A 72,089-nucleotide genomic window follows, 5' to 3' on the forward strand; every position below is an offset into this window, starting at 1 on the left:
TAAACTAAATGATAAATTACAGCCTCTTGTGACAGTCATTTTCATTATGACACAGATGAACTGATTCTGACAGGCGATCAAGGCTAGGCTGATTAGCATGAGCTAGTTTGCTCCTGCTGGTTATTAGTCATAACTACACCATATAACAAGTACCATATAAAATAATATTATGAAATGGTGATATATAAGATTTACCAGTGCCCGTTTCTTTTTTAAGTGCCCTTAAGTGCATGAAATGGACGTGTTAGTGTTTGGATTTGTTAGTGTCTAAATACTACGGTTTTATATTCCCCAGAGAAGCTGCAAACCTTCAGAAGCATCTTCATGTGGTTTTCATGACAAGGTCAGAATGTAAAGAGCCGCAATTCTGTGCAAAATTATGTAGGAATAATTTTCAGGAGAGCAGTTATGGCCGCTTATGCAAAACCTGAGATTGCACGTTGGGATAATGTTTCCCCTCCTCCGACTTAACAAGAAACCTCTTTGCAAAGAGTGCTTATGGTAATTATGGCCAACTGTTCAGAATTAAAGCTAGTTTTCACAACATGAGACCTCTAAAAGACTGCAATTTTACTCCAGATGAAAATCACATCTTTATTCTCTAAGCGCTTTGTCTGTGCAAACCTGTCACACACACAGTACAGCTGAAATATGTGTTTGTTCTGCTGTTAAGGTGTGAAAAATGACATTCTCATTTTTATTGGCACATTTAAGTTCACTGTAGTGCTGGATCATTTTGGATTATGCTGTTTTCAGGCCTATATATATATATATATATATATATATATATATAAAATGCGCAATTTCCCAGTAAGTACAGTCTCTTCGGTATGCAGGGTGGGTTTAATAATCAAACACAAGGTTTTCAACTTAAAGGTGCACTAGAACTAAATATTTAATTTATATTGGCATAGTTGAATAACAAGAGTTCAGTACATGGAAAAGACATACACTGAGTTTTAAACTCCATTGTTTCCTCCTTCTTATATAAATCTCATTTGTTTAAAAGACCTCTGAAGAACAGGCGAATCTCAACATAACACTGACTGTTACGTAACAGTCAGGGTGTACGCCCCCAATATTTGCATATGCCAGCTCATGTTCAAGCCATTAGACAAGGGCAGCCAGTATTAACGTCTGGATGTGCACAGCTGAATCATCAGACTAGGTAAGCAAGCAAGGACAATAGCGAAAAATGGCAGATGGAGCAATAATAACTGACATGATCCATGATATCATGATATTTTTAGTGATATTTGTAAATTGTCTTTCTAAATGTTTCGTTAGCATATTGCTAATGTACTGTTAAATGTGGTTAACTCATTCAGAATCAATTGTAATACATCCAAATAAATACTATACTTACATGATCCGATGTATGCAAGCAGCATGCATGATGAACATCTTGTAAAGATCCATTTTGAGGGTTATATTAGCTATGTTAACTGTGTTTATGCTGTTAAAAGCAAGCGCGAGCTCCGGGGGAGGGGGAGCAAGAGAATTAAAGGGGCCGCAACTTATATATCGGTGCATAGTTAATGATGCCCCAAAATAGGCTGTTAAAAAAATGAATAAAAAAAAATCTATGGGGTATTTTGAGCTGAAACTTAACAGACACATTCAGGGGACACCTTAGACTTATATTACATCTTGTGAAAGAAGTTCTAAGGCACCTTTAAATCTCTTCAGCTCACTACAAAATAACTTGATCTTTGTTTCACACAGGTACATGTCTTTTCCCAGTCACACACACCTTTCACCATTCTCTCACACCTTCTATTAGGCCCTGCTGCCAGTCTTATCAGCTGCAGCTGCTCTCTCAGGCAGCCTGGGTTTTTGTAATCCATAACAGGTGGCCATCTTGACCCCCAGCTTCCATGTGGAGAAGGTGCTCGCCGCAGACCAAATGGGTGGAGCTTATGTTTGCCCCCTTTTGACTTGAAGCAGTGCATGCTGGTTATAAATTTTGTCTGACTTGAGACAGTGACAACGCCATGTGACTGTAACGTATGGCATCAAAGTACCGCGAGAGTGATTCGAGAGTAGACGGCTGAGTCAGCTGCTCAAAAGCTGCTGCACGAGCTTTGATGACGGCACAGCTTTCACGATTGGCTGGTTTTGTGATTTATAATTACGAGCTCTGCGAGGACGTTAACGCTTTTTACAAGTTGAAATCACGTAATTGTGGTAATTATGACATGGCATGAATTCTAGTTCCTGTTGCCTTTGTTCTCATTTTCCCACCACCAGTTTGTTTCTATGGCTGTTAATTAGTTCCACATGCCTGTTCTGTTTCTACATTGATTACCCTATTTGTAAGCCCTCAGTTCTCTCTAGTTCTCTGTCCTGTATCGTCAGTTTACAAATTATCGACAAATTTACAAATCAAGTGTTTTCTTTTAATTGAATCTACCCCGCTGAAAAGACCAAGAATGGACATACCCATGTTGTTCTTCAGCAAAAAAGAGCACGGTTTGTGGTTCATGGAGGCTGTCAGGATAAGAAGCCTAGTAGGGAAACCAACATACACTGTAAACACAACTTATGGTGGTGATCATATATCTGTTGATATGGTCAATATTTGTCTCATTCCTTATCTTTAGCGAACTTAGCTGAAATTCCTTTCAAAATAATTTCCTTTTGTCCCTGTACTTCTTCCATGTGGCCTGAGACACAGTGTATTCATAAATATTCAGTAAGGAGTCCCTGCCCACCTCCTAGAGCGAAAATCAATGGTGCAGTAATGGACCTGAATAGAAGCTTTGTTTCTAAAAAGATTCACCCACCAGCATACCAAACACAAGCACCTTGCTGATAGAAAAATCCACCGGGACACTCCGCAAGCTATCATCAGTGTAAAGAAAGAGGCTTGCTGTTCTTGAGTGCTCAGAATATCTGCAATAGGAGAAGAAAAAATGAAGTTTGTTTAACTGCATTGTACGTGGAATAATCTACTCCTGAGTCATTAAAATGTATAAGGAGGTAACACGAGACTGGAATGAGATTTTGATGAGATGTCAGTGTCTTTCAGTGATGCTTTCTGAGGTAGGGATGCATACAGGTGAGATAATGATTTTGTTGACAGGTCACGGAGAGCACCGCTTCACTGTCATGTTTGTCTAGAAGGCCCTCAAATTATTATTTAAATTTCTGAAAACACTTCGAAACCATCAATCCACTGAAGGTGTTTTAAGTGGTGTTTTAAGTGATTGTTGCAGGTGAGCCTGACTTTCAGTTTATTGTTGCGTGTAATGTTTTTATTCATCTGACTGTGGCCTCCATCTCCTTTTATAAAACATATTTCCATATTTTTTTTAAGGAATTTTTCCCCCCAAGGAAACCTTGTTTTTTAAAAGCTTTTTTGTTCTCATTATTTACAAGTTTTTGTTATTCTGCCCATGCTAATTTTAATTCTTTAAAGTACTTATTTGCATTGCCTATATTTTCAGTCACACAGAGTTTGTCTTGTTGAAGCTTGCGTTATAGAGCTGTGGTGTAGTGATAAAGCACATGCATGTGACATACTGTCTATAGGAGCTTCCGTCATGTCCTATCTAGCAAAACATGAAAATTACTGCAATAGTTAATTCACTTCTGAATTCAAATTTCCTGATAATTTACTCACCCCCATGTCATCCAAGATGTTCATGTCTTTCTTTCTTCCGTCGAAAGGAAATTAAGGTTTTTGAGGAAAACATTCCAGGATTTTTCTCCATATAGTGGACCTCAGTGGGGTTCACTGAGTGGAAGTGGTCCAAATTGCAGTTTTAATGCAGCTTCAAAGGGCTCTGCACTCTGCAGGAATAAGGGTCTTATCTAGCAAAACGATCAGTCATTTTCTAAAAAAAAAATAAAATTATATACTTTTTAACCACAAATGCTCATCTTGCACTGCTCTGTGAGGCACCACGGATTACATTGAAAGGTCACACATGACGTGGGCGGAAGTACTGTGGTAGAGTAAAAAAAAAAAAAAACCTTTTTTTTTTGAAAAGGCCGTTTAGCTTAATCTTTACATGTTTGCTTTATAGACACTGGATCGGTACTTTTGTCTACATCACACATGACCTTTGTAACGTGATTACGTCATGTGTGCAGACTGCAGAGCTAGTGCAAGACAAGCATTTGTTAAAAAGTATATATTTTTATTTATTTTATTTTTTAGAAAATGACTTATGGTTGCGCTAAATAAGACCCTTATTTCTCGTCTGGGATTGTGTAGAGCCCTTTGAAGCTGCATTGAAACTTCAATTTGAACCTTCCACCCAGTGAACCCCACTGAAGTCCATTATAAGGAGAATAATACTTGAATGTTTTCCTCAAAAACCTTAATTTCTTTTCGACTGAAGAAAGAAAGATATGAACAACTTGGATGACATGGGGGTGAGTAAATTATAAGGAAATTTTCATTCAGAAATGAATTAATACTTTAAGCAATCTATACATTTTAAATGTAATAATGATTTTTTTTAATGACTGTATGCAAAAGGGTTGTCATATTTAAGGCTTGTCATCAAACACCCTAACTTCTTTAATAGACCACATAAAAAAAACAAAAAACAAAGTATACGACCATATTAACTAACCATGCCAACTGTAATGTATCAGTTTTCTGAAGTAAAGGTAAGGTTAGGCCTATTTGTCTCTCAGGTGCATAAATATGAGTGTACAGTATGTGTTCTTGATGATGAACATTCCAAGGGATTGAAAGATTTTCACTTTCATTCTGCCTCTTACATAAAACGTCAATAGGCTACTTAAAATACCCATTCACATTAGGTTTTTTACTGGTCCCATTGGACTATTGGAGTAAAATATTTACAAACCTCAAAAATGATTTCTGTACAAAACAGGAAACACTTTTAACATTTTTGCCCTGGCAGAGAGCAAGGGAGTTTTATCCCTGAACAAGACATAAGTAATTATAGATCCCACAACAAATGGTTTCACTGAAACTGGGCAAGTCTTTTCTCTGGAGGATGAACTGATTGATTGCTGACATAGTGGTAAAGCTCTGAAGGCATAAAGCTTCATGTGGCTTTTCATTCTCGCAAAAATGAAAAAGGTATAAGCAGCACCACACTAAGAATTACACTTCACATTTTTACAACATGACACACAACCTACCTTAGAAACACACCTTAATATCACATAATGAATGCATAAATATAATAAAAAAACATTTCCAACAACATGCGTAATGCTTAACCCCAAGTAAGGTCACGCATGATGTAGGCAGATGTACCGCGGTAGGGTATTTTCTCCTGCAACTTCAAAATCGTCCGACATCATTTTACCTTTTTTCTTTTTTTAAGGTTGTTTGACTTGGTCTTTGCACATTCACTTTGTAAACACTTGCTCGCTTACGTCACGCATGACCTAATTTTATTTTTATCTCATTTTTTTTTTTTTTTTAAGAAAATGACCATTTCGCTAGATAAGACCCTTACTATGTAGAGCCCTTTGACGCTGCATTGAATTTGCAATTTGGACCTTCAACCCTTTGGTAACTCTTGAGGTCCACTATATGGAGAAAAATCCTGGAATGTTTTCCTCAAAAAACTTAATTTTTGTTCAACTGAAGAGAGAAATACATGATCAATCTTGGATGACATGGGGGAAATTTTAATTCTGAAGTGAACTAATCCTTTAATATGATTCTTTTAAATGAATATTATCTGTTGAATCTGTAGTGTGCAGTTAGTCACATACTGTAACATGCACTTTTGCTTTTCTGTTTTATTGGCTGTAAAGTCTTTGTGCTACAAATCAGTGTTTCCTTGAACTGCTCTTTGATTATATAAAGTTATAATATAGTGGAAAGTAAAGTGGCCATGATGGTGTGTGTTCATGGGTCCTGAAAGGTGACCAAATGACCATAATTTGTGAATATGAGTAGGTAATGACAGACTATGTACTGTAGAACGTTTGCCAAAAGCTCAATTTCACACTGGCAGCAGTTGACAAACATTTTTAAGGAACATTAATCCTTGTATATTTGCAATTTATTTCCTCTCCCTTTCTCTATTTTACACATAAATGTTTAGCCAACCTTTGCTTAACATTATAAAAAGAGCCTTAAAAATGTCTGGATTGTGAGAATTAGATGTGAGCCAGTACATTAAAGGGATAGTTCACCCAAAAACTGAACTGTCATCGTTTACTCAGCCTCATGGTGTTCCAAACCTGTGACTTTCTTTCTCTGTTGAACACAAAAGAAGATTTAAAAATAGGTATATTTAGTTTTCCAGTAGGGCTGTGTGATTAATCGTAATTGATTATCGATTTCAGTAATGGCTACCAATTTTAATGAAACAAGATAATTGAGGTAAAACGATTATTGTGCCGCTGTCACATTACATCCAGCGCACATTCCTTTCCTTCACAGCGGTGTGCTTTTGTTCCTCCCTAAAAGTCCAAACTTAAAGGGTTAGTTCACCTAAAAATGAAAATTCTGTCATTAATTCCTCACCCTCATGTCGTTCCACACCGTAAGACCTTTGTTCAACAAATTAAGATATTTTTGATAAAATCCAATGGCTCAGTAAGGCCTGCAGTGACAGCAAGATAAGAAACACTTTCAAATGCCCAGAAAGTTACAAAAGATTTAATGTTATGAAGCGACGAGAATACTTTTTGTGCGCCAAAAAAATAAAATAATGACTTTATTCATTATTCAATATTTCATAGCTTCATGAAGCAGTGTTTTGAAATTGCCCATCACTAGATATTGTTGAATAAGGTTGTTATTTTGTTTTTGTTTTGTTTTTTTGGTGCAAAAAAAGTATTCTCTTTGCTTCATAACATTAGGTTTGAGCCACTGTAGTCACAAGAACTGTTTTAAATATGTCTTTCTGGGCATCTGAAAGTGTTAATTATCTTGCTGGCAATGCAGGTCTCACTGAGCCATCGGATTTTATCAAAACATTTTAATTTGTGTTCCGAAGATGAATGAAGGTCTTACGGGTTTGGAACGACATGAGGGTGAGTAATTAATGACAGAATTTTCATTTTTGTGAGAACTAACCCTTTAACACCTAAATCAGCCAAATAGTCTACTGTAAGTGAGTGTTGTAAAATACAGTCTACTGTTGCTAAACTGAGGGACATGTTTGATATTAAGCAGCGCTATTTAAAGCGTATTAAGCCGCAAGAGAGACACTGTTTCCCAGGTGGCTTTCTGTGAGTCAGAGCCGAACGTGGATACGCAAAGGGGCTTCAGATACACATCTAAACGCATGTGCACAAAAATGTCAATTTTGTAGGGTATTCACATAAGCGCAGTGGGTTTTGTCTTAAATAAACGTACACAGATGAGAAAGAAAATGTGTGTGTAACAGTATGTTGGATCCATCCATGCATTAGCTCCTAATATACCTGCTGCAGTCTGTCATTAATGATAATCAAACAACAAATGACAAAAGGAAGTTACTCACTGATCTTAACCGAATAACTTAAGCAACTTTACTAAGGATTAATCTATATTTAATGTGTACAGTAAGACTATGCAGTGCTATTTTACATTTGATTTGTCAATCTGATTACCACAGTTAGTACATGTTCCTGAAAAACTTAAAACACTCTTTATTTAATTTGTATTTTGGTTCAGTTGTATTTATTTGTCCGTTTTTGTTTTGCTGATTGTTTACTTGTCTTGTGTAATAATTTTGAGGATCTTTATGCCATAATCGAGCAGCCAGTCCAGTATTCTGATTATACTGAATATTATGTTGTTACACTGAAAAGGACACTCCGCTGAGCCCCTGACATCCTAGCTCATCCCATCTGGAGATTTATGCCTGCAATTGTAGGGCTTTGTACTGGAAAAGCACATGAATGAATAGCCACAAAGACTCCTGCACAAAGCCAGAAGCTTTCAATTTAGTGTCTGATACATTCCTGCGACACATGTCTAAAGCTGCTACCGTTTGTTTCAGCATTTGGGCTGGAGTTGAGATTTGCATTTAAATGCATGTTTCTGTGAAAATCTGTAACAGTTTAGACCCACGTTTTTGTCATGTGGACAATAATATCACATTTCAAAATTGCACAGATTAGATTAATTGCTATCTGTGTCTGTTGTGCTGCATCAATCAACAGATTAATGATCCTTTATTCTGATTCACCTGATGGTAATGTACAGTCTGGCTCTCTCTAACTCTGGTATTTTTTACAAGGCAGCCATCTTTTTCATTTCTGGATGTTAAACAATTCATAAGCAGTCATCATTGAACCTGTTAATGAACTAGGATCAAATTACAATGGGTAAACACAAGAGTTGGGAAAGACAAAATTAGTATTAGAGATTAATATTTGCCTCAAATATAATGAAATTTAACATGCTAAATGCCTCAGGAAAGGGAGGAAAAATCCTTAAACCAAAAGGTTGAATATGAGCATTAAGGAGATTCTTCCCATTTAATTTTGGTTATAAAGTGACCGGTCTGATTATATTATTTATATATTGAATAATCCATCCATCCATCCATCCATCCATCCATCCATCCATCCATCCATCCATCCATCCATCCATCCATCCATCCATCCATCCATCCATCCATCCATCCATCCATCCATCCATCCATCCATCCATCCATCCATCCATCCATCCATCCATCCATCCATCCATCCATCCATCCATCCATCCATCCATCCAAGCTTTGTGATAAAATGCCAGAGATCAGGGCTAGTTGTCACACTGTAATTATACAGTAAAATATGTTCACAGTTTCACAGCTTTTTTCCCCTTTTTTTGTGTGTGTGTGTAACCTGTCAATGTGATGTATAAATTTGTATTTTAGTCTGACATGATTGCTGATCTTTTTAGGCAAATTAATTGCCATTGATTCCACCTTGCAGCTTTGAAAAGCATTATCTGATTCCGATTTCTCCCTGAGACAGTAGGATGAAAGTTTGATGGATCTGTGTTCTCCTGTATGTGAACAGACCCTTTGGGAATCTTCTAAACACAGCACATCATGGGAAGGCCATGCCTTGCTGTTGCAAACAGTAATTGATTTTCAGCCAAACCTACTAATGGCCAGATGTTCATCCTCTATAAATGCATTATACTAAACTGAAGCATTAATATGAAGAATGACACGTTATTTTTAATTAAGCAAAGTAATATGTGTCGTTTTGTTTAATGAATGCTCTCAATGCAGCAAAATGTGAACTGCTGCCAGTAATGAAAATTGTGATCTTACACTGATTATCTTTTGAAATGTTTTCATTGTCATATAGATGTACTACTCGGTGTGCCTTGGACAGTGCTGTGGCATCACGTCTGATTTGTGGTTTTGTTTAGTTTGTTTTCATGTCTTTTATTTTGTAATTCTCCGAAATTCGCATCCACAATTTTCGCATTTTAAAAAATAAATATGATCTCACGTTCTGTCAATCACGTTAACACACTGCCTCCGAAACTTTCACCCGTCATAAAAAAATTCGGATTTGATTTTTAGGTTTGATTTTTTTTTTTGTGTGTGTTTTTCGTATCCTTGGCACGCTTTTTGAGAGAGGTTTTGACAATTCAGAGCCACCATACAAGCGAACGCCAAAATCCTGAATGCCATCTGACAAGTTGATCCACGCCGATTCATTAATATTCATCGGACACATTGTGCATGGTCTCTGTGCATGACGAATTTTTAGCATCACAAATACGCAAAAATGCATACGAAAATGTCGGACTCAGTGTGCAAAGGCCTTAAGTCTTAGTTCCTGGTCATGCCATGTGATTCCCTGTTTCCCTCATGTCATCCTGTCATGTGCTTCCCATGTTCTGATTGGTTCCCTTGTTTCACATTGTCACATTCTCATTGGTTTTTGATTCATTAGTTCTGGGGCACGTTCAAGCTCAAACCGGTGCGCAACGTTTTGCTACGTTTTCCGGGTTGAATGACATGTTTCCTGGAAATGGTCTGCAACGGTGTGCAACAGGTTTGAGATATATTTTCTCTTGTTTGGTGGGTGTGTCGGAAATGTCAGCCCAATCAGCGGCAAGATGTACATAAACCACGTGGTATTAAAGAGACAGCTCGCACAATGGGTATTAATGAAACGTAAAAATACTATATTCTTATATTTTGCTATTTTATTTGTGATGTGACACTTTGATAAACTTTTCTATAATCAGAGGAGAATAACGTTAGTTGGTAAATATTACAATATCATATATATATCACAACAACAGTGATCAGCTATTGATAAGCCTAATACAAACAATAAAAAATATAGATCAACACAGTCACGGAGTTAAGAAGTGGATTATCCTTCACCTGAAATGTTTGTCTTTTCATCATGAAGTGCAAGTCAAATGTTGTATAACAATAATAGAAGTTTCCACAAATCCCTTCACTCGATTGGGATGTTCTCTGTTATTCTGGACGGCAAGGGCAGTGACTGTAACATTGAGCGTATTTTGCAGTATTAAACACGTATTTATACCGACTTCATCAGGCTCTGAGAATTCTTCAAAAAGAACACAAAGAATGGCCTTCTCAGCTGCCATAGTTGCAACTCTTGAGTCATCAGAACAGGGTGTTCAACACACCACCGTTTCCGTTTAAAAAAACGTTTTGCAACGTTTAGTCGGGGCTGAACGCAACCCTGTTTTCTTATTGGTTCATTGTGTTCAGGTGTTTCATGTTAGTCTTTAGTAATCTTTTTATATAAATAGCCCTCATGTTACCATTGTCTTTTGTTTAGCTTTGTTCATGTGCTGCTGTTGGTGAGTCTCGTCACGTCACATTTATTTTCATGTTTATGGTCATGTTACCTTTATCATCAAGTCTAGTTTAAGTTATAATTTTATCTTGTTTGTTCTGGATAATCTTGGGTTCTCTTCACAACTCGTCTTCAGTTGATTCCATTACATGTGGACTGTAGGCCAGTGATAGAGTTATGTTAAGTGACATATGACTTTGAAAGCAAATATGCAATAATTGGAGTTCACTCTAATAATTTAATCTGCAAATCACTGGTTAATTTGATTTCAGTTCAATTGACTGAAACCTCTAATTTTTCGATGCATGTAGTAGGGGCATTTGATGTTAAATTGGATAGGTCTCATGGTCTTCTTGCACATCCTTTTAAAAACACTTATGTGGTTTATGGCTTGATTTTTATTTCGTATCTCCCATCTTCATTGTACACTGGCCTGCCTTTGAGGATTTTAATTCCTTGTGGGCTTTGTTTGTTTGTGGGTTGAGTAATTATAGCCATCATTCTTTCAGAGGCATGATGACATTTCATGCACGTACAGCTCCATATAATTATCCTTACTGCAGGGGGGTTTGTTCTTGAGTTCTGTATTTCTCCACGGTGGGGATATTTCACTCCTGTGACAATCAATTGCCCTACCACCAGCAGCGTGAATTTGGCCTAGCTTCATGGAGAGACTGAGAAGAGTTTATCTTAAACTTTTTGATTAAATAGAATTTTACTACTTGGCATGATAATACAGTTAACATCAATACCTGGACATTGGCATTTTTGGTCCGTTGAACTTTAAAGGGATAGTTCACCCAAAAATAAATATTTTCCCATGATTTACCTACCCTCAAACCATCCTAAGTGTATATGACTATCTTCTTTCAGATGAACACAGAGATGTATTTAAAAATATCCTTAGTTAGGTTTATAATGATTGTGAATGGGTGGGCACATTTTGAAGACAAAAAAAAATTAAAATAAAAAATGCATCCATGAATAAAAATGTATCCATACGACTCCAGGGGGTTAATAAAGGTATTCTGAAGTGAACTGATGCGTTTTTGTAAGACCGATATCCTTATTTAAAACTTTAAGTTATTTAAAAAGTAAGTTAATGAGCTTCCGGAGCGACAGCCATACGCATTTGACGTATGTCCAAAAAGCGTTAAATTCCATGACATGAAAACTAAACCAAAACAGAACTACACATTACACGTAATACATAATTTTAATTTTCAATTATGTTATTTTGATGAGTACTATTGTAACGGGTGACAAATAATATGAACCAAATGTAAATAAAATTTGGTACATGTTAACATTTTTATTATTAACAGGTACAGCCATTATATTTTCTGCATATAGTTTAGTAAAATTTATAACTCACTGTAGTACAGTGTCAATTATTTAATACAAAGATAATTTATTTAATTTTGGAAATAAGTATTTAATTTTGTCTTTACAATATAATGCATGAAAATATATAGCTGCCTTTATATTTAAGGAAGATGGTCCCCATGTGGATTATAGGCATCTAAAAGTTTGTAAACCCATGCACTATGGGGGGTTTGTAAGGCACTTTTTTAAAAGCTGCTTTGGAACAATATGTATGTACTGTAGGTACTATTCTGTACAAATAAATGGAACTGAATTAAACATGGCATGACATGTCAGAGAAACCCGCAAAATCATTGTCATTTGACAAATGGAAACACCCCCATGCCAGTAGAGTCACCTCGAACAGCAATCACTGTTGTCCAGTTCTAGAGGTTTCTTCATCAGACAGACGAGGCATGTTGCCTCACACTCTCCAAAATCAATATCATCCTGGGGATTTTTACATCAGGCAGGATGGGTCTGACATACAACCACCATTCAGCTGCACTCAGATGGAAAAGAGTTGCTCGTTATCCCAGTAATAGAGTAAGAGTGGGCTGTTTTTCCTGAGAGGCAGAGATTGAGATCCCATTACTAATGGGCCCTGGACTGTGGCCCTTAAAACCCACCCCACGATATGACCATAAATTGATCCTCTCCTGCTTGTCTCCTAAAACACAATCTTGGCTAGAGCTAACTGTTGAACTGATCTGGCTAATAAATCAGATGCCTTAAGCTTTTCGTGGTTAGACAGCAGAGCATAAATCCTGTTATTTTAGAAATCTGTTCATCAGCTCATCCCTGAAATCCCTTTCTGTTTTCTATTTTTGTGCCCTCTCTCAAACCACCTGAGCTCCTATACTTTGCTAATTGTCTCACCCTAATGGTCTTACATAAATGGTCAAAAGTGCATTTGATACACACAATGTCATGTACATGTGATGTGTTGAAAGGCAGATTGAAAAATTGGCTTTTTGGCTTTTAGTCAATCTTTTAGCTTTAAGGTCACCTATACAATATGCTAATGTACTCCTAAATGTTGTGAACATTTAAAAAGTAGTCTTGAATCATCATTCTCATTATAAACAAAGCATTCATTTAATCAAGCTCCAAAAATGGCTTGTATGGATATTGTGGGATTTGTGATGTCACACAGACAAATACATTTGCATATGCCTGCCTCCAGAGCAAGACATCAATGAATAGCTTTACATCATCACACCATAGGCCCCGCACACTGTCAATTGCTTAACGGCACTTGCCTACACCAGATGCAAGCTTCTCGTCAAAATCAAATAGAACCCATTATAATTACTGATGCTGTCTACACTGAATACTATACAGATGCCCGTTCACCTTCTGACGTATTCTGAGTCCGTATTCCAAGAAGAGTAAATGGAAACGTAAAGGAACGTTTGCTTTGATGCGACCAGTTTAAACAGCTCATTTCTATAGGGACTTCAGAAGGATATCAGCATCATGAACAAGTGGATGGTTTATTTTTAATGCCGTTATGGATTGCGCCAGAGGATTATATGTTTGTTCAGAGAATTTGACTGCAGATTTTTTTGTAAACGAGTTACAGCACAATGGAGAGTTCGCTAAGAAACTTTTGTTGACAGATGAAGCAGTTAGCTGTATTGGATCTGACAGCAGCTACTTCGCAAACCGCAAGTAAACAATTCCATAATGCTTTGTCTGTAAATATGATTTTATATAGATAGTTTTCAAAACACTCACATGCAATAGCGAGTGGGCATTGATACAGTTTCCTATGCAATGACAATAGCCAATCATAACAGTCGCCATTTACAGACAAGCCTTAAAGGAGCCGCCCCTTAAAAACTGATAATTTCAGAAAGGTTAGAATGAGGGTTGAAATTAATTGTAATAATCATAATAATCAAAATCAATCTTTGTACCAATAAATCTTCCTGCAAGTTTTATAGCTTAAAACATCCTGATTATAATCAAAGCATTCATTTAATCAAGCTCCAAAAACAGCTTGTGGTATTTGTGACGTCACATGGGCAAATACCTTTGCATATGCCTGCCTCCAGAGCAAGACATCGAAAAATAGACATCATACCACCCTGGCCCCCTCCCACTGACGATCGTCACTTAACTGTTGACACTCATGAACAAGTGGATGGATTATTTTAATGCCATAATGGATCGCAACAGAGTATTATATGTTTGTTCAGAGAATTTGACTGCAGATTGTTTTGTAAATGTGGTACAGTGCAATGGAGAGTTTGCTAAGAAACTTTTGTTAACAGAAGAATCAGTCCACTGTATTGGATCTGACAACGCAAACCGTAAGTAAACAATTTCATAATGCAATGTGTGTAAATGATGTTTGATTTTATATGGATAATGTTTTCAAAAAAACTTTTTTTATTGCACAGTTTCCTATGGAATGACATTAGCCAATCATAACAGTCGCCGTTTAACGACAAACCTTAAAGGAGCCGCCCCTTAATCTTTTCAGAAAGAGGGTCAGAATGAGGGTTGCAAATAATCATTTTTCCATATATATATTTGTCCATTTCATGAACCCTTTTAAGGTTCTTCATTGAACCATCAATGCCAAATTATTTTTAAGAGTGTAGAATTTGTAAAATATACTTGGAATAAAATAAAGGAAACTCAGTTCACAAGATGCTATGCAAAGACTGGATTCGGCCAATGTCTTGATCGCTTCATATGTGCAAAGGCAGTGTTTTTCAGCTATTGGACAGCTTACTGTTAATGATGATGACGGCTATTCATCCCATTGATTACTGTGGGCCTCTTCATCAGGTCTGTCACCTTGGATCTTGGTTGAAATAGAAATCATGTCTTACTCAAGACAAGAACACAGGTTCATTTTCTTTCTCATCATTCTTTGATTGGCAGGTCTGGAGGTGTAGGTGAAGATGGTGGTAAGAAATCAACCACAATAATGTAAAGTGTTTTTTATTGATTTTTTTTCATGGTACAAGTGGTCAAGAGTGGCTTTGCCTTGGGATTTTCCATGGGCTTGCGAGAGAACTGCATATATTTCACTGTGAACATATCAATGGGTTGTTTAATTTCTGAACTTAAAATCTCAGGGGGTACTTCAATCAGGAGGTACTGCAATCATACCGTTTTATTGAGTTTTTCATTGTAGACAATGAGAGGTCCCTGATATTGTACTGCCGCTCAAGCAGTTGTGGGGTGTGCGTCAAATCTCCTGTGTCAGCTGGAGTCTTTTGAAGAGCTTCTGAGTTGTGTTTGTCAGAAAACATTGCAGCAGGCTTTGACATATCCCAAACCCACGCTTGTCATTTTTAAAGAAACGTCCAAGACTTGTTCCAGCAAATAAACATGTCACCTTTCACAACTAAATTACTCAGTGTGTAGTTACCTGCTATACAGGATGTGTTTGATCCACTGCCATATCAAGGGAAGCAGAGTTGGGGTAACTCTTTAAACCACTAGTCTGGAAAATAGCTTAGCACTTATTTTTGTAGTATTAATGTCAAACTAAATTGGGTATAGTACTCCAGGTCTGGAATAGTTGTTAATTTTGATTTGTTGAAGGACTTAAATAGAAGACACTCTGATGGTATTTAATATTGACTTGTAACTTTTGACAAGGCTTTAGTAATAAAAAATAAATTAATTAATATAAACTTAAACCAGAGGTATTTGCATATTAGTTTAGCATTTAGATTTAAATGTGAAATGTATTAAATTGTAAATGCTGAATGTAAATGGAGGCTTTTGAGGAATGTGACAAATTTGCTGCAAAGTTCACACTTTGCAGTTCACAGAATTTCACATTCTAGAGTGAACTATTCTTTAAAGCTTATGTTGAGCCAAATATCAAATATTTGGCTCAACATAAGCTTTAAAGAATAGTTCACTCTAGAATGTGAAATTCTGTCATTATTTACTCTCTTCTGTAAAGATGGCTTTGGGCGGGCTTGAACGTTCTTGTTTCCTTTCTTTTATTTTGAAGATCTGAGGTAAATTGTCCATTGTTGCTTTCAGTAGCTACGGCTATTAGACACAAATGATATTCAAGATGCTTTTAACATTAAAGAAAGCACATAAACAGTACCTGAGATTATCATTATTGTCATACTTTGTGGTGTTGTTCGGCTGGTTAGAATATAAACTCTGATTTGAGTTAGATAGGCTAGCTTTTAGGTCCGTGTACGTTTTGATAGTTTGTTTTCCAATTTGAAATGAAACGCACAGAAACGAGAAAACGGTCGTTTCCCGTTTTTTCAATTGTTAAAAAAAACGGAAAAACGAGATTTTGACTCGATTTTCGTTTTTTTGGGTCACGGATAGAAGGAGGAAACATGACTTCAAAACTCGTTTTCCACATGTGGGCGGTCATTACACGCCCCTTTCAGCCGATTGGTCTATCAAATCTGAGCCAGTGACGTCATCTTCAGTTCCTTCAACAAAATAACAGTCCTCTGCCTCTATATCAGTAAATGTAATAAATCGGCTTTCTTCTGTGCAACCTAACGCGTATTTCACAGAAATATTTTTGCATAGATAAAAAAAAGTTTAAAAAACCTACAATAAATTTAATTAAGTCTGTTTTTAAGCTGTCATTGTGTTTTTAAAATGTAAATGCCTCTACATCTGTTACCAAGCGCATGACATCCTTTGGGCTACTACCACCGATCAATAGGCTATACATAATGATAGGCTATTCTCTGTTATAGATCAGTGGCTACTGCACTCATTTTTTTTCTTATTTTAATGTTTTGTTTACATTTTATACATTTAAATTCAATCATTTAGCAGACGCATTCCTTGCAGTAGACTATGCAGTCATATTAGAAAATAGGCTATCCACTAGGTGGCAACACCTAATAACGGTATCACCATCGGGGGGCTTTTTAGTTTTTCTTAGCTTATAAATGGCCATGCTGACTTTATCTCTTAAATTAAACACTTTTATGAACAGTGAACATTATTATATGTCACAGTTTACTTGCTATCCTCACTTTTTCAGTCTTTCCTTCGCTTTTGAATGAATTAGCTATAAATGGCCCTGAACATTTTACTTTCAATTTCGATTTAACGGCTATTGGCGATTCTGCGTCAATTGCTTTAGTGGACAACAGCATAACAAAAACTCTCGTATATTAAACATAGAACTTTTATTATCTTTGTAATTATTTTATTTTGCAAATATTCGTGGCTTAAACAGCGGGAAAATTTACTGTATGCAGCAGCAGTTCTGTGGATGTTTTGAAAAAATTAAACTAAACGAAAATTATTGTTGCTTTGCAATATAATTTCAGTTTTTTCCCCCTGACTTTTTAACTGATGCGATCATCGTTTCATTAACCGACAAAGATTATATTAAATTAGAATTAAACGAAATTTGATAAATGTCTGTGAATCATTAAAAAAATCCCAGGGGTTTAGTTTTAGCCTACATGAACAAATAGCAGAATAAACAACAGAAAATGAGGGTTCATCATCATCATGCACCTGCAGCGCTTCTGTGAACGGAGAAAAAAGGATTCAATTATATAAAGGGAATAAATAGCCTATGCGCGAAATGTATTTCACTTAAGTAATTAACATATTACCAAAATGAAAGGGGAAAATTGCGACAATATGAGCGTCGGTTCATTTTTGAGAAGTTCACAGAAAGGAAACCGAGACGGCAGAAAATTTCTTTGTTTATTTTACGAGCAATGTTTTGTTTTTATTGTGAGTGTACAAAAATAATAGGCCTATTTAACCCTTCACAGATTCGAATGGTGTTACATATATTTGACCATAAATGTCTGAGTATTTTAAGTTGTTTCCGCTTTTAGGATAAGAAAATTCAAGTGAACTCGTCGGCGCATCACGCGCAACATCAGTTTTAGTAACTTGACATCGCAGCCTGTTAACTGTCAAAATAACATACATTCAACCAAATATACAAAAAGTTATACTGCTCATTTTAAGTAGCCTGTGTAGGCTACAATAAAAGCGTTTAAATAATAAATATAGTTTAGCCTCCAAATCGTGAATATTGAAACATTTGGATTTGTGTCAAACTAGAGAGGTAGTTATAACGCCGGTTTCTGTTTCAGTTCAAATTAATTCGTTTTGGCTTAACATTTATATATTATTTTTGTCATAACTAAAATAGCTATGTAGCTGTAATTTTGATCTTTAATGTTTGATCTTTACATATTCCCTCAATCTTTTAACCAAAGGGTTATTAACATTAGCCATTCAGTAGGCAATGTTAGGCTATATAAAATAAATAAATAAAGAGAGATGAGCTATTGTTCGTTTTTCAAAATTGCTTACACTATTTATTTATTGTGATTTATTCTATTTATTCAAAATAGAATAAAATAAAAACTGTAGTTTTTTTGTTAAAAAAAATAAATAAAAAATCTGTGCTTTTCATCCGCTCCTCTGTGTGGGTAGTGCAGTTTCACTATGCATATTAAACTACAAACAGCATTACAACAGTCTGTGTGCTGATTAACATTTCTGAAATAAATATTTCTGTGAAATACGCGTTAGGTTGCACAGAAGAAAGACGATTTATGTCATCTACTGATATAGCCATATAGCGGCAGAGGACTGTTATTTTGTTGAACGAACTGAAGATGACGTCACTGGCTCAGATTTGATTGACCAATCGGCTGAAAGGGGCGTGTAATGACGGCCCACATGTGGAAACGAGTTTTGAAGTCGTGTTTCCGTTTTCTATCTGTGACCCGAAAAAACGAAAATCGAGTCAAAATCTCATTTTTCCGTTTTTTTTAACAAACGAAAAAACGGGAAACGACCGTTTTCTCGTTTCTGCGTATTTCATTTCAAATTGGAAAACAAACTATCAAAACGTACACGGACCCTTTTATCGCTTGTCTATCGCATCGCGTCGCGTCTTGTTATGAGACGCTTCCACCCATCCTTTGTAATGCTTCTATATTCGGTTCATTACGGTAGTGACATACATATGACAGGTGAGGAAGTTATGAAGTTTTACTAGTACAATCAGCAGCTCACCGTTTTACTTCATTTTACACTAATACATGGTCACAAAGCATTAAAGGTGAGTTCTTGAGTCTTTATTTTTTAGTCACACCGCTGAACAGACCGTGTCTCACGTAACGTAATAATCCAAATATAGTGTGCTTATTTACAACAGTGTTACTCGGCAACTTTCATGTCTAGGCTAATCACTTCTCAACGTGTGTGTCTGTCGTATCTGCACATTTAACGGGCCACACTGTGATACAGAAGTTTATTTTTGATTGCATTTGAAACATTAAATGAAATGAGGGAGTGGTGATGATTTTGCATTCTATTTGGCGAGGAAACGCATTGAGAAACACATTGTTCTTAATTCATTATCAGCTGAGATAGAGGACTTTGTCCCGCACTCCAATCGACAGTGAGTGCCCTGCGAAGTAGACTATATAACGTATTCCGAAATCTTAAGAGAGATTCCAATCCGAAGGGAGCGTAGCCTTCTTCATGTTCAGTTTGAAAGACACTGCGAACAACATGAACTAGATGAGTAAAGTTCATAGACACACTTTAAGTTGGCTCGGAAAAGTAGTTTTAAAAGCTGGATATATAGATATAGAGTTATACTGTATCATTTGATGTGGTTGCTAGGGTTTTGCTATGTGGTTGCTAAGGTACTTGGGGTGGTTGCTAGGAGGTTGCTAGGATACTTGGGTGGTTGCTATGTGGTTGCTGGGCACTCTGAGTGGTTGCTAAGGTGTTGCTATGCGGTTCCTAAGGTATTCTGGATGATTGCTAGGCTGTTGCTATGCAGTTGCTAGGGTACTCTGGGTGGTTGTGAAAGGTGTTACTATGTGATTGCTAAATTACTTTGGGTGGTTGTTATGGTGTTTAACTTGTGAATCGGAATAGAATTGAAATGGGACATCTGAATCAATACCCAGCCCTACATATAGCTGTGACAGTTAGCACAAAAGATTATCTACAGAAACATAATACTCACCCAAGCTTGTTGAACTCCTAAAAATATGGAAAGAGGACTTTTAGGATTAAGAAAATTAAGAATGACTTTGACCATGTCTCAAGAATTAGTGATTAGCATTGTACTTTTAGCATTTGCAATGTTTTTTGGACAAAAACACACTTTCTATGTTTCTCCTTTCTTCAAGCAAGCAGACATGAAGGCTCCGGCTCCTCTTCAGTCTGATCTGAAGGTGAATACGGATGCCCAACTACAGCAAAACCATAGCAGTCCAAGGCTGGAAAACCGTTTTTTGGCTCAAGCGCCCTCAGCATTATCTCACCATCAGTACACATCTCCATCATGGGCTAAGCAGACCTCCACCTGCTCATCATGTCCAGCACTCCAGCCAACCAGCCTGTCCTCCACCAAGGCCACCTCATCTCTTCTGTCGTCCACAGTGATGAGCTCAATCTCCTCTCATTCCTCTCTGCTGAGCACCAAGAATACCTTACTAATGGAGCCTCCACTCCACCTTCCAGTCTCATTCTCCCTAACCTCCACCTATTCTCATAATCCGTTACTCTCTTGCTCCAACAATTCCACTGCTAGTGCCATCCCAACACTCTGCCCCTATCTGTCACCTTCAAAGGAGAATAAAGCAGGCAAAAATGAAAAGAGAGAAGTGGAAGACATGCTTTTCTCACCTGAAGGCTTGCTGGGATGTAGTGAGGAACCCAGACAGGTATAGAGTGATTTCCTCTGTGTTGCTTTGTAAAATTGTTTTTGAATTAATGTTGCATCTTTTTTTTATATTTTTTTTTATTATTCTTTAAAGGGGACTTTTATGGTGTTTGAACATAAATGTGTGTCGGCAGTGTGTTTACATAACCACCCTATAATGATAAAAATCCACCCACTCCTTTTTTCTTTTTTTTTTTTTTAATCCCCATAAAACCTCAACAGTCTCTTAGAACAAGCCGTCTTCATTTTCTGTTTAATGTGACATCACAACTGCTGACAGACTCTGACGTATTAGCATAGTTTTCACCCTGAGCGAGTTGTACGCTGTCCGCCATTGTTTCAACGCTGGAGCAGCTGGAGCGACAAGAATGTCCTGTAAGCGATTGAGGTGTTTTGTTGTTGGCTGTAAGAGTGAATATCTTCATTTACTGACATCTGAACCGCTGAAGACGCAGTGGATTATGCCACAGTTCTAATATACACATGTGATTTCTGTCCCTGCTGTTTACGTTCACAGACATAACCAACTGTGTTTGTGGACTTTGTGTGTTTTTGACATAACCTTGTGTGTATTTGTCAGTTTATACATTATGAGACATGAAAGAGAAGTTAGTTTAATACTTATGCGACGTGCCATCTGACAGCCAGTTTTCTCTGTGTGTGCTTTAGATGTGTGTACTCAGAAAATGATAAATTAGAAGTTTAAACTGATATAGCTTTAAAATGCATACAGATAATAAACTTTCATGATGAACTACAATATCCGTGTGCATGATCGCAACATAGATGATAATCAAAACCAAGCAGATGTCTTGTTAGTATTTGCAGTGTTGCCAACTAATTTTCAGGGGAAGTTGCTAAAGGCAGATCGTTTTGTTGCTAAAAGTTGCTAAATGACATTGTGACGTAATTGCGCCATGACGTCATTACGTAATCGCAACGCAAAACTACAGAGATATTATTTGAAATGCTAATTTAGATTTGTTTGTAAAATAAATACACACACACAGCATTTTTAAAATGAATACAAACAACACTTTTTCATGACCAGATTTATTTTTATTTTTAAATACAACATTGATATTGAACAGTTAAACACTTTTGAACATTTACATTTTATGTAGGCTATTTTCCTTTTAGCCAGTGAAACTACACATGAACTGAACAATTAAAGCCCTGTGGTAGTTAATATGCTACCTAAATGATCGTTCCTTTTTGTGTAGCCCCGCCCCCACTCGTTGTTTTTTGTCTTCCGGTTTTTACAGCTATTTCCACAGAGATCTTAAAGGTGCTAAAGAGGATCTTTTTGTCGACTGAGAAACCAAAGACTGTTAGTGAGTTTTTTAAAGGAGCGCATGCGTAAGAAAAAACCCCCTCCTTCACAGCTCAGTTCAAGGGAACGCCTCCCAAAATTCGTGCACGAGTATAGAAACACGAGTGTTTACCACCTGCATTCACTGTATCGTGTTTGTGGATTCATTATGTCGGACTCACCGCAGGTAACTCACAATCTGCAGTTGTTACTCCTGTCTCCTGACAAAAAACAGGTATTGCATGCAGCGCCTGTAGAGTATGGAAAGTTACTGGAGCGCGCAGCCGCGCTCGTCTCTCACAAGGAACGTCATGGCAGTGATTGACAAGCCAGAGGGCCAATCGTTTACGCGATGATTGGCTGATGTTTTTAAGGCCCTAGCTTGTGAACAGATGATTTATATTAATATTATTACTTTCAGTGCAGCTAATAAATAGTCTTTTATCAGTTAGTAAAGACAGTTTCAAGTATTATTGCAAAAATGTATAAAACAAAACATCTTCTTTAGCACCTTTAAGGAATTATGAATCAACCGCTCTATTTAGTCTATTTAGCTAGTTTGTACGTGTGCTGTTTTGATTAGTCACTTTCCAAAAGTTGCTAAAAGTTGCCAAATAAATGTAAAAAATTGCTAAATTTGTTGCTAGGTGCTTTTTGGAAAAAAGGTTGCTAGTGTAGTCTGAAAAGTTGCTAAATCTAGCAACAAAATTGCTAAGTTGGGAACACTGAGTATTTGGCAGAGTATCCAATGCAGGCAGGAGCTATTGAAGGAATCAGCTTGTTTGCATTTAAAGGGGACCTATTATGCCCTATTTTACAAGATGTAAAATAAGTCTCTGATGTCCCCAGAGTGTGTATGTGACGTTTTAGCTTAAAATACCTCACAGATAATTTTTTATAGCATGTTAAAATTGCCTCTTTTTGGGGTTGAGCAAAACGAGCCGTTTCAGTGCGGTCCCTTTAAATGCAAATGAGCTGCTGCGCTCGGCCTAAGAGGGCGGAGCTTCAAGAACTGATTCTTCTTCGGTGACAGGATTCAGTCAGGACACACTGCATGGAGATAGAACAGGTATAGTTTAGTTAAATTACAGTTGTAACTTATTGTTGTCTTGTTTTTTATCAACTATATTAGTACAAGCCTGTTGTACCGTCCGAATGATGGCAAAAGCGTCCCTTTTCACTCTAGAAAATCTTTGTAAGAGCTTAATAAAACACTGCAAGTGTGCATTAAAATATTATCCATAAACTCTCTCTCTTTCCCTTGTATTATCATCACCAACATACATTACATAGCGAAGATCACAAACACTTGCTTCAACTAACAGTAAATGAATATATAAAGACCTAATGCCTTTGGGTGGTGCTTAATAAACTGTATACCCGTAAATAAACTAATGTGATGAAGTGTATTTTTTATACGGAGGGTAAAATTAATTTTTTGAAGGAAATGAGGGTAAAATATTAAAATTCCAATAAAAATAAACACCTGAGCCAAAATTCATGTAGTTGGCATTAACAAAGGCACACTTATAACAAAAAACAAAACTGAAATGGACAAAAATGTCCATAAGGATGCACAAGGGTTAATTACTGCCATATCCAGTATCACTCTGGAGACTGTAAGCTGGATCACGAACAGGTTTTACTTGTATATCCTTGAGTAGCACATTTTAGCACAATCTGATTTGTATTGTCCGTTTGTATTGATATTAGTTCACAAAGCAGTCCAGTGTGAAATGATTCGCGCACGCATGAACGAATTTCGGCAGAACTGAGGGAGCATTTTCCTGGAAAACCAAGTTAATCCACCTCGTCTTCAGCAGCTCAGATTTGGGGAGTAAATGGAGAGAGCTACGTGGATTAATCCATCCAGCTACAGAACACCTAAAACGCTTGGGAGACATTCTTGTCAGTGCAGCAATGGCGGACTCGCTGTGAACTCACTCAGGGCGGTTCTATTTTTGGTCTGTCAGTCAACATGTGGGCGGGGCCTGTGGCTTTTGTGACATCACACTGCCAGGGATCTGGAAAGGGCTTGTTCTGAGACACTGCTTATGATTTATGGGGATAAAAAAAGAGGAGTAGTTGGATTTTTATCAGGATAGGGTGGTTGTGTACACACACTGCCAACACATTTATGTCCAAACACCAATCAAAAGTGAATTTTGCATAATAGGTCCCCTTTAAAGACACATGCACGAAAACAGAATGTTTTTGCATTCACTCTTAAAGGTGCCCTCGATTGAAAAATTTAATTTGTCTTGGCATAGTCAAATAACAAGAGTTCAGTACATGGAAATGACATACGTTGAGTCTCAAACTCCATTGTTTCCTCCTCCTTATATAAATCTCATTTGTTTAAAAGACCTCCGAAGAACAGGCGAATCTCAACATAACACCGACTGTTACGCAACAGTCGGGATCATTAATATGTACGCCCCCAATATTTGAATATGCCAGCCCATATTCTAGGCATTAGACCAGGGCAAAACGTCTGGATGAGCACAGCTGAATCATCAGACTAGGTAAGCAAGAAAGAACAATAGCGAAAAATGGCAGATGGAGCGATAATAACTGACATTATCCATGATAACATGATATTTTTAGTGATATTTGTAAATTGTCTTTCTAAATGTTTTGTTAGCATGTTGCTAATGTACTGTTAAATGTGGTTAAAGTTACCATCGTTTCTTACTGTATTCACGGAGACAAGATTGTTGTTTTCATTTTTTAAACACTTGCAGTCTGTATAATTCATAAACACAACTTCATTCTTTATAAATCTCTCCAACAGTGTAGCATTAGCTGTTAGCCACGGAGCACAATCAGAATCAAACATAAACAATATAACAGTATACAATACTCACATAATCCGACGCATACATGCAGTATGCATGACGAACACTTTGTAAAGATCCATTTGAGGGTTATATTAGCTGTGTAAACTTTGTTTATGCACTGTTCAAGGCAAGCGCGAGCTCCGTGGGCGTGGAGCACGAGAATTAAAGGGCCAGTAGCCCTGAATTGGCTTATTTATAATGATGCCCCAAAATAGGCAGTTAAAAAATGAATAAAAAAAAAATCTATGGTGTATTTTGAGCTGAAACTTCCGACACATTCAGGGGACACCTTAGACTTATATTACATCTTTTTAAAAAAAGTTCTAGGGCACCTTTAAAAAATGGGGCATAATAGGTCCCCTTTAATTCTTCTTGCAACTAATTCAACGTTGCCACTATTTATTGATAATTTAATCTTTAGGCCATACATCTGTTTAACCACTTTTAACCACATTGAAAAACTTTAAGAAACAATACGATTAAGACAACTCTGACGTTGCATTTCATTTAAAGCTTTACCTCTGCATAAATGTACAGATACCTTGCAAGGACTGGTGTTTTCTTTGGGAAGTACAAATCTGGTTACTGATACTATCTCTTAACAGGACACCATCAGGATGCCTTCCAAGGAAAGCTTGGAAGAGGAAGACCAGATGTTGTCCTCTGAGATACCTGTTTTGGATATGGATTTAGATAGAGAGTGGGAGCAGACCGTAGCTCCTCAGGAGGAGTTTGGGGTGCTTGAAGCATCTGAGGATGAGAAACTTGTGGAACTGATGGACCGGAAGGTGAGCCGAATGGTCACAGTTTTGGGGTTTAAATAATAATTAATAATTTGCTAGCCCTACTTATTTCATTTTTTAGTTTAAAGGTGCTCTATGTAAGTCTTTGACTGTACTAAAGTATAAAAATACCATAATATGTTTGCAGATATTTATTAAAGATGTTGTTCACACTCGTTTCTATGAAAACCATTGCTACAGCCAGTTATTTTACTTTGAAATTTGCAATCTGTGTTGGAATTTCTGTTTGTGTTTTGGTCTGTGCAAGATCGCACGTTGCCAATTTATTATTAATAGTATTTGGGTTGCCAGTTGGCGGAAAACACATGCAGCGAATTGCAGCCATGGAAACCATGGAAACAAACTGGGTCAGAGATTGCAGATTCTACCCGACCTAAAGCATCCATCTAAAAATCTCTATGAACGGGATCATATTAAAACGCAATATCAACTCATCCTAAATCAATAAATCAACTAATTAGCTTACAGTGTGTAAGTCTCCTCACCTTTCAATGTCAATTGAGCTCGCTCCTGTTGCGTGTCTTCAAACTGGCAACCCGCGAGAGTGTCGAGTCTGTGGAGGAGGGGGCGGGGCAAAAAATATTTTGAATTTGGACTGCAGTACCCATTTCAACCACTTGCTGTCATTCTTACATAGAGCACCTTTAATTTATCTCTTATGCTCACCAAGGCATTTGTTTGATTAACAGTAATATTTTTTTTTTCCTTTTTCTGTTTTAATATGAATGCAATTTTACATATTTTGTATTATAAAACTTATTTATAATATATATTAAAATGTAATTTATTCCTGTGATGGCTAAGCTGAACATGATGCTTCAGAAAAATCTTACTGACCAAACTTTTTTGTAATCCTTCTTATGCCACATAATTGATTTACAGAGTGGTGAATGTGAAATCAAACAACATTTCTTTTGTCTTTCCTTCAGAACAACCTGCTGAATATGGTGTGCTGCTCCCTGGTTAATAAGACTTGTACCCTGGGCCAGAAGGACTGGGATAAGACGACGAGTGTGTGGGGCATTATTAAGAACCTGGCCGCTGAGATTACCACAGAAGACCCAGAGTTTCTCCTCAAGGTTGGTGTTTTCGCATGCGTGGGTTATGTTGTCAGGTGGTTATGTTGTCAACTTGTGTGGTTTTGCATTTCTGCATTGGTTTTAGGTTGCAGTCTATACTAGGCAACAACTAAACATTCGTATCACAGCCAACTTCTTGCTAGCACTGGCGGCCCATCTGCCAGCTTCAAAGCCACACCTGAGAAGGTACTTTTGTGCTGCTGTGCGTCTGCCCTCTGACTGGCTGGAGGTGACAAGAATCTATAGTGTGGTAAGTGTTAATATTGTGAATATCCTACCATGATATTTGCATTGTACTTCGAAGAATATTATGGTATTAGCATGGTAGATGTACAAAATAAGGATTTAATTTAGCTTCCTCTGTATTATTTTAATTGTTGTTTTTGTTTGAGCTTTTTTTTTTCTTTTTTTTTCATGCTTTAAAAAATGTTTTTGTTCAGTGTTTCAGTAAATCTTTACCCTCCTGCCTGAAAAAAGCTCTAGTGAATAAATTTAAGCAGTTCACTGAATATCAGCTGGCCAAATACGACACACGGAAACATCGCTGCAAACACAACAAGCAACGAAAGAAAGGAGAGGTAAAACACTTAATATTTAATATTGTAGATTAAATTGTGGGGTTCACTGAAAAATATTTGTTTTGCTTTTAATTTTGTTCTATTTAATGTTTTATTGTATATTTTTTAAATCTTTAATTTGTTTATTTCCAGGATTAATTAAAAAAAAAAAGATATTCTGAATCCTATATTTTCAATGTTGTCTAATACTTTTGAACTTTTGGATACTTTTGTATCTTGCATCTTTAGAAAAGCATACATCTTATCTAGCATACATACATTTTTTCTTTCCACATGACTTTTAAAGTGCTTCTATTTTCTACTTCTTCTTTCAGAAAATCTCTGCTGCGCAGTGGAAAAAGTGGGCTGACCATCTCAGAGTGGAAGACTCAATTCTCCAAATATATGTAAGCTTTGCCATGTTTAGTTTTATCTGTTTGATGTAACAGCATTACACAATGATTATTGCACATCAAAATGTCTTCTGATACAGTTCTGTATGTTGTTATATAGTTGGAGAGCCAGAATCATGATACAAAGGATAAAAAACAGACTGAATTCAACCTCAAGAAAATAATAAAATGCCTTCACATCAAAGAATCTGCAGAACATGTCATGGCCATTCTGGGAAAGAAGTTAGTCCTACAAACTGGCATATATATTTTAGTCAGATCTGTTTAATGTTATTGAACTGATTGCTCTGTCCTCAACTTTCAGCCATGAGGTCTGTTACCTGTTTTTGCATGCAGATACCCGAGTGATCCGAAGGCCTTCTCTCGCAGTGGTCTGAGTGGGGTCTGGGAGAGAGAGAGAGCTGGAAAACGGATGAAACTTAAGCAACCCGACACATGGGAGTGCAGACTAAGTCAGGAAGGAAACAAAGCTGCCACCTGGGAGAAACTCATTGGTGTGAATGAGATGCACTGGTTCCAAAATGTACTTAATTCTTGAACATCTACTCATACTTAATTACATACTTTTTTTTTTTTTGTGACTGCAGATGGGAATTCTCTTCCTTTCATGGCAATGCTGAGGAACCTGAGGAACATGATTTCTGTGGGCATCAGTGAGAAACATCATTCTGTGATCCTCAACAGACTGACCTCGAAGGTGAGCATTTCTTCAGATTTTTGCTTACTGGAACGTGCATAGGATGATCAAGTCATTTACGGATTTCAATTAATCTTACAGAATGCTGTAATCCAGAGCAGGCAGTTTCCCTTCCGTTTCCTGTCTGCTTATAAAGTCATTTTGGAGCTCAGCAAATTTGGTAAGGTTGTATAGAGTGATTGTGTTACTGATTTTAGGGTTAGGTGCAGCGCATGTTGGTGCTTCAAAAACATTATCATGTTATAATTTACCACTGATTTTAGAGGTCATTAAAATTTAGGACTATTTTTGTTTATCAGGAAAAAGATACTGATCCAGAAACGTGTCCTGCTTGGCAAATTTGTTAAAATTATTAATTTATTTAATAAGGATATATGAAATGATGACAGTTCAGACAGTTATAATGTTACAAAACATCTCTTTCAAATTGATGCTATTATTTTAATCTTTGTAGTCATCAAAACATCCTGAAAAAATGTGTCACAGTTGTGCTGCTTAGTATTTTTGTAGAAACCGTTTTTAACATTCATAGGAAATGTTTCTTGAGCACCAAATAGGCATGTTAGACTGATAAATGATTTCACATCCATCAAAAAACAAAGAAATAAATTACATTTTAAAATCTTTTAGAACACAAACCAGTGTTTTAGATCAAATAAAGGCAGTTCTTTTACTTCAAAAACCTTACCTTACACTTTTGAACAGTAATGTACAGTTAATTCAGTCATGTTAAAGATTTATTTATGGTGTTTTGGGGATTTTTATAGTGTATAAATCTACAAAACATTTAGTCTAATTGGTTTCAATTTCATCAAGAATCATAGTCCAATAATGTAAATGTCTTTTATAGGTCGTGTTCTTGACAAAGTTTGAGTGACATGTTCTCCACTTTCAGCTGGTGGGCCTGCGGTCGAGGTGCCAAGCTCCAAGGAGATCCTCCGAGACATTCTGAATAAATTGCCAAAGACCAAACGATTCCAACGACACAACTGGAACGCAACAGTGCGCAAGAGAATGAGGGTTACAATGCAAGTGCCCTTCGTATACCGCAAATTCAACATCAAACGCAATCTCCTGAGAAAAGCAAAGTGTGTATTTATTATTAAGGAAAACCATTACATAATACACTGCCCAGCCAAAAAAAAAAACAAACAAAAAAAAGTTGCTGTTTAGATTTAAATAGACAAATAACATCTTAAGTGCTGTTACAAATAACAGACTTAAGAGTCTATAATTGGATCATTATTACAATTGATTATTATGTTTCTAGCATGGTATATGTTTGGCAACAGTTCTTTTAACCCTAATTGATGAAGTGTGTAGCTTTTCATGGCCATATTCCAGAATGACAAATGTTGTTTCCATCAAGAGGTGCATCATTTTTTGGTGAAGATCTTGTATTGAGAATGCAAGAGTCCAGCACTCTTTAAAGTCTCATCCAGCACATCCCAAAGACTTTTTAAGGTCTGGACTCAGAGGTACCAATTAATGTGTGAAAATGATGTAAAAATGATTCTTCATGCTCCCTCCCAAACATTCTTTCACAATTTGAGCTTGATGAATCTTGACATTGTCATCCTGGAATATGGCCATGATGTGTCTTCCTACATGGTTAAGAAATTAAAAGCTACACACTCCATCAATTAGATTTAGAATAACTGTTGCCAAACATATAACATGCCAGAAACATAATAAGCACTGCAATTATGGTCCAATCATTAATTCTTAAGGATTTGCCCATTTAAATCCAAACAACGACTTTTTTTTCTTTTTTTGTCTGGGCAGTGTATAATTGGCATAATATAATACATTATTTTAGTTTGTTTTACTCCTGAACTGACTTTTTTTTTTTTTTTTTGTAATGTAATTTGTTAGTCAGAGACTGTACACTCAGGAGCTTCTGAAGAAGTACTGCTGTGCTTTGGAGGAAGCTGTGCAGATCTCCTGCAAGCACAACATCCCCCCTCTCCCTGGACGCACCCTTGTGATCTGTAATGCTACTTTTTCAGAGGATCGCAACTGGAGTGGCGCAGAGGACGTCTGCTTGCCCCCTGAAAGCACCGATAACATTGACAATAGTAAACTCCCAGCATCGGTCAGATATGAACATTTGTGACTGTGGATTTATATTTTTGTGTTACATGTTGTATAAATGATGACAATTATTATTTAGGCTTCTAGTCAAAATTAAACATATTGTGAATTATTTTTCATTTGCTTTTGTAGGTACAGGAAGCAGCACTGCTTTTATGCATGATGATTAACTACTGCAGTGAAGATTCCCAAGTCGTACTGCATAGAAAGCATGACTTCCAGGAGTTCAAGTTCAAGTCTGACGTCCTTCTGGATAATGTGAGACAAGCAATGAAGCAAGTAAATGTAAGAAGTTCACTTTTATTGTGTATATACCTTTAGGATCAAAAAATAAAATATAAATAAAAATAAAACGATAAAAGAATATGCATGCATTTTATTTATAAAAATACAACACTAAAAATAAAATCAGTTATTTTAAATCCTACAAGTGAAGTTAGGCATCACAACATTATAATGTACATTATGAAAAATGGATATTCAATTTGAGATTTGCTAAAGATTACTTTGAACACTGTTATTCAATTATTAGTATTTTATTTAATTAGCAAAACACTAATTGTACAATTAAATATTCAATATTGTATAATAACATTAACATTTAATGACATTTTTTGCATGGTTTCGCACCTTTTTGGTGTTTTATCTTTTCTGTCTCTCTGTCCCTCTCTCCCTCTCTTAGGATATAAAAGACTGTGACAGACAATCTGAATTCCCAATGTTCTCTACATTGTTCACTAGGATGACTGAAGAGAAGATAAAGGTGTGAGCCCTTTGAATTCATGGTTATACCAGTTAAAATAAGTGGCATATCTGTTAAAACCTGTTTCCCCACAGCTGGATCGTATAGTTGTGATTGAAAATTGCTACACCAACAGGGATTTGATGGTGGATATTGATAACTATCGGCAAGATACCTACCCTGATGCTGTTGTGATAGAGGTGCTGCTCGGAAAAAGGTACGTTCTGTGAAACTTATTCCTTAAAGCATCTGCTGTTTAGAACAAAAATGTCACAAAATTTGCCATAGTTGCAAATAAATCTTGTATTGTTTGTTTTTAACAGGTGTCCATATATTGAAATGAAATACAGACTGGAATCCAACACTGTACAACTCTGGGGGTTTAGCGAGCAGATCCTGAAGTAAGATCTTTAGCTGATTCCTGTGTTGTACTTATTATATATTCTCTCTTGTTAAAAGATTGAAATGATTTTCTTTTGAAAGAAACAAAAACATGTAATTGAAAGAGCTAGTGTAGTATCTACCAAATATTCAAAATATACACTACTGTTCAAAAGTTTGGAGTTGGTAAGATTTTTTTTTTGTTGTTGTTTTTGAAATTTATTTTTTTAAAATTTTTTTAAAGGTGCCCTAGAATTAAAAATGTAATTTATCTTGGCATAGTTAAATAACAAGAGTTCAGTACATGGAAATGACATACAGTGAGTCTCAAACTCCATTGTTTCCTCCTTCTTATATAAATCTCATTTGTTTAAAAGACCTCTGAAGAACAGGCGAACCTCAACATAACACCGGCTGTTACGTAACAGTCGGGATCATTAATATGTACGCCCCCAATATCAGCTCATGTTCAAGCATTAGACAAGGGCAGGACGTTTGGATGAGCACAGCTGAATCATCAGACTAAGTAAGCAAGCAAGGACGGTATCAAAAAATGGCAGATGGAGCAATAATAACTGACATGATCCATGATATCATGATATTTTTAGTGATATTTGTAAATTGTCTTTCTAAATGTTTCGTTAGAATGTTGCTAATGTACTGTTAAATGTGGTTAAAGTTACCATCGTTTCTTACTGTATTCACGGAAACAAGACTGTCGTTATTTTCGTTTTTTAAACACTTGCAGTCTGTATAATTCATAAACACAACTTCATTCTTTATAAATCTCTCCAACAGTGTGTAATGTTAGCTTTAGCCCATTAGCCATGGAGCACTGTCAAACTCATTCAGAATCAAATGTAAACATCAAAATAAACACTGTACTTATGCGATTAGTCATGCTGCATGACGAACACTTTGTAAAGAACCATTTTGAGGGTTATATTAGCTGTGTGAACTTTGTTTATGCTGTTAAAGGCAAGCGCGAGCTCCGTGGGCGTGGGAACATGAGCATTTAAAGGGGCCGCAGCCTAAATCGGCTCATATTTAATGATGCCCCAAAATAGGCAGTTAAAAAATTAATAAAAAAAAATCTATGGGGTATTTTGAGCTGAAACTTCACAGACACATTCAGGGGACACCTTAGACTTATATTACATCTTTTAAAGACATTCTACGACACCTTTAATGCGTTCATTTTCTGCATCATTACTCCCGTCTTCAGTGTCACATGATCCTTCAGAGATCATTTCTTCTTTTACTTTTAGTTCTTCTTCTTCTTCATCGTCTTTTCTTCTTTTTCGTCCCCTTCATCTTTTCTTCTTGTTTGTCTTGTACTTTTTTTTTGTCTTTTTTACTTCATCTTCATCTTTGTCTTTGTCTTAATCTTTTTCTTTTCTTTTCCTTTGCCTTTATCTCTTTTTTCTTCCTGTTGAAAACAATTGTACTTCTTTTTTTCCCAGGATTCTTTGAATAGAAAGTTCCAGAGAACAACATTTATTTGAGATTTAAATCTTTTGTAACATTAGAAATTACTTCATTGTCTCTTTTGATCAGTTTAATGCATCCTTTCTAAATAAGTGTTCATTTCTTCATTGACCCCAAACTTTTGAATATTGCAATGATATTATATGCTTTTTGTTTCATAAGAGTGTATAATTATTTTAAACTTTAGTTGCAAAAACTGATTTACAGTTAAAGAGTTTAGAGTTAAGTTGAGTTCAAATCAAACTGTCCATTTCAGTGTATCATTTAAGACTGTTATGTTCACAAAAATGTTCATAGAAGCCCCCATCTGGAATTTTAGCTGTTTGCATGTAAATAGAAATGATAAACTTTCTCTTTTTTTGTGTTTGTTTTCTAAACAAGAATGCATTTTACTTTTTGACATTAAACATTCTACATCTTTACAATCTACTCTTGAATCTGTTATGAGAGATAATGTCTGGAGTTGTATCAGATGTTCATTCAGATTTGTTCTTTGAACAAAGGTTTGTCTCTGAGAGAGGCTCCTCAAGGATGCTGCAGCACGTGGAGCACATGGACAGAGTCTATAACATTCCTCCACCACAGTGGCGCAAAACTGAACCTGAGAGAGCTGCAGATGCCATCACACTGCCAGCAACACCAAAGTTCAGGTATGGCCATACAAATAGCCATAAATTACTTGTATTAAACACAATTTACGTCAACCACTTTAAGTCTAAGTTGGGTGGTCGTAGACCAGAATGTATTCCAATGTAGACCAGACTAGATATAAGTACATTGGAAATGAAATGCTAAACAAAATTTGTCCTTGTCAATTCTCTTTTCTTTCTTTCACTCTTCATAGATGGAAAGGTGTGCGAGTGTTCATCTCTTCTACGTTCAGGGACATGCATGCGGAGAGGGATGTTCTTGTGCGTAGTGTGTTTCCAGAGCTCAGAAGGCGGGCAGCGGCACACTATCTCTACCTGCAGGAAGTGGAGCTGCGCTGGGGCATTACGGAGGAGGAGTCTAACCGTGCTGTAGAGCTCTGTCTATTGGAGGTCTGCCGTAGCCAGCTGCTGCTGGGAATTCTTGGGGAGAGATATGGCTTTGTGCCGCCTCGCCCCACCCTACCTGAACTTCCTCATTACAGCTGGGTAATAATTTATTTATTTTATAGATGCTTTTATCAAAAGTGTGATACAGGTGGTTAGTCACATACACTCAGCACATGCAACACAACTTCAAGTTTAAAGGTGCAGTAAGCAATTTCTGAGAAACGCTGTTGAAAGTGGATCGAACCGAGCAGCACAACACACTTCCAGCAGTAGGGGGACAGCAGTAGGGGGCGTGTCCACGCATGGGGGAGGAGAGAGAGTGAGCAAGAATAAGATTTAAGAGACTGTAGAAAGAGAGATGGCTGAGAGACATTACAAAAGAGAAAAGCTCAGAGGAAAATCACTGGAAAAAGAAGGGTTATGACCAGGCAAGAGCTTTATATAGCATTAATGCTATATTGGTTATTGGCTGATATTTATTTTTAATTGATCAGTATTGATTGATATTGGATGTTTAATCATGGTCATTTCACCTAATTTTTACATTTAGATTACCTTTGCCATCATCTAATACTCAAAGTAAATCTTTAAAAACAAAATAGTTTACTAACAGTGTTAAATGTAATGTTTAGCAAATCTCTAAATGAATATTAATTTGTTACTGTACATTATAATGCTGTGATGCCTAGATCCACTTGTAGGTTTAAAATGCTTTTAGTTTTTTGTTTAACTTTTTATTTTGACAAAATAGTATAGAATTTAATTAATTTAGATAAAGCATAGAATTTATCAGTTATCAGCCATAATATTATCACCTTTAACATTATTTGTATCAACCAGAATTTCAATATTGGTTCATCCTTAAATTTCTAATATGTAGGCAAAGCAATATAACGTGACATTGTTTACTGGCTTGAGCTCCTTGTCCTGAAGTTTCAGGAATGGACCCTTCGCTAAGCCCCGCCCTCCTTAGTTACTGTTGCTACGCCTGTCAAGCTTTCACATCTGGCAAGTCATTTACAGTATGTAAGCACCGGTGTCAGACATTTTCAAGGAGATAATTAGTCATTTTTGGCGAAATATAAGCCAAAAGGGACTGCAGTATGCATTCAAGGGATATATCCACGACATAATATGCAACCGATTAGAAAAAAATTAGATCAAAATTGAAGCTAAAGGTCCCAGCGTGAGCAGTAGCCGCCTGACCATTCAGTTGGGAAACACAATTTATTGAGGAAAAGCTTTGTTCATCCACAGCAGGTTAAGTGAAATTTGTGAAAATAACCTAATAATTATAAATCAAACAGCTTATCCATAAGTCTTGTGGAATAAACACAAGACGTTAGCTTGACCACTTTGCAATGATAACATTCTCCCGCTTATATTTTTAGCATGCCAGGCTAACGTAACTCCGTCTTGCCTTTTAATCATTTTATTTCACGTTCAAATATATGCATTATGAACAAAGAACCGTCATTATTTCCAAGCAATGATGTGCTGAGTTAGCTAGCTAGCTAACCTACTCGTCAGATTGTCCTACCCGGGCTTACTGCATATGCATACATCAATATTACATCGTTTTCATGATAAATAACACAAAATTACGGTATATGCATTATTGTAAGAGTATAGGTTTAGTGTTGGGGTAGGTGTAGATGTTAATATAGCCATAGACCACGTTAATATTAGTAACGTTAGCATTTTTCAGATTTAGCTAACGTTACCTACTGTTTCAATAGGAGGTAGCAAAATCTGACAGGGTAGCACAAATTGTCATAACACCGGCATTTCTGCACTTGGGTTTTAGGTTTCGGGAAGGGACAAAAAAAATCCACCACCCCGTCCAAACTTTTAGGGTACCGGGTATCAGGTTAACACAATCCAGAGGCACAATGCTTCGGCATGTTCCCTCCCTCGAAAGCTTGACAGACCTCCCGCGCCTAGTAACGGTTGCTAAACAACGATTGGCCTGTGGCGGTTTTCGGGCGTGGCTTAGCGAAGGGTCAATTGCTTTCTTGCTTCACTCTGCCAGTTGAACTCTGCTTCTGATGGGTTATCCATAACTGAAATGGAGATTCGACAGTTTCAAGCGCTGTATCCAGACTCTGCCCAAAGTCGCATGTTCTTCTACTTCAGATCGCCCAACCTCACCAGGTATGCATTAATTTATCATTTGTCAGCTGATCAAATTCTATAGTTGGCAGACAGCTGACTGTTGTCAGTCAGTTTTGATGTAGACCCTAATGAAATTAAATAGTGGACAACACAAGCTGATGATACAGTATGTCACATCACCTACATTTTGTGTGTCTGTATGTTTAGTTCAGTGCCAGTGGCATGGAGGACAGACTTTGTGGCAGAATCCAAAGAAGCTGAAGCTAAAATGAACAGCCTGAAAACATGGATCCAGAACAACGAGTTTAAAGTGACAGAAAAGTGAGTTCTGTTCATTTGTTTTGCCATGCACAAGTGAGGAATGGCATTGTATTTATCCTTTGTGCCCTGCTTCATATTCTCTTAGTTATCCCTGTGAATGGGGTGGAGTGGTGGATGGAAAGCCCTATGTGAAAGGGCTGGAGGACTTTGGGAGGGCAGTGCTGGAGGATATCTGGAAAGCCATACAGAAGCTGTTTGTGGAGGTCAGAGTCTGATTAAAAGATATGAAAAGAACTGTTTTCATATGCTGCACCTTTATGGGGGTCACTCACAGAAATGATACATCAATTGAAAGATAAAGTTGTTAAACATTGAATAAGGATGATCTGGATAAATAGATTTGAGTCTGCAATTTGATCATTAAAAAAAAAAAAATCTTAGATTAGACTTAAATTCAAATTCGGTACTTACCTAAAGTTAATATATTCTACTTAAATATTGGGATTAGGGTATTCTGCAATCTACTTATTGGGATTATCTACATTATTTGTTAATGAATAGAATTGCCAAAATTTGTTAAATATGCAATTACCAGTCACTTCATAGTCACATGTCTTTATTTCTATAATATCAATTTGGTAGATTATATTTTCTGATTATTTATCAGTGTTTTATTAGATTATTTTTGGATTATCAAATTGTTCATTCTATCTCTATATTTTAACTTCGTTTACACATTTCATAATTTATTTGATTAATTTTTTTCTTGACATATGAGCAGTGCTGGTCCTAGACTTCTGGGGGCCTTAAGCAAACCTTTGTGATGGGGCCTCTGTCAGTCATAAAAACCCCAAACCCCTTAATCTATTCTTTCATAGCAGTTCACAACAGTGAGTTGAAACAGTCAGTTATACCATAAAAATTAAAACTACAAACAATAGGACAAATACATTTGAAAAAAGATGCAAAATGACATAATTTAGCCTACTAATAATAATAGTTAATTAAAATCATATGTATAAAAAAAGCTGCATAATTTTCACCATATGAATTAAATATACATTGATTCTTAATAAAGTTAATAAAGTTATTCAGTGAATGATTCTTTCTTTCTTTCTTTCTTTCTTTCTTTCTTTCTTTCTTTCTTTCTTTCTTTCTTTCTTTCTTTCTTTCTTTCTTTCTTTCTTTCTTTCTTTCTTTCTTTCTTTCTTTCTTTCTTTCTTTCTTTCTTTCTTTCTTTTTTTTTTTGGATTGACATTGAATGACGGCAGCAGGTTTATTAGGCTGCTGTCACTTTATGACCTAATGCACAGATCTAATATACTGACAAGCATTTGATTATCTTCCCAACTGTTTATGTTCACTTAAGACACAACCGACTGCATTTAAGTGAGAACTCGCCAAAACAGGTATTTTGACATATATTTTTGTGTGTATTTGTCCATTTAAGCGCACACCCCAAGCCCAAAGTAGCCTTTACTTGTCTGTGTTTTGCTCGGATTCCGAGCACAGAAAGCCACCTGGGGAACAGTGTCTTTTTCGCAGGTCAATAAACTTTCTTTTTTTTTTTTTTTTCTTGCGTACTTTGCGTATAGGGAGGACTGGCACTGCATATGGGCCCCCATACATCCAAATGCTTTTTTTTCACATTTATTAATTAGTGAAGGGATTTTCAGGATTTTGTTTTTTGTTTTTTGTAGGAAACAGATGAAGATTTGACCTCAGAGATTAAAGAACAGGAAGTCCATCAGGATTCCCAACAGCGGCAGTTTCATGGCAGGGCAAAGCTTATTTCTATGGCAACAGAAAAAGTTCAAGAATGTCAACAAAAAAAAGGAATTCTGATGGTTGAGGGAAAGCCTGGAGAGGGCAAAACTGTTTTCATGGTAACTGTACATTTGTACAGATGGCCATCTATGTCTTCATGTATTCATGCCCAGTGTATAATGAATTACTAGCAGTACACTGTAGTTCATCTAAACAACTCTCTGTATCTTTTGTTTTATTAAGTCTGCCCTGGCCCAGGCACTCAAAACCTCTGTCAAAAACAAGAAAGCCCCTCTTTGTGATGTCATATCCTACTCCACAGATGCTAGCCAGTCAGCTTGCAGTGTTGAGCAGCTGCTTCGCTGTCTTGTTCAGTGGCTGAGGAAAAGAAAAGATGATGTGGAATTGCCTCCAAACTCATCTTATAAGTAAGGAAGAATCTGATGTAACATGCGTTGTCATATGCAAACATATTTCAGAATTATTCTCTTGTTGCATTACAGAGACTTGTTGTCTGAGTTCCACTTGAACTTGAAGGACCTGAACAAAGAGAAGCCACTGGCCTTGCTTGTTGATGGGGCGGACCGTATCCATGACGCTCGAGGTCGGAGGGTGTCAGAATGGATACCACAGCACATCCCTAAGGTGTGAGAGAGAAACCTTTAAACTTAAAGGGGTAGTTCACCTAAAAATGTCGTTCCAAACCTATAAGGCTTTTGTTCATCTTCAAAACACAAGTGAAGATATTTTTAATGAAATCTGAGAAATTTCTCTCTCTCCACCGAAAGTCTATTCACCCAAAACTCTGATGCTTTAAAACATTCATAAAGTGATCATTAAAGAAGAAATCCATATGAGCAGTTTAAGCCAAGTCTTCAAAAGAAACAGGATTGCTTTATATGATGAACACATTTAATTTAGGCTTTTATTGACATATAAACATTGATCAGCGAATATACATAGAGCACTCAAATATGGTATATGGAAGTTCAATCATGCTTGCTTTGATGTGCAGTCAATAGCCGCAGTTCATTACCCTTCAAATTGCGCAAATTGAAATTGCAAGTTGAATGGAAACATCATTTTCGCAAAAAACTCTCATATATCGCAAAACAATTTTAGTTACATAACATCAGTTAATGGAAATGCTGTCATTTTACAATGTTTTTTTATCAGCATTTAGAAGATATTGCAAAAGTTTTGTGCAAATCTGTAATGGAAACCTGTCTAATGTTTATATGTCAATAAACTTTCAAATAGACTGAATAGACATTCAGTGGAGGCAGATTTCATTAAAAATACCTTCATTTGTGTTTCAAAGATAAAGGAAAGTCTTACGGGTTTGGAACAACGTGGAAATGATGACAGAATTTTCATTTTTGGGTCAACTAACACTTCAAATAAATGTAGTTAAAAATGATCTCATTTACCAGTTACTGTGGTCACTGTCCTTTCAGGGTGTCTGTTTGGTCCTGAGTGTTACTTCAGAATCATCCCTACAGAACACTATTTGCAAAAGGAAAGGTGTCGTGTCATTTCCACTGGGGCAATTATCTTTACCTGAGAAGAAGGAGATTGTGCAGAAGCAACTGGTTGGCTTTGGAAAGAAACTGAGCGATTCTGCTTTCAATAACCAGGTGAACTTTGCTTTCTTGCTGTTGGAGTACTATAAGGGAAAATTGAGACCTATTTTTGCATAGCTAGTGAATTAATTGCTGTGTTCCCCTGTAGCTTCAGACACTGCTGATGAAGAAAGGCTCTGGGAGTCCACTCTACCTCCATTTGGCCTGTGAGGAGCTCAGGAATTATGCCTCATTTGAGAAGGTAAATAATTGTTAAATCATTTCTTTTATAGTGATCTACAAAATTGTATTTACCTTTAAAGAGATAGTCCACCAAAAAATGAAAATTATCCCATGATTTACTCAACCTCAAGACATCCGAGGTGTACATAATGAGGTGTATTCTGTATCTTCTTTTAGATTAACACAATTGGATTTATATTAAAAAAAATATCCTGGCTCTTCCAAGCTTTATAATGGTAGTGAATGGGGCTCGAGATTTTGAAGCCCAAAAGTGTCCATCCATCATAAAAGTAACCCATATGGCTCCAGGGGGTTAATAAAGGCCTTCTGAAGTGAAGTGATGGTTGTTTTTTTAAGAAAAATATCCCTATTTAAAGCTTTATAAACTATAATAACCAGCTTCCAGCAAACATCCGTAAACAAGTTGACATACTGTACAGCGGGAGAGTGGCTTCTGACCCAACATAAGACTCGTGATGTAGGAGTAGATTAAGCTTGGGTGAGAGTACCTCTCGCGGATAAAACAAACAGGGCTGGGCGACTCTACTCCTATATCGAAATCCTCCGACATCTCTATTTAAAATTTCTTGTTTTAGACTTCTAATTCATGACCAGAGTTTTGTTTTGCTCTATCCTCTGCGCTTCCACATTTGTCAATAAGTCATATGTTGGGTCAGAGGTTACATTTCCCCCGTAAGTCGACTTGCTTACGGATATTTGCTGGAAGCTGGTTATAATTAAGATATATAAATAAACTTTAAAATAAAGTTTTAAATAAGGATGTTTTTCTTACAAAAACCAATCGCTTCACTTCAGAAGGTCTTTTATTAACCCCCTGGAGCCATATGGATTATTTTTATGATTGGGCTTCAAAATCTCAAACCCCATTCACTGCCATAATAAAGCTTGGAAAATCCAGGATATTTTTTTAATATAACTCCGACTGTGTTTGTCTGAAATGGGGTGAGTAAATCATGGGATAAATTTCAGTTTTGGGTGAACTATCCCTTTAAGAAATGTAAAGTTGAACATGATGCTGATGATGAAATTTGTCATTTAGATGAAGGACAGCCTCCAGTCTCTTCCTCAGTCCCTTGGTGAGCTGGTGCAGCACAGTTTGCGGAGGCTGGAGACTGAATATTGCAGAGCAGGACTGGGATGGGCATTAGCTACTCTTGCTGTCAGCTCCACCGGTACAAGACCTTGTATTTAATTCTAACTTAGTTTGATAAATCAGATGACTTTTTAATATAATCCTTTAGTCTCAGACTAAAATGCATGTTTGAGCTGTTTTAAGTGAAAGCAACTTGCACTGACATATCTTATAATATGTCAGTGCCATCTCAAGATTCACACCAGTAATGTTTTTTGTTTTTTTTTCCCTAAGGTATGTTCATAAAAGCTACTTAAATGTCCTAATTGAACTAAGGCCTAATCCTGGCTTAATCTAGGTCCTGTCTGTGAAACCAAGCCATAGAGTTTTTAATGTAACATTGTTAGAAGCTCAATTGTATGATGTTTCTTTTTTATTTAACAATTTAAATAACTGAATGAGTTAACATTATAAATATTTAAAATAAGTATTTCTCATCTCTAATCTGTTTCTTCGACAGGGCTGCGCGAGAGTGATCTTTACACTATATTAAACATGTGCAATGATTTAAACTCCAGAGGTGGGCTGTTGTCATGGCAGGAGATTCTCCATATCACGAGGCATCCACAGAGCCGTGTTCCTATGGCAATATTCTCTCAGCTGGCACGAACTTTGCACAGGTACAGCACAGTGAAATATATGGACCTAAGAAATAACTTCTATTTTTGACAATTAATTATTTATTCTTATTTGACCGCCAGTCTAATTGGACAGTCTCGCGGTCAGGGGTCAGATGACCTCCTGACTTTGACTCATCCGGAGGTGAGGTCAGCCTTTGAACATCTGTACCTGTCTACTGAGGAGAGTAGAACCAGAAGTCATCTGATAATTGCTGGTAAAACAAGATGCATGCAAATTTTGATGCATTTTATGTGTTTTATACACTAAGATTTTTTTTTATTTATTAATACTTAGAAAGTCAATTAATAATTTTATGCAGTAAGGATGTATTAAATTGATCAAAAGTGATAGTAAAGACTTGGTCCATGAACACTGAGAGCAAGTTGACTCAGTGTGTGCAACCGTATTTATACGCAAGTATGAATATCTATATCTGCAATACACTTCAGCAGATGATTTTCATAGGATACAAGACGAAGGCATTAGCTAACATGACATTAAAACATTACCATAGTTCAAAAATCTGTAATATTGATTTAATAAAAATACACAAACCAACACATTCACACTCGTGAAAGGTTATCTAATTTCTTTGTGAATTTAAATCTTGATTTTTACAAACAGAGGCATCTTGGAAAGCTCATTGATTTTTACTGTGAGTGACAACAGCATCTGAAGTGTTGACCATTCCAAGATGGCGGATGCGTGTCTGGAGTGGTCAAATGTGGCATCCACGTAAACATATCTATGTCCTCCATGACGTGGTTGCTATTTACATCTTATATCATCTGTAAACTCTTGCATTACCAAGGCAAGGACTGACATGTTTGTGTTACATAGGGGTGTAACGGTACACAAAACTCACGGTTCGGTACGTACCTCGGTTTTGAAGTCACGGTTCGGTACAGTTTTCGGTACAGCAGGTGGAGAGAAAACTAAATATAAAATTGCTTTTTTATATTATTAAACAGAGGTTTACTGAACAAATTGTGTTTTTGTCTTTAAATATATTAAATTAAATTAAAACTAAAAGTTTCTTAAGGATAAAAAAAATGATCTCTGCTAATGCTATAAACTATAGGGAGCCCTAACTTGAAAGAAGCCCAAACTATTAGCCTAAATTCAATTGCTTTTTATTTTTAGATAAAATAATCAACACTCAAATAACAAATTGTATGCAAACCTGTAAGCTGCACCTAAGGCAGTTTTTGCATTAACTTCTAAATGTTTTTACTCCAATTCGTTGTTGAAATATAATCATTTCTACACAGTGGCTGTTATTTTAACATCAGATTTATTTAAACATACATTAAATAGCCTAATCAGGATATCACTAAAAGATTAAGTAAAATAATGAATATATTGGCTAATACAGTGCATATATTAAGCGAAAGAGTTCATTTTTCTAGCGAACTAACAAGCTGTGAACACTGAATGGCTTTTCTGAGGTAAATGCATCATGACATATTGTTGAATACGGACGCTTTCATTGATGTCTTTCCACCGTTGAAACACTGAATGAGCGATTACATGAGATATGACCGTTTCAGTAAGTTGTACAGAATCTTGCAACATACCTTCAGATGTTCTTTCATGTTTATTCTGTAACTAGTATTAAGGAGGAAGAGATGAACACATTCACTTGCGCTCCGCGCTCGCGCTGCCGGTTGAACTGCCTGTACAGTGATCTGTCACCCCACATCAAAGCACTTCAAAATGGCATTTTCTGTTTAAACTTCATGAAGGATGACACTTTGTTTCTTATCGAAAGTAACAAAACGCAGAGCTTATTGCGGTTATTAGTGGTGAATATTGGTTGCAATGTAATGCTTCGGTACACACGTGCACCGTACCGAAAGCCCTGTACCGAAACGGTTCGGTACAAATACGTGTACCGTTACACCCCTGGTGTTACATTACAAAGAGTGGCATTATCAGACCCACAGTGGAAAACGAAACCATATCCGTGCCAGCTGGGCTGGATCAGCATGGAATGGAACGGTTAAACAATGAGAACGGTTTGGCCCGACAGTGGAAAAGCAGCTATTTCAGAATATATTAAATTAGAAAACAGTTCTTTTAAATTGTAATATTCCACAGTATTATTGTTTTACTGTATTTTTGATAAGTGCATACTTGGTGAGCATATGAGACTTCTTTCAAAAACATACCGACCCAGCTTCGAGCGCTTAGTGCTAAAATCCTGTCGTTAAATTATCCAAGGATTAGCATTCTCTCCTAAATGTGATTGGGCAGACCAAACCACAAGTCATAGAGACTTGAAACTTTGAGGGCTGGTAGTACTTACACTATCTACAATGGCACCAAGGCTCACCCAACCAACCTGATAGGGGCACTACAGCGGTGAAAAGTATGAAATCACTCAGAACTCCTAAACCGTTAGGCATAGGCTCAAAGATGGACAAAATGCATGCCTCGGATTTGATCGCAAAATTTTCGGGTATTTTTTGAGAAACCTACTTTTGTGAACTAGTCCTAGATTTTTGGCCCGATTGGAACCTAATGAGTGCAGCAGAATCTTATTGTCAATAATTAAAAAAAAAAAAAGTTGAAATTTCGATTCATGGTCCCTAAGGGCCCCAAAATACGGAATGAAACGGAATGAGATATTTTCACCAAACTCAGCACACCTATGTAAGAACTCATTCTGTGGTTGCATGAAAAAGCATGTGGTGACTGGCCACTTGGTGGTGCTATAACAGGAAAAAGACAGGAAAATGGCTATAACTACATCATCCTTTATCTGATTGACTTGAAAATTGGCGTACAGCGTCTTTGTCCCAGGCGCCATGATTGTCTCTGAGGATATTGATGTATCTCAAAAACATGTCCGCCAACGGAGGTCGATCGGAATGAAACTCGCTGGGCCTGTTTGACTAGAACAGGGGTGGGCAAACTCAGTCCTGGAGGGCCACTTCCCTGCATAGTTTAGCTCCAACCCTGATAAACCTGCCTGGAGTTTTCTAGTAATCCTGAAGACATTGATTAGCTGGTTCAGGTGTGTTTGATTAGGGTTGGAGCTAAACTCTGCAGGCAGTGGCCCTCCAGGACCGAGTTTGCCCACCCCTGCCCTAGAGGCCTGTGAGAAATTCTAAAGAAATTGGCCACCGGGGGGGCGTCTTCACGGTTTTTACACGTGTAAAGGATTGTGTATGGCACGATTTTTCACACAGGGCCACGACATTCATACCACATGGTAGAACTCCTCGTTCTGAGCAACTTTACCTCTATGACTGCCGCTGTCCTTTGAATTGTTCGTTAAATAATGGAGATTATTTCAAAAACCAACATTGTCCTAGGTTTTTGACTCAGCCTCGGTAACTGTTAAAAAGCTTTATAAACCATATATTTCCTGTGCTAAATTACCTGTATTGGCTGTAAATGGTCTTTTCCATCTATGATCAAGATGGTTACAGGCTTGCTAATTAAAACATTTTACCTTTATTAATTTGCTTAAAGGCCTTAAAGCTCTTGAACCCCTATAATTGCTGCTCGCAGCTATATTATATATTTGTTTCTATATAACTTTTTTCCCAGCTCACCTTTGGGTGCGGTCAAATCCTCAGGGGAAGGACACATTTCTTCACTCTGACGCTGATATTCTGTCTCATCTCCCTGTTCACCTGGTCAGTGTCCCCCTACTCTCTTGTTTGATCTTTCAGCTTCAGTGTCTAATGTGAGGTTACTAAACTCATAAGATATGTCTATTCTCTCTCTCCGATCAGATGGGCAGTAATCAGTGGGAGCCTTTGTGTTTTCTTTTATCGAGTTACTACTTCCTGTATGCAAATGTGAGGCATGGACTTCTTCACCAACTTCTGGAGACCTACATTTTGTTCAGTAAAGCCTGATGTTTTGTATTATTACATTTTTCTTTTTTCCTGCTTAGTTCACAGGTTCTCATATTGATTGTTTTTCATTTTATCCATTTAGCCAAAAAATATGGAACCAAAAAATTCACAGGTATTTTACTACTATATTATGCTATTGGTATGAATATGAAAACCCAACTAGACTGATATTATTAAGGACTCAGAATAGATGTGTACTGAAACTTCAAATTATAGTTTTTGCAGTAAACCTATACCAAATTCATGTGTGTTTTTCCAGGTAACCTGAGGAATTTTGAAGACTGTCTCATTTTTCTGAAGCGACACAGCTTCCTCCTCTCCCATTGGCCTGCTCTCTTTGTACAAACAGCTCTTAATGAACCATGTGACAGCTCTGCACATTTGTGGGCTGAAAGCATGACAAGAAATGGAGGGGTGCATGCTGTAAAATGGCTAAACTTCACAGATGCAGCAAAAAAAGAAGTCAGGTACTAATATTGTGTATGATTAATAGTATATTATTCTCATATTCTGAGTTTAACCATTCAGTTCTAAGTCCAGATTAATGCTGGCTGACCTATAAAAACACAGTTGGGTTTCTGCATGTCTTAAAAGGTCTTAAAGTCTTAATTTGCCTTTACACAAATTAAGGCCTTAAAATGTATGCATATCTGTTGGAGTTTATTTTTTAAACTCTAAAGTGCTGCTAATACAACTCATTGTGCTTCTTAGAAATTTACATTTAAAGAACATATACATATTTTGTTCCCTTCAATTTTCTTTACTTGAAGAAAAGTAAAAGGTACTTTTCTCTACTTAAAAAGGTCTTTTAAAAAGTCTTAAATTTACCTTCATAAAATGTGCAGAAACCATACACTTATACATCTTTTAATTTTTTTTTTTTTTTTTAAATCCTAAAATTTAATGATGTGGTTTCAGACTTCCTGGACACCATTGTGTGCAAAGGCTGTTTATCTAGATATTTTCTATGCATTTTAATATTGTTTTTTTCTGCTCAGTGAGCTGATTTCCACCTTCCGCTCTGAGCCAAGTTGTGTGGTGTTGAGTCCTGATGGAAAACTTGTAGCATTGGGAACCGATGAGGGAACACTTCACTTTCTGCATACAGAGACTGGACAGGTAACAGTTCTAAATGTAAACAAACATACATCTACTATGATTTTTGGCATTTTTAGGATAATTCAGTGGACATCACAATTTAATGTTTTTCCATTACTTTTTTCAAACAGGAAGTGAAGTCATTAATGAGCAGTGCCGATGGCATCTCTGGATGTATCTTCCTTGGGGAGGAGCTTCTGGCAACAACCTCGTTTGATGGGCAGGTGGAGGTGTGGGATGTTGCGAGTGGTTGCAGGTATTTTATGTTTTTTCAGCTCATATGTACAGTTTAAAAAAAAAACAATGAACCAAAGTTAGAAACCTGTGCAAAATTTTCTGTCACTAAGAACTGCCCACATGAATGCCCACTCCAACAAGATCACAGGATGTGATGTCAGTCCAGACAAAAAACTCTTTGCTACCGTCTCATTAGACTTAAACTTGAAGGTAAAACCAAGAAAGAAATGATCTTAAATCTGAACTAAGTGTGGTGTTGTACTGTTCTGAAATATTCATCATTTATGTGGCCATGCTCAGGTGTGGTCAGTGCAGAAGAGCTCAGAGGTGGCCTCTCTCATTAATCCCTCCCCTCTGAACTGTGTGAACTTTGACCTTGAGGGCCAACTCTTAGCAGTGGGCTGCTGGGATGGAGCTGTTCGCTTGTGGAACTGGCTTGAACAGAAAAATGTTATGGTGAGAAATGACTCCAAAGATGTGTTACCATGCCTGCTACACTAAAACTTAATTTCCCCCTTTAACTTTTACAGACTCTGTTAGGTCATCAGAGTTCAGTGCGGAGTCTGTCTTTCTCTCCCTGCTCCTCCATATTGTGCTCGGGCTGTCTGTCAGGAGAAGTGCGGCTCTGGTCAGTGGCAGCAGCTGCTTGTGTGGGCAGTTATCATGCTCACCGCGGCTCCACGCAGTCACTAAACTTTCTGCAGGGAGGAAACCTTTTGCTGAGCGCTGGACATGACAGAGTGGTGAGGAATATGATCTTACAATCTTAATTTTCATTTGTTAGATTTTTTTTGCACTCTAACAGGCATCCTGAAATACTCAGTATTTTATTTATTTATTTATTTTTTCTAGGTTAATGTGTGGTCTGGTGGTCTAGGGCGATCCGTTGCTGTACTGGGAGAGGAAAAGGTACTTTCATGTTCTTAAATTAGAATTGCTATTTATAATAAGTAGTTTATAAGCAGTATAAATACTATAATATGTATTAAATATAACAATTTATTCAGCCTGAACTGCTTGATATACAAACCCCAAACCTGCCCGAAGGTGTGCTATCTGCTGGTTTTTGTAAACTTGTATACCTGAATATGTTTAAATGATAGTTAATTTAACTTTTTAGTTTAGTGTGAATTTAATATTTAATTAATTTTTAATTTAGGGGCCTTTTTTTTTAGCAAATAGCGATAAATGTGATCAAATTAATCATGAAATTGGATTATATTCTATGTTCTTCTTATTACAGTGGGTATGGAAAGTATTCAGACCCCCTTAAATTTTTTTGTAACCTTGGCCAGATCTGTGCCTTGCCACAATTCTGTCTCTGAGCTCTTCAGGCAGTTCCTTTGACCTCATGATTCTCATTTGCTCTGACATGCACTGTGAGCTGTAAGGTCTTATATAGACAGGTGTGTGGCTTTCCTAATCAAGTCCAATCAGTATAATCAAACACAGCTGGACTCAAATGAAGGTGTAGAACCACCTCAAGGACGATCAGAAGAAATGGACAGCACCTGAGTTAAATATATGAGTGTCACAGCAAAGGGTCTGAATACTTAGGACCATGTGATATTTCAGTTTTTCTTTTTTAAATAAATCTGCAAAAATGTCAACAATTCTATGTTTTCCTGTCAATATGGGGTGCTGTGTGTACATTAATGAGGAAAAAAAAACCTTAAAGGATTTTAGCAAATGGCTGCAATATAACAAAGTGTGAAAAATTTAAGGGGGTCTGAATACTTTCCGTACCCACTGTATATGTATCTCAATAATGTATCTCACATCTAGTAAACCAACTATAGCACTCTTTACACTGCAAAGACTGTCACATATTGATTCTCATGCACAGCCGAAGCAGCTCTGATTTATATATGCTAAACCAGACATGATATTAATGAATTATTATTTGCAGGTACCAGTATTGCAGCAGCAAGTAAAGCGTACCAGATGTGGAAATGAAGATGAAGCTAATGCTCTGTGTGTGGTTGTGGCCAGTGGGTATGCCACTGTGGGTTACCATGGAGATGGCATCAAAATGTTCAATTTGAAGTCAGGTAAATAAATATTTGCATCCAGCATTTACAAATGTGCTCATCCAGAAATACTGAGCTCACATTTATAACTGCTTCTCAATCTTGAGAAAAACATGAATGGAATAAAGTTAAAGGTGCAGTAAGTGATTTCTGAGAAACACTGTTGAAAGTGAATTGTACTGAGCACCAAAACACTTGTAGCCAATCAGCAGCAAGGGGCGTGTCCACTCATGGGGGGGGGTCCTGTGTTGCATAGTGTATTTGTGAATTTGTGGGTGGAGCTATCAAGATAGGGGAGGGGCGTGTTTGTTTTGGTGATCTCAAATATCAAAAGCGTTTCTCAGAAATCGCTTACTGCCCCTATAATAATGATGGAGAGTACTGTGAGTAACCAGAACCCATCCCAAAATGCCTTATGCTGTAGGAGAGAAGGTCTGGGCCAGTGAGGAGCTGCAGGTGTCCATGCTTTGCCTCGTGTGGATGGAGGGAGGAGGGACAGAGCTGCTGCTGTCTGGGGGCATGGACTACCGTCTCCGAGTCTGGGAAAAGCAAGGCGAAAATCCGGAAAGCCTTGTGTCAGTAGGATATTTTGGCGTGCAGAAGGGAGCTATTCTTGCCCTGGCTCAAAACTCCACTTGTGTGGCATCTGCATCTGGTCAGTGTACACAAAACATTCAATTGATTTTGGTCCATATTGGATATTTAATATTTGCATACTCCTTCAACCTATTTTTGCACTTGCATTATCTTTGTCATCATCAAAAAGCACTAATAATTTAGTAACACTGTAAAATGTAATCTCAATGAATATCCATTTTCATACTGGTTCACAGCTGGTTTAATTTGTATTTTATTTTTATTTCATTTTATTTTATAAAAAAAAAAAAAAAAAATTGTTTCAGATGACTTCACTATTGCTCTGTGGTTGAAGAGTGAATTGACTTCTAAGCCCTGGATTGTCCCTAAGGTGATGTGTATTCTGAGAGGTCACAATGGAGGGGTCACATGCCTTGCCTTCAGTCCTACTGGGAAAGAGCTTCTGTCAGGAGGGAAAGATCAGGTATTTGGTCCACTCCACATCTATCACTGGAAAGAATGAAAGAAAACACACAATATCTCTCTCACTCAATTTTGATCATAATCTCTTCCAATAGGCTTTGATGGTATGGAACATAAACACCGCCCCTCCAGTTCTTTCCCAGTCTTTTTCCCATTGCCATGGAGACTGGATTACGGGATGTGCCTGGACATCGTCTGCTGTGGTAAGAAATTCATTTGTATAGTGCAGTTAGTTCATTTCAGTAACATCTGACTCTGTGTGTCTGTAACCAAACACAAAACCTCTCTCACACCTCAGCTTAGCTGCTCCAGTGACTGTAAGCTGCGGATGTGGGATATCCAGACAGGAAGTTTGCTCAGAGAGATCCTGTCTAGTTCATCTTTGAGCACATTGTGCTGTTGGGTAAGGCAGTTGCAAGTGGACCAAATGTCACAAAGACGTACAAAAATGGGAACATGTTGATATTTATGCACTTTTTAATGTCCGTAGGAGGATCTTGTTATGGCAGGCTCTACAGATGGACTGCTGATGGTTTGGAAGTGGGAATCAGGTGTACAAGTCACCAGGATCCAAGCCCACAAGTCCCGTCTCCATCACTGCACTGTTGTCTCTCAGCCAGGTACAATGACTAATACACAAATATACACACAGACAGCAGCTTGATTTCTAAATAGTGTATCTTGCTTACATTAAAAAAAATGTTTCTTAGCAAATCCATTTTTTGCATACAGATCTCGGAGACGATTTAAAACCAGAGGACTTATTGATAGCTTCAGCATCAGAAGATGGAACTGTTAAACTCTGGCATCCACTGCAGGTAACCAACTCTCACGTTTGTACCTTTTTATTAATAATTTAATTATAATTTATTTAAATAAAATGAATCAGATTCAAATCAGATATTTTAAATAATTCCCAGAGATTAATTCTAGAGATGCATATTGTTGATCAGTTGATACTGGGTATTTAATTATAAAATAATTTCCCCCATATTTACATTTAGATGATCTTTGCAGCCATTAAAAATGCTCAAATTGAATCTTTAAAAAAACGCTAACAGTTTGAATACCCGCTAAATGTAATCTTTAGCAAATCTCAAAATAAACAGCCATTTTCATAATGTTGTGATGTCTAAATTCACTTCTTGTATTTTAAACAATTGGTTTTAGTTTAGTGTTTTATTTTTATTTTGATAAAATGGTATAAAATTTTAATATTGGCCATTTGTTGTTAATGGCCATAAAATGAAAATAACTCATCTTATTTGCATCGGCCACATTTATAATATCAGTGCATTGCTAATTTATTCTCACAAATTATGTTCTCATAGGTACATCATCATAAATCTCTGCATGGTCACAGTGCAGAAATCCAGGCTTTAGTGTGCAAAGAGGCCGGACTGCTGGAGTTTCTCACTGTCTCTGTGGATCGTTCACTCAGGTCATGGAATGTCACCATGGCAATGGGTATGGCAAAATGGTCATTCCCAATTCACTGAACTAAACTGTCACACAAATCCTCAGAACATTTTGTTAGAGAACAAAAGCAGAATCTAAACTGATGACAACATTGCAATTTCTTATTAAACTACAACTGCACATCCACATATATATTTGATTGGCATTAATAATTACATACAATCATCCGCAGAAGCTCCTCCTTGCCAGAAAGGCGGCGTCCGAGCTGTGTGCTTCCTTGATACTGATGAGCTCATGGTGTGTGGTTATGACACAGGCAGATTGGAGATATGGCATCATAATTCAGTGGTTTACTGGAAGAAGGTAATCATGGGTTGGGAACTGAGTTTATTATTTGTTAATCAGTTATTAAAAATATAGTGTGAGGACTCTTTACCTTCTTTCAGTTGGAAATGTCTGAATGAACGGCTCTGTGTGTGTTGCACTAAGGTCAGTAATGGTGGCTTATGTGCAGTCACTGGTATGCCAGATGATCAGCTAGCGGTGGGTTACAGCGACTGCTCTGTAATTGTCTGGAAACTGGAGAGGGACACCAAGAAGTGCATTGTGGGGTACTGACTTTTAACCCTCTTCACTTTCATATTTCAGTTTTGCAAACTTGTTGCCTTTTTAGAGAAATGTGCCATTTTACAAGGGGTGGTGAGGGGAGAATTAAGCATTTGACAAACGATTTGTCAACATAAGACCACTGAAGATGTTTTGCATTGTATGATATATATTTATTATAAATTAATCTTCATTTCAGTCTTGAACATGTATTTTGCTCTTGAATTCAGCAGCGTGATTACAGGCACAATAATATTTATTTCATAATAATGTTGTGTATGTGATTTTGGATTAGATCACTAAAAGGTAGTTTTTAAAATGTAATATATTATTTATTACAATTTATATTGTTAAATCTCAGAATGAATATCCATTTTTAATACTGTTATAATCCGTTTACATTCAACAAAACATTAATATTTATTTTGTTCCAGGCTCAATAAGATGTCTTCATACAAAGTGGAGACTCCCGTGAGCTTTTTGATCTACTGTAGCAGTCTGTATGGAGCATGTCTGAATGGAGAAGTCATCCATGTGTTCTCTACTACCCCGTTAAGCGAACAAATGTATTCATATTCGTATTCCACATATTTTTTACCCATATAAAAGATGTCCTGCACTCTTCTGTTAAATCTTTTTAACATTTAACATGTTAACATTACTTCATTGGGTAATAAAAAGTGAATGTACAGTTTGTGTGTTTTGTTGTAGCTGGATGGACAAGGTACGTCCTATTGGCGTGATGGCAAATGATATCAAGGGCTTTTGGCTGTTGGGGCGGAAAAAGAGTACACTGTACATTTGCTTCCTTGTAAGTTCATCATCTATCATTATCATGTGACACTGACATTGTAAAAACTGTCTGAAAACTAAATGATATGAAACGGTCTGTCTTTCAGTTGACTGTGAATCCAAATCAGCCTTACGTCTTAACCTTTTGTGACGATGTGGTGGGTGTCAGGCCTGAGGATTTGACGGCAGAGGAGATGTGGGAGAATTTGCAAGAGGAGGAGCCACAACAAGAGGGGAAGGAGGAGCCACAGCAGCAGCAGGAGAAAACCAGAAAGGAACAAATTGAAAAGCTACGAATTTCAAGCCGTAAGGCGGCGCCGATTAGGACCTGGATCACAGCTGCAGCAATGCAAAACGGTACACCTTTTCTTCTTACACTTTAATATATAGTATAAATGAATCAATTTGTCAGAAGGTCAGTAAAACAGGAAGAGAGCTATCTGTTCAAGTCCATTTCGCACTTTTATTTTGAGAATGAATTACTTTTAAATATATTCATAACTGTTTGAGGCAGTTCACATCAAAGTAAACATTATAAACTAGTCCATTCGTCTTTGCAAACGGGTGCATGATGATGTTGTATTGAAGCGTCCATGGTGCTCGGCCTCTGCCTGCTACAGTAGCCATGCCCCCAACTCTTGCTATAGGTTGAGCTAGACAGAGACTGACAGATCTGAGCGGACTGCTCTCATAGTTTTGATAGTGCCTGGGTGGCTCAATGTTGAAAATTTTGGGGAACATAAACCCATGAATGGCATACAAATAGTAGTTGATCAACAATAAACTCTGTTAAGAGAATGTATTTTAACTAATAAAGAAAAAACTAAACAACGACCCATTGATTTTTATAATCTTGTTTTGGTTGTTTTCAAATCTTTTTTTTTTTTTTTTCTGCAGACTTTTTTGTGTGTGGTGATTATAACGGGAACATATGGTTCAACCAGCCTCCTAATCTGTCCACCTGGACTGAAAAAAAACTGGCAAGTATCCTTTAGCTTTCCTGGTAGATTAGGGGTGTAACGGTACACAAAAATTACGATATTGAAGTCACGGTTCGGTACAAATTTGGTACAATCTAAACAGTTTACTTAACAAATTGTGTCTCTATCTGTAAATAAATTCAATTATAATTAAAGAATTTTTCCAGCTCTGCTTATGATGTAAACTATATACAGGGAGCACTTTCTTGCTCATTAAGCCTACTAAAATATTAAAGGTTGCAATTAACAACAGAGCCCAAATTATTAAATTACGTTGCTATTTATTTTTAGATATAATAATCAACACGCACATAAAAATTGTATGCACTTCTAATTGACTTCTAAATCTGTTCATGATAGATTTTTAATTAAACATACATTAAGCATACACATTAAATAGTCAAGACAGGTTAAGTAAAATATAATGTATATTTAGGCTAATATAGTGAATATATGTAGTGAAAGAGTTCATTTCTCTAGCAAACTAGCAAGCTGTGGACACTTAACACTAGAAGTCCCAGAGATTTGTAACCCTCCTTTAGCCAAGTGGATGCTAACTGGCTAGTCTTTTGGCTATCATTAGCATCAATTCATGTGTAAATATGGTCATTACCTGAGCAATCTGGGGGTTGGGTGTGTGTGTGAATGGTTGCTGGTGGCTTGTTTGTATGTGTGGGGGAGGGAGGGCTGCTAAAAGCAGAGAACTTGATTGACCATGGGCCGGTTTCAGAAAGGAGGTTAAGTGAAAACTCTGAGTATGTTAACCCTGAAATGAGGGAGTGCAAGTGATGTTTAAAAAGTTAACTCACTCATTCACACTGCAAAAATGCTTTTCATACTAAGTAGTTTTTTATCCTATTTCAAGTAAATGTAAAAAAAAAAAAAAAAAAAAAATCTTAAATCAAGATGGATTTTCTATATGAGAAAATTATATATGATATTTAGTCTTGTTTCCTGGGGGGATCTAAATTAAGTGCATTTTACTTAAGTAAAATGATCAATATCTGCCAGTGTGGTAATACAAATAATCTTAATGCAAACGGAAAGTGTTGGAGTGTCTACCCAGGTGAAAAAAAGTGCAGTAAAATACACTTTATTTTAGTACACTTTTACACTTCCATAATGTCCAGTGCTCTATTTCCGTGCACTTATTTTGTACTTAATATACTAAAAGCTCTTCTTTAGTACTTCTTAAGATAATCTTAAGAACATCTAAGTATACTCAACTGTGCTATTTTGAGACACCATGAATTTGAACTAAAATGTGCTTTTAATATACTATCTCTGTATAGAAAAATGTATTTAGTTACCACTTGTAGTACACTTGAACCCATCTTTCAAACACTTTTAAAAATGGACTTATGATGTATTTCAAATATAATATTAATATATAATGAATATATACAAAATGTATTTATAATATATTGCCAGGCAGTGCCAGAATTGTGAGTGATTGCTGAAATGTACTCACTCGCTTTTTAATATTATTTGTAAATATGTGTACAAATGGTTGATTTCTTTATTTTATTTTGTACTATTTTTATCAATAGATCTCAGCAACAAAGGAAAAAAAACATGTGTGTTGATTTCTCCCTAAGATGGCAAAGTGAAACACAAGTTTCCTTGAAGTGGCTCAGCATGGCCCCACATTGTTTACATAACAAAAGCAACTGTTCACAGCTGATTAAGGATATTAGCCTAAAGCCTTCCAGCCCATCGGCTGTCCTGCGGGTTTTATAGGTAGAAAAGCCAAATGGCTGCTCTCTGGGACTTCTAGTGTTAATGGCATTTCTGAGGTAAATACGTGACATATTGTTTACAAGCTGTTTCACTGATGTCTTTCCGCGGTTGAAACACTGATCGAACGATTACACTAGATACCTTTCAGTAAGTTGTACTGTATCTTTCAACACACCTTCAGATGTTTATTCTTGTTTATTCTGTAACTAGCATTAAAGAGGAAGAGATGATTGTGTTTACTCACGCTCCATGCTGACGCTTGAAATGAAGTGCCTATAAGGTGGTCTGTTACGGCACATCAAAGAGTGACAAAACAGCATTTGTTTGGATTTTGTGATAAAAAGGACAGAATTTGAGGGATGAGACTTTGTTTCTTTGTTTCAAAAGTAACAAAACACAGAGCTTATTGCAATTATTGGTGGTTAATGGTGGTTAAAAGTGGTTAATGGGCTACAACTCTGTATTCGTCGGTACATGTGTACTGAACCAAAAGACGTGTACTGTGTAATGTTGCACCCCTATGGTAGATATAATGGTCATATGTCATGAAGTCATGGGTTGCTGATAAATTGAGGGGCTGTTGACTGGTCTCTAGGCACACACAGACAAAGTGAGTGTACTGCGGCTAACCGAGAGCCTCATCATCTCAGCATCTTACGACAGAACCGTCAAACTGTGGGACAGACACACTAAGAAACAGGTATTTTTATTATTTCTTTCAAGCACACTATATAGAAGGGATGGATTTGCGATCACCTCAACTCTTCCGCCAGTGTATATTCCATTTCCTTTCTCATTTTCAGATCGGCATGTTTGTATGTAGAGGCCCTGTCAAGGTGCTGGAGGTGAACCCTCATAACCCCAAGGAACTCGTTTGCGGAGATATGCAGGGTCATCTGTACTTCCTGTCCTGGAGAGGTTGATTTCCTCATAGTCCGTACATTCGTAATCTTTAATCAGTTGTAATGTTGCAGTCTGTACATTTTCATTTACTTGCACCCTAACCCTTTGTTTTGCACTAATGATACTATTGCCTTAAAGGTACAGTGTGTAATATTTAGCAATATAATTGCAATATAATACACATAACTATGTTTTCAGTGGTGTATAAAGACCTTACATAATGAACCGTTATGTTTTTATTACCTTAGAATGAGCATTTCTATCTACATGCACCGCGGGTCCCCTTTCATGTTTAAATCGCCATTTTGCAGCGGCATGATTCTACAGTTGCCCTAAACGGACAAACACTCTACAGAACGCGTTTTGTCACTATGTTTTTGTTCTTCTTCTTCGTTGGTGTTTTTAGAGGCAGCTTGCATCGTCACTACGTTCAATATGCACAAAGAAGTAGTAGTAGTAGTAGTCGACTGGTTTATTAAAAATCAGAAACCGTTCTTTGTTAGAAGTAAGAAGAAACCTCATTGCTTGACTAGCTACTCTCTGCTGTATCAGACAACAACATCTTTGTCCTGTGTCGGCCACCGTAGCTTCTCTGTGTGCTTTGAAAGGGAGGGGTGAGCGGTGGACTGAGCTGCTTGTTGCAATTTGCAACCTCACCACTAGATGCTGCTAAAATTTACACACCGCACCTTTAAACTAAGCCATTATATGAAGAATATTTGCTTTGTTTTTGTTATATGAAAATGACAACCACTTTTTATATTCGGTTGTTTTCAGTAAATTGAAAGGATTGTACAGGTATGAAAATCTTTTTTGGGTGAATAAACTGTCTGTAAGATCACATGGGGAGAAGCAGATGTCCACTGAATGTGCTGTGGTGGTGTTCTCCATTGTCAAAAATCCATTGGCCAGGATAGAGATTTACCATTACTTTATCCCATTCTTCTAGTAGCAGTGAGACTCCATTTGAAGAACTGATAAAACTACCATGTCGGTGCCCATGTGTGGAAATCATATGCTGGTCATTTTTAAACAGGCCCGCGGTAACGGCTTTCTGTAGATTTCCGACGGCCTTTGAGAAAACCCGGAATACTGTGAAGATTCCTGTATCAAACAAAGGTTAATTAGATCTATACAGAGAGATATTAACACTAAATGAACTAATTCACCTGTATTTGCATCATAGGCGTTTCTAGTGTTGAGGAAGTCTTGTTTGTAAATCAGGGTGTGTAAAACATTATAAAAGGGTCCAAAGTTCTGTGCTCCAAAATAGGTCAACAAAGAGGCTGAGAAAAAGCCCCTTTAGGAGCAAAAAAAATACTTATACATTAGATTACAAATGTTTCATTATATTTACATATCGTTCAAAAGGTTGGGGTTCAGATTCTTTAAAAATGTTTTTGAAAGAAGTCTCTTAAGCTCACTAAAGCTGCATTAATTTAATCAAAGATACTGTAATGTAATATTTATCAAAAACAGTAATATTGTGAAATATCTAGTGAAGGTCTTGCGTGTTTAGAACGACATGAGGGTGAGTAATTAATGACATAATTTTCATTTTTGGGTGAACTAACCCTTTAATATCACTATGAGTTTCTTGAACCAACATCACATCATATTTCTTTTGTCTTATCAGTTGTGCTAAACTGTCTTGTTGCCATGCCTGGGTTTTGTAAGTGTGTGTATTTACGTATATACTGTATGTGCCTGTGTGGAGATATATATATATATATATATATATATATATAATATATATATATATATATATATATATATATATATATATATATATATATATATATATATATATATATATATATATATATATAAATAATATATATATTTTACCCCAGTAAAATCTCCATTTTCTGGAAACCACTCTAGTGTTCACTGATAACGTGAGCAGAGGAATGTAGGTACTGGAGCTGGCTCTTATCCATGCACTCAATCTTTCTCTTTCCTCTCGTATGTTATATAGGAGACAGGGGCAAGTATGTTGTCTATGAATAATTCAGCTACGCTATCTCTCTTGTGTGACATGTTTGCTAGTGTCCAGTCAGAGTAATAATGTGCACTTGAGTGAGAAGATGAAATGGCAGGTATGCTGGATGAGCATATTTATTAACTGTAAATTTAACACTTTTTGATCTATTGACAGTTCACCCAAAGATGAAAATTCTGTCATTTACTCACCTTCATGATTTTACAAACCTGTATTATGTTGCTGTTGTTTTTCAGTGTGACACAAAACAAGAAATTTTTAAGTAGTTGGTAGTGTCTGTCAAGCTCCAAAAAGGAATCATACTAAATACTATCTTTTTTAAATTACTTTATGTTTTCTTTTGATATTTTCCTTAAGTAAATAGTTTTCTATTGTAATTTATGATCATTAAAATATATTGTATTTATTATGTATTTTATTTCAATGTAGCTAAAGCTGCAGATACTTTGTCAGCTTTAACGTTCAAGCACAAATGAAAGTAAAGTATTTTACTAGCAACATTTTATCGGCAGCCTCGTAGGCAAGTTTGACATTTTGAATAAAAAGTGGTGTAAAACTGTGAACGGGGCAAATTTAAATGATAGTCATTTAAAAACACCCCAGTAAATTATTTTCACAGTTGTTTTTAGTACGGGTGCGTCGAAGGTCGGAGAACACACAGGTCAATGTGCCGGGAGAGACGTGTCAGCAGTAAGGCCAAAGATGGTCGTGTTGAGATTATCAATTCTAGTTTTCCCCATACTTGCAGCATTATTATGCAACTCAGTAGTTGATAACTTTTAAACATCCTCAGGGTGTATCCTTTCCCTAGCCCAAAGTTTTCTAAGAGTAGTTTTATGTGAGTACCCTCTGGCAATCTGCATTCCCAGTGTGCAGCGCCACCTTCTCCCTGATTGATTCTGACGCTGCCTTCTGAGAAGAAAGGATATGAATCTCCCTAGAGTTTACTCTGATGCAGAGACATGCTGTGGACCTCGACGCTGCAAAACCTTGTTGACGCGAAGGGAATTGAGTAGTGTGCTTAACTGCCCTTCGTTTCAGGGATGATAATGTCTTTCGAGGATATATGCGTTTCACTCTTGTCATTGACAGCAATTGCAGCGTCATTGAAAGAGTACGGGAACAATTTAAAGTAGCGTTCCAAAAAGTAATCAATACAGTTGCTAAGATATAAAATATACATTTTTATAAGCACAGGAAATGTAATTGTCCTCTACCTTTACTAAGATAAAGCTATTATAAATTATTACGCATAGTGTGGACAAACAGTTGTTTATGATGCAATCTATTTTATGTTATAAAATATGTAACATACTTTCATAAATGTCATGCATTTTTCAGAACACTGGGCGAGATACGGAATATAAAGATTGTTCAGTAAAATGCAGAAAAAATAATACCTTTTGATAATCTGATCGAAAGACAAGCAGCATACCTAGTCTAGATAATGACTTGGAAATAAATTCACTATATGTTAATTTCAGTTTTAATTCTATAGATCTATGTGCTTTTATGTTAAGATCAGAAAACACTTTTATTTCTTCCTATAAAGGCAGAGAACAAATAGCTTAGATAAATTATTAAGCTGACCTCATATGACTTTTATTAAAGTATGCATATTGGAAAAGTTTCACAATCTTGGTCTTTTTTTATTATTTTTTTATTTTTATATAAGAGTGTCTTTATTTATGATTTTCCTGGAATTTTCATTTGAGTGCAAAACTGCCCTAACTCTATTCCACCACTCCATAGAGTTAAGTCTGTTCAAAACATGCTGTGAAGTTATAATGGCATTTGCTTCAGGGAAAGGCAAACCATTGCTCACGCTCATGACTGGAGTGTAGACACACTCCGCCAGGCCTGATGGAAACGAATGGCTGAAAGGTTTCTGGAGATTTACGCTGTGTTATGATCACACAAGCCCTGCATCCGTATTTTCACTGAACACATGTGTGTCTTCTCATGTGTGAAGACTACTGGCTGATCAGGGTGAAAAATACTGACAGCGCCTAACGTGAATTTGACAGCTGGATGATTGATGGATAATTAATCTATTGATTTGTTCATATTTTTCATGTTTTGAGAGATGTGTACAGAATGCTGGTGCCTCAGGGAATGGGTTTCTATCAGGAGAAACACGGCCATGTGTGATATATATATTTTTTTTTTCTGAAACTAACCTTATAGCAGCGCTTCTGAAGTGCTTTTACATGCTTAGTTCAGAACTAATGGTATAAGTGGTTTTAGCTTAGAGGATTGAGGCATTTCTTTCTTTAGGGTTTCAAATGATCTTTCTAAATCTATAAAACTATTTACATGTGCATAGTTGGGCTAGCTAAATAAATAGGCTTATCCATTTAATTACCAGGTTTACTTTTAAAAGGGAGGATAAATGCCTTCCAAATCTTTTTTTTTTTTTTTTTTTTTTTCCAAGGCCATGCATCTCATCAAACTTTACGGTATTTGGAAGTTCTTGCATAGATGCTAGGCAAATTACACAGATGCCAACTTGAGCAGGTTGCGTGACATCCTCATCCTCAAAACTATGAATAGAACTATGTAAGGTAAAAGAAAATATGACCTAAACTACAAATATGAATTTGCAATGAGAGTAAACATGTTTTGTGCCAAGCACAATGTGTTTTATGTGGTGGGTTGCATAGAAACAATTGAAATTTATTTCAAAAATCACATTTTTAAACAGGCCCAAAAAACTGCAAAATTATTATCATGACTGAAGAGGAAAACTGACAATTGTGTTCAGCAGTAATTAAACTGTAGTTCATGGTATTAGTAATTATTAATATTGGGTCATTGACAAATAAGGCTTTTAAATGTTTGCTGATTACTAACAATATCTCTAATGTTTTTAACTACTTGTAAATCATGAGAAAATTCCCATTCTAAACAGTGACACGGGGCAGTGCAGTCGCCTGTCAATGATGTCAGTTACCCTTTGTTACCACCTTTACTGATGTAGAAACCACATGACAACAGTGCCGTGGACAAATGCGGAAGTAGTGTCTAGCGTCCAGCAAACCACTAGCTTGCTTCAAGCAGTTCCTTGTTTACTACTTGCACGTTTTATGGTGGATTGTGTTACTTATTTATGGAACATAATTACTGTTTACCATCTGCCGCTGGTTCTGTCGACAAGGACAGCTCCCGTAAACGTAAGCGTACGGGCCAACCAAACGACCCAAGAAGAGTTTGGGACAAGAGGAGAGAAAGAGCGAGGATCATTATCGGTGTTGCATTTTCTAGATGAAGAGAGCTTCGCGACAAACCACCTAGAAAGAGATGCCGATCTCGCTTATGTTTTACTCAACAGGTGAGTTGTTTTCATTCGTATCTTTACAGAAAACATATGCCATTATAGCGATCAACACGATTATTATGGGGCATACACTCCAAACGCGGGGCATCGCGTCTGATCCAGCGTCTGATCGCGTCTTTGCATTGACTTTGTATGTAATCTACTCGCGCAAATCGTTGAACTCGCGTTTGCTATGTATGCCCAATTGTTGTGTTTGAATGTACACAAGTGTATATATTTGTTGAACAAGTGGTAATCGTTTTCATATCATCTGACTAAACAGTAATCAATTAATTTGATAATTTACTTTAAAACTATATTTGCTGTATTGTATTGCAATATAGCATGATGCAATATGTAATGGTGGCATGTGAAAATTGTCTTTGTCAGACATTTACGAAATCCAGTATTGGATAGATTGTTAGTTACTGTAGCAGCTACAGTGTAGTTATCATAATTTTACATCAATACCTCAATAAAAATTGTGCTGTCAATACATATGGTAAAGCGGAAGCAGCGCCGCCGATTGTGGCATAATAAAAGTTCCGCTGCTCGTGACGCATGTGTTACGCAATCGCTCCAGCGGCCTCATTCAGCTCCCACAACACTCGCTCCTGCTCTGCTTCATGCTACAGTAACGTTAATAATCGCATCCATTAACATGTTTTCTTCCCAAGTCCTATTGCACTGTCTGTTGAGGGATAATCGCATCCATTAACATGTTTTCTTCCCAAGTCCTATTGCACTGTCTGTTGAGGTGGAGACCACATGTCCCAAGATTCCACAATCAAGCTTGCCGTCATCAAGCTACGCCTTTGTTTTGAATAGGCCTCTAGCGGACAAAATTATTACATATTGCACCTTTAAGTGTTAACAATGAGATTGTTTATATATATATATATATATATATATATATATAAAATCAATTAACACTGTTTTTGTCATTTATTACAAGATGGAAAAAATGTGTCACCAGAAAAGTCGACCAGAAAAATCGAATGACGATATTTTCAAACAATGCTAACAGGTTGATATCTAGCTAGCTAGTTAGCATGCTGCGACTGCAACTCATCATCATTTGAACTACTTTTGGTACCACTTTTTACATTTTAGCAATAAATAAATTATTGTAATTACACTTGTTTGTCTGTTATTCTTTTATTTATAACAGTTTGGTAATGGGTAGGTGTAGGATTAGTGGCTCAAAGTATCCTTTTAATGTAATATTTTTACTAAAATTGTCATTTTCTTACACATTTCTGTCCATTATGTTTTATTCTTTTAACATTCTGTATGGGTATGTTTAGGTTCGGGGTGGGGTTTAGGGATCTTACATTTATCTACAAAACGATAAAAGGGAAATTATATATATTTTTGACATGAAAGATTTGTAAATATTTGAAGTATTTAAGAATTTTTATGTCTAAGTGTTATAAATACGTCAATATTGTATGTTTCAGCACCTTTCTAAACGCACAAAAATGTACGTAACTTTTAAAGACACAAAACATATTTATACCTACATATTAACAATGAGACCAGGATGAGCCAGAGGCACACATTTCCAATGAGCTTGGGCTGATTAATATTAATATTTTGTACAATATACCATTTTGGTACTGTATTGGGTAGCCACTTGATGTATAATGTAAAGTGAAGCAAAAGCAGTTGAGAGCCACTGTCTTGTGTCAAATCTTTACCTTGACATTAGCCTACAGGTCTAATTTTGCACAAGATTATAAACCTGACTATTACTACTAATAGTGAGATGGTTATTAAAACTGTTTTTATAGTGCTTAAGCTACTAGACAGAATTCATTAGAGATGAAAGAAAGGACCCCTGTGGATATACCTCTGCTTTAAAGAATGAAATGAAATGCATATTTGAACACAGATCTCATCTTGTGTTAAACTTTAATTAGTGGTTTATTTTCTGCAGAGGAAAAAAAAAAAATCTAACTCACAAAATATCTTTAGAAGAGTAGCAGGAGGATATAATGGAAATTAAGTTATATGGATTACTAAAGCAAAGTGCTTATCAACTACAGGACAGCAACTTTTTATTATTTTTTTATTTGAGTTTTTGCCTTCCCTGGACAGGACAGTTATAAGAAAAAAGAAGAGGACAAGAGAAAAATGAAACGAGGATGTGGCCAGAATCTAAGTTGAATCCCCAAGAGCACAATATCACTTTTTATTTGCCCTGATGTGCACTTATCAGTACTGCAATTCAATCATTTTTTTTTACATCAGTGATGTAAATTTTAAATTACAGTTTCTTCTTTTGTCGCTAATTAGTTTTTAAAATTATGACAGGCATCTGATTAAATATTATGCTCAGTGCATGAGTTATCAGTGTTCTTTAATACAAAACCAGCAAGAAACTAATCTCATAACAGTGATACTTTCAGTACCTCTGAGCTATGGGGTTACTTTTCTTATTTGACACATTAGTCTCACATTAAAGCTTTCGACTGAATTCCCAGTCGTGCAACTTTCTGAGGCAGCTTTTGAAGTTGGTTACTGGTTGGTTCGGGGTAATCATTTACAGCTAACAGGAGGATTGATGGAGAGGTCTGAAAGGACATATCAATAATTCACAAACTTGAAATGTGAAAAGTTACTGCCATGCTTTTGAGAAAGGAGAATTAAATTGAGCCTCAGGCCATTCTGGGCAACTTTCTCAAAACAATCCATCAAAGTTGTACGGTGAAGAACTCTCATAGCATCACAAACGAAACTACCGTATAGTCGACGCAAATTTCTAACTAACAAAGGGAAATTTCAGATTGTGCTGTGCTGTCTAGCTTGTCTCTTTTTAAGTTTGATATAAAGAACAAAACATGAAAGCCTTCAATACCATTTAATCTCAGAATAAATAAAAAGAGTGAATCCAGCCAGCGGCTCTAAATATTTCATACGTGCCTTCATAATAAGTGAGTTCAACTACAGGACAGGTACGTTTGTGTCCCAAAGGTTGTTTTTATGATACATAACATGTTAGTATTAAAATTAGCCTTAGCAAGATTGTTTTATTGCATAAATGTTTAAAATGTCATTTCCACCACATATGTTATAAAACAAAATACAACCAGATCTCATTAGAAAACCACTATTTTACATTTTGGCGAAATGTAATTTGATTTGTACAAAAAGATGCAATTTTTAGAAAAAATTAGGCACCTGAACTAACCATCAATGACGAGTAAGTAGATTGTACAAAAATGTACAAATACATTGCTACCAGTTTGCCAAAACGTAAAATAGTTACGAATTCCCATGGGAATGTCTTGAACAATACATAATTTGAGATATGTATGATGAAAATTACATTTTTGTATGTTCAGATAAATGACAAAAACTACAGAAATCTTGTAACTAATTTTTAAACACTGTTGTATTGTTAGTGGACAAAAACTATAGTGAGAGTGAAAAGTGTGTTTTAAGTGTGTTTTTTTTTTTTTTTTTTCTAAAATCCAAAGTTTAAAAAGTGCCTATATTTTCAGAAACATCCAATTATGCCAATCGTCATAATTATGATAATTGATTGTGTTACTAACAGCTATGCTTCAATCTTTAGAATGACACAAGAAATGTATTATATCTGAGCTCGGGCCAGGACCCACACTACTGAACACAATATACAGAAGTGGATCAAAAAAGTTCATCAAAGTTGTCCTAAGAAGAAGGTTTTGATCCACTTCAAATGTTGACTACTATATTTTACCAGAGCACAAATAGTACTATTATAATGTAGCTCCACTATCTTTTCCTTGCTTTTTCATCTCCGCTCTTTCATCTCACATCCACTTTTAAAAGTTTTTGAGCATGTCAAGTAAAACTTGAGCCATAACTTCAGCATGTTCATTGGCCTTGATTTGATTCAAACAGTAAGATGGCACTATATTGTGGTTACACTTTCTTGAATCTTTTGCACACAGGAACTTCACAAAACTCCTGAGATCTGAGTTTTTCTTTTTCGAGGGGGGAAATTTTTGTACCTACTCCATGTAAAGAGTATGTGTTAACCACTAATGCAAAATACAACACATAAAATCAATAAACAAAAACATCAAAATGACAATCCATCAACCACAGTGCTGTGTATAGATTATAGCTATATTTATGTGTTTGAGCTGAACTTCTGTCATTTAGAAGTGAGTGAAATGATGTCCCATTGATGGATTATATAACACATTAAAAATAGTCAAAAAGGCCTGGAGGGTGTATAAACCTGTAAGCAAACAGGGACTGAAGAGACACAACAGCAAAAATACAGGTAGACCGTATGCTTGTGTAAACAGGCAGGTCAAATCAAATGAGCACAGGAAGTAAAACACCTCCAGGCTCACATGGTTTCAGAGAGAAGACTTTATTTAAATAATTAAAGATTTTTCTCATTTAAAACCTTTTTAAATTCTCTCTAGACCCATCAAAGAAAATAAATAGTAAATGAAGTCCCATTTCCACTAATAAAAATCCACAATGACAGCCATTTCATTCAGTGCTTCTTCAAAAAGCACATACAGTACACAGATAAGCCAAAACATTATGACCACCTGCCTAATATGCTTTTGGTCCTCCCCATGCTGCCAAAACAGCAAAGGCCCACTGAGGAATGGACTCTATAAGACCCCTGAAGGTGTGCTGTAGTATCTGGCACCAAGACATTAGCAGCAGATCCTGTAAGTTGAGAAGTGGAGCCGTTGTGGATTGAACTTGTTGGTCCAGCACATCCCACAGATGCTCAACTGGATTGAGATCTGGGGAATTTGGAGGCCATGGCAACACCTTGAACTCTTCATCATGTTCCTCAAACCATTTATAAGCAGTGTGTGCAATATGGCTGGGTGCATTATCCTTCTGAAAGAGTCCACTTCCACCAAAGAACACCATTGTCAGGGGTGTACCTGGTCTGCAAAAATGTTTAGATGGGTAGCATGTGTCAAATTTGTGACCACATGAATGGTCAGACCCAGGGTTTCCCAGCAGATCATTGCCCAGTGCATTACACTCCCTCCACTGGCCTGTCGTCATCCCACAGTGCATCCTGTTGCTATCACTTCCCCAGGTCCATGTGAAACAAAAGAAAATGGGACTTATCAGATCAGGCGACCTTCTTCCACTGGTCCAAGGTCGAGTTTTGCCACTGACGTGCCACCACATCATCATAGGCAATCAAGTTTGCCCAGGCCTGGTCTAGGTAAATAACCTAGAGTCCAAGGAGGAACAAACCACAAACTGGTGACAGGGTATTAGCCGTCCAAGCCTGTCCCATCTGGTCTGAGCCAACAGAACGTCTACAGTGGCAAAAGTCACACACATTTTTAATGATGGTTATGGGAGAAATGTGTCAATACACAGTGCATCCCACTCTGCTGTACGAGATTTGTTCTTTTACGAGATTTCAATGATGGTCGGTTTTATTCAGTAATGAGATTTCAATGACGGTCGGTTTTGTTCCTCTCTGAGATTTCAATAATGACCGTTTTCTCCATTACGAAATTTCAGTGTCACTCGACAAGATTTCAATGACAGTCTGTTTTTGTTTCTTAATGAGATTTCAATGAGGGTCAGTTTTGTTCCTTTACAAGATCTCAGTGACTGTCAGATTTGTTTCATTACGAGATTTCAATGACGGTCAGTTTTGTTCCTTTGTGAGATCTCAATGGCAGATGGTTTTGTTCCTTTACAAGACACTGAAAACTGACTGTCATTGAAATCTCGCAACCGAACAAAACCGACTATCATTGAAATCTCATAAAGGAACAAAACCGACAGACGATTTCAATGATGGTCATTGAACAGTTGGTTTTGTTCCTTTATGGGATTTCATTGATGGTCGGTTTTGTTCGGTTACGAGATTTCAATGACAGTCGGTTTTCAGTGAGATCTCACAAAGGAACAAAACCAACTGTCATGGAAATCTCGTAATGAAACAAAACTGACAGTCATTGAGATCTTGTAAAGGAACAAAACTGGCCGGTTTTGTTTTGTTACGAGAATTTAATGATGGTCGGTTTTGTTTCATTGCGAAATTTTAATGATGGTCGGTTTTGTTCCTTTACGAGATCTCAATGACAGTCAGTTATCAGATATCACAAAGGTTGACAGTTTTGTTATAAGACCTCAATGACAGTTAGTTCTGTTCCGCTTCATGATTTTAATGATGATCATTTTTTTTTCCTTTATGAGATCACTGAAATCTCATAGCGAAACAAAACTGATAGTCATTAAGATCTCATAAAGGAATAAAATTGACTTAACGAGATTTCAGTAACAGCCTGTTTTGTTCTATTATGACATTTCAATTATGGTTGGGTATGAGAGTTCAATGATGGACGTTTTTTCTTTACGAGATCTCAATGACGGTAGATCTTGTTCCTTTGTTTCATTACGAGATTTCAATGGCTTGATCTCAATGGTGGTCAGTCTTATTCCTTTACAAAATTTCAGTGACGGTCGCTTTTCTTTTTTAAAAGCAAAATTAATAATTTAAGGATATGTTAAACTGATTACAAGTGATATGGCTTATCTTGTTAGAAAAGTTTTGTATTTTGAATAAATTCTGTTCTTTTTAACGTTTTATTCATCAATAAATCCTGAAAAAAGTATCACAAATTCCAAAAAATATTAAGCAGCACAGTTTCCAACATTGATAATAAATCAGCATATTAGAATGATTTCTGAAGGATCATGTGACACTGAAGACTGTAGTAATGGCTGATTAAAATTCAGTTTTGCATCACAGAAATAAATAATATTTTAATGTATATTAAAATAGAAAAACATTATTTTAATAATATTTCACAATATTATTCTATATTTTAGATCAAATAAATGCAGGCTTGATGAAAATTAGACTTCTATCAAAAACATTGAAAATAGTAATGAAAAAAATAGTGCTTCATTGTAAGAACTAAATAAAGTACTATATAATTTGTGATGTGAAACTAACTAATTGCCTACCTACCTGCATGGTATGCAATGTAATGTAGGGATTATTATTCTTGCCCCAGGGTTGCACCCCTTTTTTCTGGGGATTATTTTAACCCTTTATTCAGTACAGTTTATTGTGACTGTGATGTGCTGTATGGACTATTTTAAACCAGGATGACACCCTTTATAAAGTACAGTTTATTGTGACTGTACTGGGGCGTTAGGACTCATGCAGGCCACAGGCTGCTCAGACCCGCTTGCCTCTCTAACACCTCTTCCCACAGATACCCAGTCTCCTAGAAAGTCTCCCATCCATATATATACCAGGCTCAACCCTGCTTAGCTTCAGTGGGTGTGCAGGTGAAAGCTTCAGGTTAACTGCTGCAGAGCTTCTCAACCATCTTTCCAACCATATACCATTTACATAGAAATATAAGTCTACATATACATTATTAAAAACAAAAAACAAAAAAACAAAACACACTCTGTGTAAGATTGGACCACTAGATGATAACAACCTTTTCATCAAGTTGTCAACATCACCTGACCACATTTTCCCTTGCTATTTTTGCCATAGCTAACACAATTTCAGCAGCAAGAGAAAAACTAACACGTATGTTTACATGACAACGATGTACTAAAAACGGACAACTTTACTAAAATGCATGCCACAATACATGCTGGGAGCCATGGATGAGTTTTAACTGGTGCACCCAGAATGCAATGCAGCATAAAGCTTTTTGTTGATTGTCACCATTGTTAAGATTCATTTGCTGATTCTTAATGTCAGTGTGTTTCTGAATGATACAGCATTTCGAAACTGCCCAGGATGTTTTTTTTTTTATTATTTAATTCTTCTTCAAATGATCAGATTGCTTTGACACTGTTGGAGCAAATGCTGCAGTCTCACAAGATCAGCAAAAAATTTAGAGGCGCTAATAACACTAAAACCTAACAGTAAGTGATGAAGTTTCAGATATGATAAATGAAGCAAACCACTTTATAATGCATATACTTTCTTTATGCAGCAAGCATTTTTTTGTGTGTGTGGGTGTTTTCTAAACAGTGTTAAAGCAGCCATAAAAAAAAGTTATTTTGAAAATTCAAGGATCAAGAGCACAAATAAAGGAAATGATATTCACCAAAATGGTGTCTCAAAAATATATTATTTTCAGTTGTTTAATCATCTTCTGCTGAGATCTTGAGAGATTTAATTTGTTTGAAGTTGATGTTTCAGTGGCTGACATCAGATCAGCTATTTTTTGCAATAGAAATGAATTCGAATGCAAAAGATCTCAACAAAATATGGCTGAAACATTTGAAATAAAATAATTATTCACAAATGATATTTTTTACAATTTAAATAAATATATTTTTATATATATAAATATATATTTTCCTTTTTAACTATGAAATAAGTCAAATTAGGTTAAATGAATGAGCTGTGGTATTGAAAACTTAAAAAAGTTCACTTTACCTTCGTAAAGTTATTCCAACTAAACTTTATAAGATCAATTAACTAAATTTGTCAAGTTGAAAACACTTAAAATTCTAAGTAAATACAACTTAACTGAGTCAATGTAAAAAGATAACTCAAAAAGTTAAGTTAAAGAAACTTCCTGATTTTTTTTTTTTTTTTTTTTTTTTTTTTTACATTTACAGTACAGTGTGTGGCCTGCTTGTGGCTCAGATTTGGTAAACAGGAGCGGTCAGCACAAGTGCCATCATTCCATGCTACATGTGGCCTAGATCATCATACCATGCGTGGCAGATGTAGGCCGGATTTGGGCTGGCACCAAGTTGCTATCTGTTGGTATCTACATTTTAATATGAGATGCATAACATAGCCAGTGTGTTATGTATCTCATATTAATGTTTGGCCACATTTCACTATATGTATTTAGGTTTAAATACATTTTGACAACTTACTGAAAAATAAGAATGGCAATAGGATTGTTTGCACAGCTTTTAATTTTCCAGTTAGAATATCTAAAATAGTTCTAACAAGATAAAACAAACAAACAAAAATGTAATGATACTAAGACTTCATAAAATGTATCTTTAATACGATTTGGCATATTCTATGAGCACAGCAAGTTATATTCATAGATACAATTTATGAAAACAAGTCTCTTACATTGCTGCTTTTATAGTTAATGTATGGTGTTTTAAAGATTTTTATATATTTTTCGTAAAAACAAGTGTAAAATACATGTTTTTCCTTATTATTGTAGTCTGTATTGAATTTGGTTTATAATTTCTGTTTCTAACTAGCTGTCAGAGGAAAAGAAAAGATTTAAAGATTTTCCTCTAGCTGTACATCTGTGAAATGTTTCATGTTTTACATGCTGTTTGCACGTTTCAGAATATGTACAGTTCACATACTACATAAATACATACAAATGCTAATGAGATTACCCTGCTAAAAGATGTTGTATCTTTTATCTTTCCAGAAAGAGATATACTGCCCTAAATGACAGGTTTACTCATTGAACAGGCAGCAGGCCCCAGAGATCAGGTTTCCACCTGCACCATCACTAGCTGACAACTCTATTTTTTAATCTTTCTGTGAGATCATATCGTTCAGACGTATAAAACAAACTGTTTAAATCAAACGCAAATGTATATTTCAAGATCACCTATTTCATCTCCCCACTCTGAATGTCGTCTTAAGCCTTCTCATCATGTCAGCCGTCATTATCAGTTATTTGCATGATGTCGCGTAATTACCGGCCCAATCTGGAGCGATAAGCACCCCAGGCAGACAGAATCATATCAGATTCAAAAGATACGGTGAAGATATCATCCTGAAATAATTACGATGCTTTCGCCTGCTCTTGGAGAAGTAGAAATCACCTAGCCTACAAATAAACCATAACAAAGCAATGAGCATTAAACACAGAGAATCAATAAGCTTGCTCTAATTCTATAATTTATTAGAATGATATTATTGATTCTGTCAGCAATGTTCCTATGTAGTTGATTCTAATTTGGGCTCTGCTTGCACTGCAAACACAAATGTGTATGTCTATTAATGTAGACTACTGATGTTTGTCTATGTTTGTCATTACTGTGAACTTTAGCCTCCATGCAGCGTTTATTGAACACGGCTGTCTAAAATACTTGATTCTGATTGATCAATTACTCCA

The 72,089-nt window shown here is 36.5% G+C and overlaps 1 protein-coding gene across 5 annotated transcripts; it reads left to right on the forward strand.

Moving 5' to 3' along the window:
• The first annotated feature begins 19,064 nt into the window (after positions 1-19,064).
• Positions 19,065-58,394, forward strand: LOC137035925 (telomerase protein component 1-like). 5 transcript variants are annotated; one of them, XM_067409742.1, is made up of 56 exons: positions 19,065-19,159; positions 20,247-20,783; positions 25,540-25,722; positions 26,667-26,816; positions 26,902-27,066; positions 27,257-27,394; positions 27,709-27,780; positions 27,887-28,008; positions 28,123-28,280; positions 28,374-28,483; positions 28,565-28,643; positions 29,379-29,571; positions 30,359-30,578; positions 30,710-30,862; positions 31,260-31,340; positions 31,415-31,536; positions 31,643-31,720; positions 33,692-33,838; positions 34,033-34,324; positions 36,258-36,379; positions 36,548-36,661; positions 36,747-36,864; positions 38,302-38,487; positions 38,612-38,796; positions 38,872-39,013; positions 39,826-40,005; positions 40,100-40,192; positions 41,234-41,366; positions 41,787-41,946; positions 42,028-42,161; positions 45,506-45,594; positions 45,694-45,808; positions 45,902-45,931; positions 46,079-46,286; positions 46,818-46,953; positions 47,049-47,173; positions 47,265-47,364; positions 47,455-47,610; positions 47,685-47,897; positions 48,007-48,063; positions 49,064-49,205; positions 49,609-49,839; positions 50,087-50,244; positions 50,339-50,446; positions 50,542-50,646; positions 50,734-50,863; positions 50,976-51,061; positions 51,575-51,710; positions 51,895-52,025; positions 52,152-52,273; positions 52,703-52,834; positions 52,980-53,079; positions 53,168-53,417; positions 53,958-54,040; positions 56,376-56,480; positions 56,584-58,394. In XM_067409742.1, exons 2-56 carry the CDS (start codon positions 20,256-20,258, stop codon positions 56,701-56,703), a joined length of 7,926 nt encoding a protein of 2,641 aa, XP_067265843.1. In that variant the 5' UTR covers positions 19,065-19,159; positions 20,247-20,255; the 3' UTR covers positions 56,704-58,394. The 5 variants fall into 5 exon arrangements, 4 of the variants coding, with proteins under 4 accessions (XP_067265843.1, XP_067265845.1, XP_067265846.1 ...); XM_067409744.1 differs by having other exon boundaries at positions 46,818-46,938; XM_067409743.1 differs by lacking the exon at positions 19,065-19,159 and adding an exon at positions 19,561-19,627.
• Positions 58,395-72,089: the final 13,695 nt, after the last annotated feature.

The sequence above is a fragment of the Chanodichthys erythropterus genome, chromosome 14, assembly GCF_024489055.1.
Source record: "Chanodichthys erythropterus isolate Z2021 chromosome 14, ASM2448905v1, whole genome shotgun sequence".
Lineage (NCBI taxonomy): Eukaryota > Metazoa > Chordata > Actinopteri > Cypriniformes > Xenocyprididae > Chanodichthys > Chanodichthys erythropterus.

What these genes read in the sequence shown, in the direction of transcription:
- LOC137035925 (XM_067409742.1), top strand. Translation starts at nt 20,256, where the DNA reads ATGAAGGCTCCGGCTCCTCTTCAGTCTGATCTGAAGGTGAATACGGAT. An exon ending in ATTCTGCTTTCAATAACCAG is followed by an intron (nt 40,006 to 40,099) that starts GTGAACTTTGCT and finishes GTTCCCCTGTAG; the next exon opens with CTTCAGACACTGCTGATGAA. An exon ending in GATGTTGCGAGTGGTTGCAG is followed by an intron (nt 47,174 to 47,264) that starts GTATTTTATGTT and finishes TCTGTCACTAAG; the next exon opens with AACTGCCCACATGAATGCCC.